This window comes from Carassius auratus, chromosome 38 (assembly GCF_003368295.1).
Source record: "Carassius auratus strain Wakin chromosome 38, ASM336829v1, whole genome shotgun sequence".
Taxonomy (NCBI): domain Eukaryota; kingdom Metazoa; phylum Chordata; class Actinopteri; order Cypriniformes; family Cyprinidae; genus Carassius; species Carassius auratus.
Genome location: NC_039280.1, coordinates 9,398,311 through 9,459,258, shown reverse-complemented (window position 1 = coordinate 9,459,258; position 60,948 = coordinate 9,398,311). Strand labels below are relative to the sequence as shown.

The following is a 60,948-nucleotide window of genomic DNA, read 5'->3' as shown; positions in this document are numbered from 1 at the left end:
TTAGTTTAAATAGGTAATACAATCCTCAAAATGAAAAGCTTTCTTATTAACTAACAGAGAGAAAGGGTTCAATTGAATTTCATGCAGAGTAAACAGGTTCAAATGTTTCAGACGGTTCGGTAGATCATAAATATCCTACATATCCAGAGATCTGGTGCACTAGATTGAAGATAATTCAAAACCTGTACATGTATTACTTGTTTTTATGCTTCCAAACAGAAATTAAACACTACTGCTATGATGATAACATAATTCAGTCTGTTTGTTCACAAGTCATTTGTAAGTGAGAGGTCAGCGCAGAGCATTTCTGAGAACTCTCTGAGATTAAATCTTTGCATCCTGATAGATTCTCATCTACTGACCACTTAGAGCCAGATTTGGTGATACTCTTGGACACTTATAACCTCTACTATCCTATTACTGGAGTCACACAGTGGCTAATTTCTAAACAAATTTATTAGATGATCAGTGGTTCTGAACAGGTGGATCATGACACAAAAAAGGGTTGTAGGTCTCTTAAGAATGCAAAATAAATAAGCTTATCACACTTTTTAAAAAAGAGCAGCAAACACTCACATATTGTGTTGTAGTCTTCAACTGAATCAAACTATGCAGAGTTTTGGTGCAAACTTATCTGTAATTGATACTTCTCAAAATGACACAGATAGCCCTCATAGAAGAAGAAGGTAAACAACACCTCACTATATTAAATATGTGGTCTCTTCCAAAATGAATAAACATGGTATGCAATTTATTGCAAATCACTGATGTAATAAAAATAAACAGAGTTCAAATAAAGTATAACATTTCACAAAATATGTTTGATTAAAAAACAAATGCATATATCGATAGATTATATAGAGTTTATAATTCAGTACACTGCTGAAGAGAATATAATAATAAAATATAATATTTCAATAGCATCTGCTTAGTAACAGAAGTGTATTCTTAGCAAAGATGGGGACTGAACAATAATAATAAGGATAACAAAACATAGCATCTAGAGGATGGGACGCCCTTTGTCTGGGACGTTTGTGTTTGGAAGGGCATGGGGGACACAGAATTTCAATTTTAGGGGGACCTACTGCTTTAAGACATCAGGTTCTTCTGGGAATTTTTCACTATTAACAAATCTTGGTTTTCCACTAAAATGAACATCTCAATTCAAAACCAGCCGTGAACCACTGGCACAGAGCTTCCAAAGGACTTTATTCGATCTCATGAATATGACTTGACAGAAAACATCAGGTTTTTGTGTTATGCAGTAATTTCCGTATGCAGGAGATCTGCTGGTGTAATTTCACTGATTTTGCATTAGTGTGAGCATGAAAAGTGCTGGCCCCAGAAACACTCCTCAGTGAGCCGTCCAGCTTGACCCCTATTAAAGGTCTGTCAGTTGAAGAGCAGATGGTACCCAGTCTCTGTCTCACAGCCCTGAGGGGGGTGGCCATGGCAACCCATATATAATGGCTACCCCTCAAGTGGTGGAATCACTTGTTCTAATTTGTTAAGTACCACTTCAGTGAATTTGATTTAATCACTATGTTCAGGTCTTAACACAAATGACATCAAATAAAACACTGCAGGTGTCCATGGAAGACAGTAAATCTGATCTTCTGGTGTCGGTTCTTATGCCTATTAACTAATTGAGGAATACACCAAATTCAGTTTTACAAACACGAAAAAGACATTTAGCACTCACAAAAACATCAATATCAATTATTTTGGATCCTAAACACAATGTTGCACTTATTTAATAATTACAACTTTATTTTAGCCTGTAATTTAAATTAAAGAGAAATACAAGGACTTTTATGAGACAAAAAAATACCATCACAGCAGCATCAGATTTTGAGAAAGAATCTTTTGCGGTAGAGCAGGTAGGCAATGAAGACCCAAAGTGAGGTTCCCCATATATTCTGAAAAAGCTGTTCCCAGTGACTGTCCTGAAAACGCTTCTCCCAGCTGAAAGGAAAGTAAAATCCCAGCAGAGAGTGTCCAACGTAGACAAATATAGAGTTCATTCCTGCACACAGATGCACAGTAAGCTTTTCTGGATTGGGTTGGCTGATAAAATGATGCTTTAAAGGAAAAGTTCACCAAAAATGAAAATGTGCTGAAAATGTTCACTCTCTAGCCATCTAAGATGTAGATAAACTTCTTCAACTTTCTCCATCTCTCTTCTTCATCAGAGCAGAATTGCATCATTTGCTCACCAATAGATCCTCGGCAGTGAATGGGTGCCATTAGAACATGAATCTTAACACCTAATAAACACATCACAATAATCCACAAGAAACTCCAGTGCATCTTGTGAAGTGAAATTCCATTTGATTGTAAGAAACAAAACATTTAGAAAATTTTATAATCCATAATAACGCCTCCCCCTGTTGTCCTCTCATATCAGAATCCACCGACATATTTGTATAGAACTGCTTTGGACTGTTTCCACTTGCATATTTCTCTCCTGATACAGACTAGATGACTTCTTCATTGGAGAAGTATGTTAACTGATGGACTGGAGTTGTGTGGGTTACTTGTGGATTATTGTGATGTTTTTATCAGTTGTTTGGACTTATTCTGACGGCACCCATTCACTGCACAGGATTCTTTTGTGAGCGAGTAATGCAATACTAAATTCTGAACAAAGAAACAAACTCATGCACGATTGGATGGTCCGTGGGTAAGTACATTTTTAGCAATTTTTTTTTTTTTGGCAAACTATTGCTTTAAATAAGTGTATTCTCATACCAGGATAGATGAAAGGTTGTCCGCCCCACCATTCCTTAATGTCTACAACAAAATACATCAGACCCAGCAACACAAAGGACATGCAGCCCATGCAAGTAACAAATGACAGGGACCTGAAAAAGACAGCAGATCTGAACCATTGATAAGACAGCAATGGAAAACATATAGTGCAGACACATTTAAGACATATCAGTTCACAAAAATATTAAAAATGACCCTTTGAGGTGCACTATGCTTTGCCAAACATTTCTTGTAACAAAGAGGACAACACAGTGCAGAACCAGGGACTAAATAATGGATGGACATATATAGTAGTTTCTGAACTTAGAGTAAGCCAATAAGAGACATAAGCATCCAAAGTGAAGGCTTGGCACCTGCTCAGTACAACTATGTCAATAAGTCATGTGCCTCTGTGTTCCTAAGTGCCAGGATGCTCAATGGAATTTTATCTAATGTAAAATGGCTGCGTCCCAGAGCATAGTTTATGTCAGCTGAAGTTGAGCCAAAAAAATAAATAAAAAAATAAAGATATTGGCTGGGAGTTAATTACTTTTTGGGATACAGACAGACATACTCAGGGGCTCGATAAGCTGGCGTGATGAACTGTCCATAGAAATTCAAGCAGGTGTGTCTGTGTCTGTACTCAAACAAGTACACAGAATGCTTACAGCAAAGGAAAGATGAGCTCAAATTTAATGTAAAAACCTTTACACAGGTCTCATAAAAAATCCCAGTTTAAATATTCTCAAAACAGTGTTGTTAGTGTAAACTACAACCATTGAATTTGTTAAAATTAAATTAAATTAAAACGATGAAATGAAATGATCTAAAATATTAAATAAAATCTTTAAATCAAACTTTCTAAAAATAAAAAAATTTGAAATAAAATTTTATAAAAATGATGTGAACTGAAATAAAATTCATTTGAAGTACTAAAACTGAAAAAATAAATAAATAGAAATATAAAAACAAGAGAAATACTAAAAATAACATAAAACTAAAATAATAACAAATAAATATAGTATAAAATAAAAGCACGTAAAATTACAGAAACTCAAACTAAAATTTAAACCAAAAAAATCTTATAATATTATTTAAATGCAATATATTATACAGTGTAGTATAAAATAGCATAAATAATATCAAAATGTATTTTATTAATTATTTTTAATTATATATGTTTTAATTGTTCCCCATAACCCACATTTTTTTATTTTATTTTTTATGCTTAAAGCGGAAACCTCACAAATCCTTTTTGTTGTTTTTTTCTTCTTTTTTTTTGCATGTAGAGATGAACAATCGTATGATTGTCTACTGATCATTTCCGTTCCATGCCATTATTTATTCTGAGGTGTTAGATGACAAATGATTTAATGTGCACCGTTCTGAAGATGTAGGGCTGACCTCATCCTGCTCAATTTCACAAAGCCGGATGAGATAAGCCAGAGTTCGGCAAGATATATGGTTGGGAAAATAAAACTGCTCACTCTCTCTTGGCTGTAAAGAAGAGTGATCTAGTTGAACAGTGGATGTATCACCCGCCGCGACTCACTCCTGTGCCAGTGGGGGTGATTATTTACAGGACGTTCTGTCGTTAGAGGTAAGTAAACGCGTGTTTTAGCAGCCTCTGATTTGTGCCTGCTGGAGTCTCATCCTTTTTTTGTGGATGGAGAAGTAGCTGGATTTAGAGGGTCAAGAAGCACTTACCAAAGGTTTTTATTGACAGGTATAAATCCTTCGTCTCTTGTGCACTTAGAAAGGATGGCAGCAGAGATTCCCTGAGGATCAGAATAAAACAGATTTCAAATCAATGCAGACCTGTAAAGCAAGCACTATCAGACAACCCAAATGCAGCCCCGCTATAAAGAATCAAGCAGATTAGCTGACGCTCCCGGGAGGTGAAACCCCTCCAACTAACACACGCAACACACATCCATCTCCTCATGCCTTACGCAAAATCTCTTCTCAAGCGTTACATTTCTACATTGCAATATTTATTATTATTTTTTTTATTAACACACTAGGTAACTGGGTACAAAATTAGCTCATCAAGATCTCCATACTTTCCCAGTTTATTGATTACATTAGGAATTGCAAACATTTTTTTGTATTTCAAGTTTTCTTAAATATGGGGCATTATCTAATTCAATATCCACAAATTTACATACATTTCCAAAACAGAAATCTCTAGATAAAGCCAGGTTCAAAACACTTGTTTTTATTTTGCTGACATATTAGAGTCTCTTTTTATCACTCAATAAATCTGAAAATTCTGTTTAAACGACCAAAATTATCATCTATTTATAAAACAATATAAAATCGGTCAAATGATATTTGAACAGACCCCTTTGTAAAAACCTACCAAATACAGATAGGAATAAAACCGCACATTTTAGAGTATATAAGTGCTACTCAAGTAGGGATTTCTGGCTCAATGCATGGGGAAAAACTCATTTTGAGAAAGCAGACAAATATATGTATTATTGTAAATGAAATCTACATACAATAGAAACTGTGCAGTAAACACTTAAAATGTATTTTGGATGTTTGTCCCACTAGACTAAAACAACACGTTATGAAAAGCCAAATAGCCCCAAATTTCAAAACTGACCATGAAAAACAGTGTTTGACTGCAGTGTCTTGCCTTAAAAACATAATATCCAAAAAAAGTTAGAGTATCACTGCTAAATCAGGCTCATTTAAAGGAATATCGTGCTTTTGTGAGGATAGTGAGTTCAGCATCCAAACCTGCTTGTTAGGAGGATATCCATCATTTGTATAGATGACAGAATCAATGGTGTGGAAATAGCCTGGCTGGCTCTAGATTGAGTCTCCAGGCTATGCAGGCAGGATGTGGGACAATCATTGCTATGTGGGGCAATCGCTCAATTTCAATCTCAAACTGCGGAGTTGTGATCGTTGAACTTTAATTAACTCAGGGTCCTTGTTTATTGGCACGGTGAAGCACAAATAGCTTCAAATCATCCCACAATCTGACAAAGGACCCATGCAAACAATGACAAGACAACCCCTCTCCCTCTAGACGTGCACCGTTTTATGACTGTTGATGTGGTGGGAGGTAATTTTTGTTTAACCAGGATAACGTGTGTGAAGAGCACATCAACAGCACAAGAGGCTGTTGGAGATGTGCTGCTTAAAACATTTTCAGACCTCAAAGCTCTCCAGAGATGTCAATGATAATTGATTGTTTGCTTGTGCTATGAGATGTGCAGTGTTTATTGCGAAGCATGAAGCCTGTAACGGTCTTGTTGGTTTGCCTTAATCTTTAGTTATATGCTTTGTGGTCCAATTCACAATCTATATTTTCTTTGACGTCAACGTAGGGATGAAGCATTGGGGGAAAGTTGAGAGGGAAGGAATAAAATGTATCAACAGACGCTTTACAGCATATACAAACAAAGAATCTTTCCCCTTGCTATCTTCGAAAAACATGATCACTTATCACTAAATCTGAATTAAAAATTGTTTTATTTAAATATGGTGCAAGTGCTATATTATATCTAAACTATCTTTGTGTTGCACAAGTGTGTGAACAGCAGTGGCATAATTTTTTGCTGTTGGCTAGTTTATTTTATCATGCTGTGCCTCTAGGTAAAGTGAAATAGATCTCTGTTCATTTATTTCAGCACCCCGAGCAGTGTGGCCCCATAATGCTGGCCAATATGATTCAACATACAGCTATAATGGCCCAATTTGTCATAGGGCTTGGGAATAATGAAATTTAAAATACTGGGATCAGGCATCTGCGTACTGTGGGTCTGGGTTCAAAAAAAGCACACTCAAAATGCTTTACTGTGAGAAGAAGAGGAGAATTGTTATTAGGGTAAATACAAAATAAATGTATGTAAAACAATATATAAATATCTATGTATATAAATATCCTTCAAGTATAATACGCATTACAAAATAATTTAACAACAAGTAAAAACCTAATTATAAAAAAGTAAAACTTTTTCACTTTTTTTTTAATTCTTTTTTTTTAAATTCTTTTAGTTTTAAACATAAACCTCACTAAATGTTGTTAGATTTATAGTAACTGATGTTTTCCCCATTTCGCTGCACTACTTTTCCATTGTTTTCCTATGTAAAATGCACCATTTCACTCACACCTCAAATTTTTTTTTTATAAAGCAGCAATCATTAAAATAAGTAAAAAAAGGTTACATAGTAAATGACTAGACTATAAAAAATGATATAAAATATTAAAATCACTGTTTTCAAGAAGGTTTCCCAAACATTCCATTTGTCTCTCATTGGTCGGATAAACAGATAGCCCCACCCCAACTTAACGCCATTGGATGAATGTTGCTGTTGTTGGGCAGGTCAAACAAACAAAGCTATGTTTTGAAAGTGCAAAAGTGTTTTCTGAAAAAGTCAACCTACCAATGGCTTACTGATAGTTTCTCTACATTTTAAGCTTAGATAAGTATTCAGACATCAAATAATTACACACCTTAAGAAAAAACAAAGGCGCTCTGAAAAAGGAAGCAATAAAGTATAAGGGAAATATATCTTGGCACAAGTGAGAGATCCTTTGAGTAAGAACGGGACATTGTGTCAGCTTTCTGGAGAAGCTGAGGGTAATTTGTCTGTCATAATTTAATGAATCGGTCTCATAAAACAGATGTCATATGAAAAGGACATTTAGAAAAATGTGCGCACTCATATAAATGGCCCAACTTCAAATCTTTAATCCTTAATATATAAAAACAAATGAGATACAAGCTTTGCTAAGCCGCAACATTCTTGCTCATATTAATAACAAGCTGTGTGAGAATGACCGTAAGAGAAAGCATTGCTGAGAAATGCAGGTCATTTGCCCCGTCATCCACAGCTTTATGTCCAGGGTTTGCCAGACAAAACCCCTCCATCAGCACCTGTTGTCTCTAGAGAGGGCATTCCAGCAGCTCTGCCTCCAGAAGTCCAAAACAAAACACAGAGGCAAGGTCTTTCATGGAAGAGAAGCTTACAAACTCCCTTTCTGTGTAGATCCTGTGATCAACATATGCTGCATTGTGCAGAAACATGATTCTCGCTTAATAACCTTGAATAAATGACTACACAGTTCACTTTAGATGAAACACACCATATAACTAGAGCTTGCTTAACTCGTCATGCTCATTAAAACTGACAAAGACCAAAAAATACAGAGTGGGAATGCAAAGAGGGTTGATTCACCCCACATGATGCAATAAAAAAGCCTTTCTGCAAGCGAAGGACAGCAGTAAGTGAACTGTGCTGTCCCTGGAAAACAATTCTAGTAGCACATGACCATTCCCTCTGAGACAGGGGTTTAAACATCCTCATGCACTTCCCACCCAGACCAGCTTCTGCTCCTTTTGTCTGTGGGACCACCCAAACGGAGCACTTAACCCGCAAATCTGCCAGCCGTCTACTATTGTCATCTCAATCTAAGATTGAATCACTTTTTTGTTTCATAAACTCAAATCTCATCGCCCACCTGTAGCTCAGAGGTCACGGATTGGTTAAACGCTCATGTTCTGTAATTACTGTTTGATTTTACATGCTTGGGGTCCCCGAGACATCAAATCTGTATGGGTAAAAATAATTAATAAAAAAAATAAAAAAAATGTTTTTTTTTTTTTTTTATAATTACTACTCTTGTTCAGTAAATTTGCATTAAATTGATCAAAAGTGACAGTAAAGACATTTATAATAATAAATTATAATGTTATATAAACATATTTCAATTTCAAACAAATAGTGTTCTTTTGAACTTTCTATTCATATTTCTATTCTAATTCTGATGGGAAAAATATTGAATAACACATAAATATTAAATAACTGTTTTCAGTTGTAATAAGAACAAACAACAAGTCTTTGTTAACATAAGATGCTTCTTTCAAAAAAAACAATTCGTAAGGTAATAATGCTTTAACATTACATTCAGGACATCTAAAGCATTTCAAGTATAAACATGATTCTTTAAAGTATGTTAAGTTATTAAACATGGTATAAAACATGCAAAATAATAGTTATATTAAACCTTTTTTCTGTCATGCATGACAGAAAGAACCAGTGGAAATTAATATGCAATAATAGTGGTAAAGCTCCAGATTCAAAAACCACCAGACATCCGTGAACTCAACAACCAATCCGGTTCAGTCCCAGGAGAGGTGTGATAGCAATCTCTGCCTTGGAATTCATTCAGTGCATATATACACATATCATATGACGCCTACCTATTTCATAAACTGTCTGCAACTACAAGCAATATAACATTTGTACAGGCAAGGCGTTGCTCTATTGTGCAGTTCTTGCTGTTGAAATCATTTTTTTTTTTACTTTTTTCTTATACAAGTGTGTTTGCACATACCAGGATGAGGGCCCAAATCAGGAATCGAGCCAGGATACTTTTATTCCTCTTACGAAAAAACAGAAGAATCTTTCCAGCCTGTGGACATAAAGATTATTTCCAGTGTTAGACTAAATACCTAAATGTTTGACCATTTTCATTGCAGAATGATGCGTATTAAGCCTGCACTTTCGGCCAAATAGATAATATGCCTCTAAGTAAACTAAATTAATTAACAGCAAATCGACTGCAGGATAATAAAGCTTATCATACGTCATACTGATATCATGTTCGGACTGAGAGAGAGGATGTGAGCAGTGGTTTTGGCCCTGAAAAAGAGCTCAAGTTTCAACGCTCCCTGCTCAGCCATGCGCGGCTGTGATGTTGGCCGTGCTCACTGTTTAATTCGGTGATGACGAATGAGCCTCAGCTGAGGACGCTGGAGCGGACGGACACAGACGGAGAGGCCGACACCTGCCGTCTTCTCAAAGACATGTTGATTGACGGGCTTGGCGCTAACTGTTTTTTGCCTCCGCCCACAGGGATTTCAGCAATGCAACTGAGTTTGCACATCTAGTTCTCACCGGTCACCCGGGCACTGTCACCATCAAAGGGTGAGAAACTTTTCTGACCTTTGCCAGAGACGCACACATCTGTCCACAGCAGCAAGGACTACTGAGACAGAACAGCTGCTTGTCTAAGAGAGCTGCCAGCAAATCCAATCCAATATTATAGATCTGTCATTGTTCGGTGAACTAAAAGTGAAATTAGTCAATGAGACAAGAAGAAAACATGTTGAAAAGTCAATGATCTATAGTCTGTGAAATACACGGTTTGGGCTTTGGATTTGTTTTAGGCTTTCTCTCTCATTTGTCACTGGATTGCTTTTGTGGAATTGTCTTTGGTGCATGTCCTTTAAAAAGCAAAAAATTATTTTGTTTATTTATTTGTTTGTCAGTTAATTAATTCATTTTTAGTTTGTCTTATTTATCCAGTTAGTTCTGATTCTTTAATATGACTGGATTCCAAGAGTGCAGATTTTTGGATTGCATTGCTTTAGAACTATTCTGCACAATTCATCAAAACAACAAAATAAGTGTGCATATTGTACATGAAATGTAGATAACTTGTATAGATGAATTTATTGTTTATAGAACTATTGATGTTAACAGCAATATTTGTGACCCTGGACCTTATTTAGTATGTATTAGCATGGGTATATTTGTAGCAATAGCCAAAAATACATTGTATGACTCAAAATGATCGATTTTTAGCAAAGATCATGTTCCATGGAGATATTTTGTATCTTCCTACAGTAAATATATTAAAACTTAGTTTATTATACAATATGCATTGATAAGGATTTCATTTGGACAGCCTTAAAGGCTTTTTTTTTCAGATTCCAGAAACCATCAATGGAAAGCTTATTTATTCAGCTTTCAGATTATATATAAATATAAATTTATCAAAATGGACCCTTGACTGGTTTTGTGGTCTGATGTCACGTTTTATAGATATTGCTTAAATAGTGTTATCTTCAATTACCTGCATGCCAAAGAATCCCATGACTATGGAATTAATTGTACCCAGAACACCCTCTGGGTCGAAAGGCTCGGTTGTACGATACAAGACCTACAGAAACAGAAAAGAAAAATGTTCTGTAATGCAATCCATACAATGCTAATATAAATGCCATTTTAATCATTATAACTATAGCTGTGATTTCACTTAGTGTGAATGTGCAATCAGAGAGGCCATTACTGCAAATAATCCTCTGCGTGAAGCTTATTACAAGACTTGTCATTAACTAAGTCAATAAATGGACATATTGATTTGCAAAACTATGGAGTGATACAAGCGATAAGGTTGCCAGGGGCATTGGTCAAATATGCATTTTTGCTCTCATTATTCAAAACAAAGCCAACTGATCAATCAGAATCAAATATTCAGTGTCAGATATTTACTGCACTGAACTGGTTAAAGATGACCGTAAATGATTCACACCTTGCATGTTGGATACCAGAAGATGTTGTCCCCAAATAACCACCTGTCAATATACGCGGCTGCTCCTCCTGTGCAGTTGGGGTGTAAACCATCATCTCCAATACCACCAGCTCCTAAATAACCACTAGCAGAGGAAACAATGTAATATTCACTACCTTTCAAATCAAAAGTTTGGGGTTGTTACGATGTATAAAATGTTTTTGAAAGAAATCTCTTATGCTCACCGAGGCTGCATTTGTTTGATCGAAAATACAGTAAAACAGTTATATTGTGAAATATTATTATAATATTTTAAAAAAACTGTTTTAATATACTTTAAAATGTAATTTATTCCCATGATGGCAAAGCAGAATTTTCTTTAGTGTCACATGATCCTTTGGAAACCATTTTAATATGCTGATATTAAGCATGGTATTTTTTTTTCAAGATTCTTTAATGAATAGAAAGCTAAAAAAAAGCATTAATTTTAAATACAATTGTCTTGCAACAATATAAAAGTCTTAAAGGGGGGGTGAAATGCTATTTCATTCATACAGAGTTTTTTACACTGTTAAAGAGTTGGATTCCCATGCTAAACATGGAAAAAGTTACAAAAATTAAGTTGTACGTTTGAAGGAGTATTTCTGTTCCAAAAATACTACTTCCGGTTTGTCACAAGTTTCGGAAAGTTTTTTTCGAGTATGGCTCTGTGTGACGTTAGATGGAGCGGAATTTCCTTATATGGGTCCTAAGGGCACTTCTCCCAGAAGAGCGCGCGCTCCCGTATAGCAGAGCAATGAGAGAGCACAGGCATTCACTGATCAGAGCGAGAGCATCGCGAAATGTCACAAAAGGAATGTGTTTTGGTTGCCAGGGCAAGACAACCCTGCAAAGATTACCAAAAGAGAAACAGCATTAAGGGACCAGTGGATGGAGTTTATTTTTACAGAGCATCAACGGAGTTGTGCAAGTGTTTGTGTTTGTTACCTGCATTTCTAAAATGCTTGTTTTACAAACAAGGTCCAGTTTGACGCCGGATTTGCACATCGTTTATTTCTTAAGGATAATGCAGTCCCAACGAAAAAGGGTCACGATCGTGTGTTGGAACCGCAGGCGGTGAGTAAAACTGCTTCAAATATCTCTATGTTATTAACTTAGCTATCGGCGTGTAAGCTCATCAAGTAAACAACATGCGATGTTGTCATCAAACTGCACTTTCCACATGTACAGTTAAAAATAGAAAAAAGACGACAAAGTGGAACTTAGTCATTTTCCAAAACTGCTAAGCAAATATATACAGTTTCAGTACATACCACATAGAGAATGATTGCTGATGCTGCTCTTGTTAAATTTCAGCCTCTGGATCTGATTCTGGATCATAAATATATGCTGAATCTGACTGTTAGCCATGGTTTGTTTTGGTTGGTTTTGTCCTCACGGTGTCACAGCTTCCAGACGCGCTCAACTCAAAAGCCTACTGGCGCTTGTGATTCTTTAGCTCCGCCCACACGTCACGCCTCCAGCCACTCGTGTTTTTCCGGGAAAAATCGGTACAGACTATCTTTCTATTATGAATATAATAAAACTAAAGACTTTTTGGAGTTATGAAGGATGCAGTACTACTCTATAGGTACTCAAGATTAACAGGATATTGAGTGAAAACGAGCATTTCACCGCCCCCCCCCCCCCCCCCCCTTTAATGTCACATCTGATCAATTTAATCCATCCTTGCTGAATAAAATTAACTTCTTTTAATTTATTTTTACTGACCCCTTTACTGGTTTGAAGGGTAATGTATGAGTTCCTTGTCATTCAAATGAATATATTATAGAAACAATGCATTATTCAGTTTATTTTTGATAGCCCTATTGAAAGCACACATTGTTCCAAAACAGCTTTGCAAAGAAACAGCCAAAGGCGACAGTGACAAGAAAAACATTTATAGAAAAGTCTTTGGTTTAATTATTTAGAAGGAAGTGTGTTTGTTGGTGGCAAAATGTGAAGTTGCTTTGTGTTGCAACACAAGGACAATGACTGCAAGGTCAAGATGTTTTTATTCAAGCAGAGTTATCAGCACTCTGCATGTGATCGTCAATGTCATTATGGGTCAGACACATTGAAAAGAAATCTTGAAGGAGAGGAGAAGGAGGACGTAAATGGAAGGTTGAGCGGATACGAGGAGAAAAAGGAGAGAGGCAGAGAAAGGAAGATGAATCCTTTCTCCCTGCCTCCTTTTAGTGCACATGACAGACTGAGATTGGCTAATTATCCCCTCTGAAGCGGCCGCCAAACACTCATAAATCACAGATCTCATAAGAGCCGCACAACACGGGCTTGTACGGCACGCACCCTCATGCATTCACCAACTCACAAACACAACGCCAAACAAATGATCATATTGCAATGAATATATATGTGCATTCGTGATGTAAATGCACAACATTACCGCCATCCCGCATATATTCTCGGCGACGCACTTGTGTAATAAAGCCAACATATATGTCACCCAAGGAATTAGCTTGATGTATGAATGACATTATTATTATGTTAATAAAGGGATGAACTCCAGTTAAATCAGGCTTGACAGACACATAACACATTAATTATTGAATGCACAGGATTTATATTAGATATTATTGTGTTTGTTTTGTTGAGTGTGATAGTTAATCTTCTTCACAAATGTGTACGCTCAAAGCCTGACGCTAATATGAACTCACGTGGGGCAGTTTGGAACAGGCAGTAAGAAAGTGAGACACAGCCACATGGTCTCCAGCAACACAATGAAGATCCACTCAGGCCAGTATAAAACCAAATCTTGAATGGGGTTCCACCAGTTATGCTGAGGAGAACATGCAGAAAGCAATCAGGGTAAGTAATCACTCAGTCTTGCGTGTATATATTATAAGACTCAATAGTAATACGTTATCCAAAAACAATGATTTGACATATTAACAAACATATTGACATCATCTTACTGTAACCTCTAGCGATTAATCATTATTTCAGAACAAGTGTTTTCCTGTACAGTTGTTTGATCGGAGAGAAATGTGAGCCATGGAGTTTAACCCACCTCCCTCAAGGGGATCTCTCTGTGGGGAGAGAAAGTCTGCATCAGTGCCAGGACAAAATAGGTGAAACCCAAACGCTGGAGCACTCCGGGTATCCGTAGCCAGGACAAGGATACTAACGCAGTTATGTACACACACAAATAAAAAACATACGATTACTATTAGAGACTACTGATCTTACAGTAAGACTTTTTCTATGAAACCAGTGCAGGCTAATCCATTTTCTTTCATAAAATAAATGATCTAAAAATACACTATATTGTAGGATAATAGCATGCATATAAAATTTCTAATATGTCACTTTTAAACTTACATACTTTAAAGTTAACATGAATAAGAAACTACTTAAACTGATATATAAACAGTTCAAGTGTATCCATATAACTATACAACCTAACAGATTTTTTTAAAAGAAGTTCTATTGATCAAAGAATCCTGAAAAATACCAGTTTCCACAAAAATATTAAGCAGAACAACATTTTTCAACATTGATGACTATATATATATATAAACCATAGAACCACTACTTTTAATATACAGCAACCAGTAGCAAGAAATATAAAATAAATTTTAAATAAGAATTTTACTGCACGTCTAAGGTGTGAACACTTGAACACGTGTTGTGTTGTTTTTCACTGAAGAGCAGATTAATGTCCATAACACAGTCTAATGATGATTATGCTGACACAAGTCCAGTCTGAGGTGAGAAGTCTTTCACTGCAGGACTCTAGAGGTGTGATCTACCCTGCCGGAGACTAATAATGCTTATCTGAGGAGATGCTGGCAGGCAGGGTGATGGGAGTGAGCGATACAGAGAAAGAGATTGATGGTAATCTGCACATTAGTTAATTGAAAACCTCTTTGTGGCACATACCAAGGGCCACAAGAAACAATATAATACTGATCATTGATCCAACAAATCAAATAAAAAGAGGAAACACTCCACCTCTGTGCATGGAGACAGGAAGTGGTTCGGTGACTAATGGTATCTGTCAATTAAATCCCATATGCACACACTTTCTAGAGCAAATCCACGGTGCAATTTATCAATCAAAGTATTGACAGTCAGTAATTTTACAAAAAGATTAGTTTACAATCAACACTGTAAAATTTAAAACTGTTTGCCTGTGTTCACTGTTTGAGTTAATTTATGAAAGGAGAAACAGTAGGGTAATTATTATGCATAAGTAGGACTGTTTTGGTAGATTTGAAATTATAAAGGCATTAAGGCATTATGTTTTTTTTTAAGATTAACATTCTTCAAGTTCCAAGGATGATAATGGCTTCAGTGGCCAAGCAGAGACAGACCGACTAAAATCCTCACTGGTGCCATGTTTAAATAGACCATTTAGTCAAATGATTTTCATTGAATTGTAATACATTTTGTTGCATTTGTATGTTGGGGGGAAATGGTTTCTAAACATCATTCTGAGTGATTCACAGGCTGAGGTATCAGATATGGAGAGAGTAAATTTGGCAGTTTAGGCCAAAAACTGTAATTACATTACATGAAGTTCCATAAAATCCACTGTGCAGCTGGCATTATGAAACCCTATCTGTGATAATTGACCATTAACGCCAGGCTTGTTTTTGCTCTGTGCACCTGTTCAATGGCTCCAGATATTATGATTGCCACTGGATCACTGGAAAGTATCACAATATTTTTATTAACTTAGTTACATATCCATCCTGCCAGACAGCTTAGCTGCTTTGGCTAATGTATGAGCAATGCAATGCACTGACCTGTCAGACGACTCTCCATGCCCTCCTCACTTTACCCTGACAGTCTTAATGTGCTGCGGTGAGACCCTGGATTATACATTTTTGCTTTCATTCTCTCATCATTCTCATCATTAACAGAGGCTAATGGACTTCATTTGCAAAAAATGAGTATAGTATTACTGTACATAACATACTGTGCATTACTACAAATGTATGCTTTTGGGATATATTGCATTGGCTAATGCTAGATTTTTAGTAATTCTGATTTACGTATGTCAAATGAGGGGTAGATTGTGTACGTATGGTTTTTTTCCATAACAAACAAATCCACAATATAAGGTGGTTTACTGCATTGCTGGGTCTCTATTCATAGAGGAATCTGCATTCAGTTCATCATGAATTAAAGTAGTCTCTGGGTATTACAAGCTTTATTTATACTCTCAGAGAAAGAAAGATTAACCCAAAACCTTTGAACAGTTGTGTACAAACAAATAAGCAAAAATCATTACAAATTATCATTACAATATCCTTCGGTACCTCATCTGTCACTTGTACCTTTAAGGTAAACTGTATCAGTATTATGGATCATAAGACCAGAAGGCGTGGCATTTGTTTTATATATCAGAGACGAAATGCTGTGTAAGGTAATGCAAGCTAAGCATTATGAATCACTCAGGAAATGAACGGTTGTCCTCTGAATCGCCTCACCCAGAAGTGCTGACTAAAGCCCTCTGCTGTAATTTATTGTAGACGCGTAACTTTTTGGCGCAAGGAAGCCAAGCTGCAACTTACTGTGCATGATGGAACACTACATTGAATTAGCAACAGCAGGAGATGCTTTTTATTGCACGTCAGAAAATGCATGTTTGCACTATACAACATAAATATACCCGTGGACATGAAATTGATTTTTGTGATCAGACCCTGAGACAACACCTCAGCTATTAAACTGACAACACTCAAATCGTGGCGTTGAAGTGTTCTCTTTGGTTTCTCTCTGTAAGAACATACCGAGAAAGCAAAGCACTGCATGGACCTTCAGATAAACTTCATTCTATCTAACCAATCTAAATTTTATATTCAATTAGGAGATCATAACGGAGACCATTACTGCTCCTTTTAGGCCTAACCTCCTGATACAAGATTTTAATCACATGCCAGCCTCTAAAGAGCTTGTCTTTGTCTTTCTTCTCTCTCTATCTCTTTTACACTCACACTCTTTCTCACACACACTTTGCGACGGCATCCATTAGTATCCATAGTAACGATGACAAAGGTTAAGTAATTTTCAAGATGAAACTATATGGCACAATGTTTGCAATATAGCATGTTAAAGCCCATCATTTTAATTAAAAACCCCTCAGTGTTTGGGAGGCTTCCACTCTCTTAAAAAAACCCTTCCAAATCAAATTAAGTTTTTTAAGTAAATAAAAATAAAACACAACAGACACTAACAATGCGGTGTTTTTGTGATGCCTCTTATTATTAACCACTGTTGTTAACAAGTACAAAATGTATTTTGGCAGTTACTCCCAGTGTATATTTATCATTGTCATTTTATCCCAGAGCTAAAGATCTTTGTAATTCCTGAGTGGGCACATTTGTAATTTATACACACTGCAGTTTTCACTAAAAGCCTGAGATCTCAAATAAAACTAGCACAGGTAACACTTGAAATAAGGAGTTAAATAAAATGACTTGCAATGGGAGTACATCATTACATACAATCGGAAAATGATTTAGGCCTACATTCAAATTAAATAACGTAGTTGACGCTAATCATTTTTGATTTGTATAAACAGCAGTTTCCACTGTAACAAGTTTGAGATTTCAAATAAAACGAGTGCAGGTAAAATTTTAATATGTTAAACTATTAAAATCAAGGAGTTGAATAGCATGGTTTGCGATAGGAGTATGATTAACATTCAAATTAAATTACATAGTTAAAGTTAAAGCTGTTCCAAGCCTGTATGAGTTTCTTTTTTTCTGTTAAACATAAAAGAAGACATTCTGAAGAATATAGAGAACCAAAAGATGAAGGTCCCCACTGACTTTCACAGAGTGGAAAAACCAATGAGGAATTCAATGAGGACCATCAACTATTTGGTTTCCCGCATTCTTCAAAAAAACTTTTGTTTTAAGCAGAAAAAAAGAAATGTATACAGGTTTGGAACAACTTAAAGGTGAGTAAATGATGACAGAACTTTCATTTCTGGTTGAACTAATCTTCCAGTCGCCAAGAACAAAACGAAAGAGTTACACTTTAGTAAACTGACTTGTTTCCTGCATAGAAAAGAACAGGGTATATTTAACTAAATGAGCACATTTTGAAGTACATTTGCTGGTAGCGTAACTTATCATCACAAAACCACCAGCATCAATTTATAATTACAAATATGAGGAAACTGGTTGCAGGCTTTTTGCTGGCGAGACTAAAAACCAAATCCTTTTTAAAAAATTAAAATGCAAACAAAGTCTACAGTTATACTATATATAATGTTGATGGAAACTGATGAATTGAGGGTGCTATTTTCTTAGCTCTGAGAAAAACCATAGCCGCAACAATTTCACCAGGATGGTGGGCAGATGACAGGTGCTTCTGAATTCAGTGAAAAGTTTTGACTCGTTGCTGGACAGGCCATATTTCATGTTATAAAGCAAGGGAGTTGTTGCAACACTACAGGTTTTCTCTATGATATGCTCACAAAGAGCTAAAGACATCCACTGACATTATTAAGCTCCATGTTTAGCCAAATCAGGGATCCCATGTGTATTTTGTAGTGTTGATTTTGTTTTGGACCCACAATAGCTGCAAAGCTCTTGTGAAATATCATGTATTTGTTGCAGAATCTAATATTACCTTGGCATCATAAATCAAGAGACCTGACAAGCCAGCTGTGAGTCTATATGTATGAGATGATGTCTATATCATATTCAGATTCAGCACTCTAGTGCCAGATTACAGAATACTTAGGCTGAAATGTAGAAAACGTTGAAACAAAGAACCAAAGTCTCCAGCCACACTGATAAAACCATTAGGCTTAACAGGGAAATGGACTGTTTCATTTCCAAGAGTAAAAGCAGGTATAGACTGAGTGGAACATCTGTTTTTATCAGCACTGCAGTTTACAAGGAAAATTATTATAAATTTGAATGAATCATTTATGAATTGCTTTCAAAAGTTTCACATAAAGAGGCTGGAACTAAACATATGGCGTTTCTAAGAACCATAAAAGCTTGGTTATTCTAACTGTCACTGACAGTACAAATTGCCATTGGTGATTGCTATCTGTAAAGCACTTTTGCAACACACATGGATTATCCATTACACAAATCTTGATCTGGGAAGTCATATCTTTTCCAGCTCCAGATCTACAGCCTGTTGAATATGTGCTGATATGCTCCTTGTATTATTACATCAATTATTGGGAATTGAGAGGTCAAAGCCATAGCAGCTTCCTGTTTCGGGTGAGGAGTGCTTCTGTGTTTGCCCCCGAGCCACTATCAAGCCCTGCTGGGCTTCCCAATTAAATCACATCACCCTTGCTCAACAGCAATCCACTGTTCCCCAGCACAGAGGCAAAATATATTAGAGATGATGCCTAGAGCAACCTCTGTAAACAATGGCTCGAGTGAGTGTATGTCCAGCCTGTGACCCCTTACAATCTCTTTAGTCCCACAATGCATTCTATGAGCAAATGCGGCCGTCAAGCCATTGACAATTGATAGGTATTAAGAGGTTCATAGAATTTAGAGAGTTCAACACATTCAAAATTAAGTTACCATTTTAGGCAAAATAACTGAAAAATCATTTTTTGGCACATACCCTCGAAATGTGTCCAGTGACTTCAGCCTTGATGACTTTGATTTGATTTTGTCCACAGAATGTTCATTATTCGCCTCATCCTTAAAAAACAAAAACAATCAATTCAGTATGTCATTAAATAAAGGTAAGTTCTAAGATTACAATTGTGTATTTGTAAATGAGTTGTCGTATCTATGAGTTCTTATATTCTTTGCTTTGAAACATAGCAGCAACATATTTGCATAATTCAACATAATTGAAGCTATACACACACACACACACACACACACACACACAGACACACACATACAAGATATATCATAAAGCATTTGCAGTTTTAGCATTTGACACTATTTTGTCAGGAAAAATATTGATTATGGCTTGTTTATTGGGCATACTATTAATAAATGAATGTTCAAAATCAATCATTGCTTTGGCCATGTTTGGGGAGCATGAGCAGCCTAGTACATGGTTGGGAAGCGTGAATAGTTTCTCTCATTTCCAAAGAAATGTTCCCATTCACCATATGGTCTGAGATGGCAGTGAGATCCATCACAAAGGAATTAGCATTACCCTCTTCCTGCTCTGCTCTCCAAACAACTGGATGAAATGCCGCAGACAAAGCTAATCAAACTTTCAGACCAGGACAATCAAACAAGATCTTACAAAATTAAACTATGTCCGCTAAAAGGCTCCTTGTTTGCTTTTTAGATGTGATCATCCAGGAAATAGCTGATTACAGTTGCTATGAACTAAGCATAAACAAATGTACAGTGTATGATGCATAAGATCTGTTCCTTGTATAATGTATGAACCGTTTTGCTCTCACCAGATCTATGGAGTTTAGAGATCCGCGATGGCAGATACGGTTCTTTAGCCTCTGTGTACAGCTGCATCTGTAGTTGTAAAAACAATATTTTATTTTGATATCAACTTTAAAAAAAAAACAGTTTACATACGGTTCAAAAGTTTGAAAGAAGTCTCTTATGCTAACCAAGGGTGCATTTATTCAAACTAAATATACAGTAAAAGCAGCAATTTTATGAAATAATAATACAATTTAAATTTAATGTGTTTTATGTATTTTAAAATGTAACCTATTCTTGTGATGTCAAAACTGAATTTTCAATAGCCATTACTTCAGATTTTAGCAGCACATTATCCTTTGGAAATCATTCTAATATACTGCTTAGATGCTCAAGAAACATTTCTTATTGTTATTAATGTCAAACAGTTGATATTTTTTTTTTCCCAGGATTTTTTGCCAAATAGAAAGTTCAATAAAATGTAAAACATAAATCTTTTTGCAACATTATAAACATCTTGTCACTTTTAAACAATTTAATCCATCCTTGCTGAATTAAAGTAAAAAAAAAAAAATCTTAACCAAAACTTTTGAACAGCAGTGTAATTGGAAAAATAATATTATTACCTGAGTATGTAAGGCAAAGAGGCCCAAAATGCAGTGATAGAAGCCAGAATCAAGAATGCCGCCAACAGCGCTGAGGAATCAATAGCAAATAAATAAGAGCAATGGTTATACAAACTTCTACTGCGTATTGTTTTTGGGGTATTTTTTTAAGAAGAACTTGTTTTGTTTATTTATTTATTTTGTTTATCGATAAGGATTATGTGAATGCCTGTTGAAGACAGCATTTAGTCCGTTAAAGTAATTGAAAAGATAAGGGTTTACAAACATGTTCAGTTTGTACGATTTTCTCAGCCTTCGCTCTGAACAACCTCTGTCACCCATGCTGTGCCACGAGGGAGCTCTCAAGAATCCAGCAGTGTCCTTTTATGTAATCTGAAACCAGTCTATAGGCGTACAATCAATCTATGAAACCCTAGCCTTGGGTCTCCAATAAGGCCATGTACTGAGGCAATATTTTCACAGTGCATGATGGAATGGATCATATCGGCTGTCCGAGGCCGTCCTCCATGATACTGACTGCTTAAGGGAAGGTGTAAAACAGCAATTTCGTATTTCAAATATTTGGAAGCTGTACAGACATCTTTATTGAGTTTGTGTGTACTGCAAGATAAAACTAAAAATCAGACTGAAGTGAGATCAGGAGCATTTGATATACTTTTTCCGTAAAACTAAATTGAGTTCAACATTGTTACATAATGCTTACATAAGCCCTAAATCTTTTATTATCAAAACATGGACAAAAACCCTCACTCAGAATATCATGGCTAATCAAATGAACATGCTGTACCCGGTGATCTCAAGCCATTACTTTTCAGTCAGACAGTGGCGATGTTTTGCGGAAAAACAAACACAGAAAGGACCATTTGATCAAAGTGTGAATACACTTGATGACACAAGGGGAAACAGTGCAGTTGTGATGATACTATAGTGATGACTGAGTGCAGGAGCCTGGACAAACTGGCCCTGAGACAGATAAACACTGCGTGCACATCCAACACTTTGCCCACTTAAGAGTAGCTTTAAGTATGTCATGTTTGTCATGTCTCAAATGTCCTTTAACTTAAGAGGCAAGAGAAACTAATTGGTTGCTAGTGTGAAAACGAGTAAAAAATTAACCAACACACACGCACACACACACATATACTGTATATATATATATATATATATATATATATATATATATATATATATATATATATATATATATATATATATATATATATATATATATCCTAAATAAATTAGTTAACCTAAATAAAATAATGAATATTTTTTTTATTCAGTTTAATATTATTAGATTGTTGTATTTATATGTAAAAACAGGTTGAAAATAATGAGATTAATATTTTTTTATCTACTGACAGTGTAAAACAGTGTAAAAAATCTGCACATAATTTTGTGAGGTACAAAATATTTTAAGGCTTAAAAATGTTATTTTAATAATTAAAAAACATTAATATAAACATATAAAATATGTCAGTACATTAAATCAAATGTTTTTATTTAAAAAAACTAATCTGCATATATGATATGGGGGGGGGGTAATTATAGGAACATAAAATATATAAATCCCTTTGAATTAAAAAAAATGGTAATAATTTTTGTAGGTCCATGGCATCAAAATATTAAAAAACTCTTACTCTAATCAAAAACTACCAAACTTCCTTTGAAAACAAGCTTTGAGGACAGTTGCTGTCTTGTGTTTATTTGTAGTGAAAGGTAATACAATTTATGCTGATCATCACTGTCTAATTATCCTCAATCCTCAGTAAATTATTCTAAGCTTATTTCACAATAAATTATATAACACTAATTGCTGAAGTTGAAAATCTGCAACACTTAAAGTTACTCTAATTTGCGCAGTTTAGTCCAAATGTTAATAAGAGTCTAAGGTTGAGCAGACCAATTACTGTATGTTTGTACAATTTACTGCTTGTAGTCATCACAGACCCAAGACTGAGGTCAGAGTTTCTATTTTTCAGTCCAAGACAGCCTTAAAATATCAGTCTGGGAAAACACAGACACACACACACACACACACACACACACACACATACACACACACACACACACACACACACTTAAGTGTAAGTTACATACAAGTTACACTAACATTATCACTGCAATTCAGTTGAAAACAGACCGTTTTTTTCTTCTCGCTGTCCCCTCATCAGTTCTTAACATCTGCTGATCACTACCACCATCACTTAAGTTGTGATGGCCCTTTGGAGCTGGAGTGTAATCAGCAGCCGGTCCGCCTAATGGAAGCTCATCATATAGCCGGGAGTTTAGTCACACTGGCCATATATCTGACAGATAATGGCTACTTGCCCTTAAAAGTCTGATCTACAACATAATCTGCACTATTGCAAAGTAGACGGTGCATTATGGAGCGTGGTGCTTTCAAAACCCCATTATGCTTTAATCCTTCACGCTCCTCTAATGTATTTCCCACAATGCTCCCCTCCCGGGGCTTCTTCCAAAACAAACATGGGAGAAAAGCTTTTCTTTGAGCTGTTTTCTTTTTTCAAGAAACGAGCAGTTTAGCAGATCAATACAGTCTCATCCGACTACTGGGATATGAGAGAGGCGCTTTCCTTCTGAACTTTGGAACTCAATATATGTCTTTTTGATGACTTATTTAATGTTCTTAATTACACAACATGCATACTTACGCAGGTATGCGTTGTTCGGGCTCCTATCCACAGTGAGAGAACAGGTTACATCATTTAGCAATCCAGACCTCATCCAGAGAGAATAATGGCCAGCTTCCTCAAATGTCTGACTCAGACTAGGGAGGAGAAATAATGTCATCAACATGTAATAAAACACTGATCCGTCTATCACATTGTAATAGTCGTGGTGATGGTTATTGAATTTTTTATGTTTTTTTTTTTTTTTTAAAGCATTCCTCTTTTAAACACTATTTACAATTTCTGTTACACATCATCACCAACATTTTCAGATTTATGAATTTGTTGTTTTCTTGTTAACCATAAATTGTTTTCTGACTGATGCAGGTAACCTGTTACTAACTGTTTAACAAAAGTACCCCAAAAATCAATTTTCACATTATGTTTACAAAAACCAAGTTGACTGATATAGTTCATCAAAAAACATTTTTGTATTTTATGATTGTATTGTATATATGAATGCCTCTTTGAAGCAGCATGGAGTTGAAAATAACAAAACAAAGAAATAGAAAAGGCTGAAGGGTGTCATCTAGAGGACAACAGGGAGAATTACATTTTTTGAACCCATTTCACCTTTTTCATCCCCCAAAATGTGCACTATAAGCATTTATCGATCCGCCTGGGAATGACATAGTGTCCCGCACATTCTTTGGGGAGAAAGTAAATCAATAATGGCTCAGTCTGGAAAGGGACCTTGGTATCGATCTTAAAGAAGCCCAGGACTAGACCCCAGCCGTACGGTGGGAGAGATACTGTGACTTATCTTATGAAATCAGACACTCACGACAAACTATTTGAAAACAGCCCAAACCTTGATGATTGTTTGAGGCCCAGGCAGTTTGTACATATTGCTATGGGTTCCTCCTTCAAACATCCAACCTGGGGTTTGTGAGAGGCCCACAAGCTTGGATATTTTAATGGTCTTTTTCATCATTATCCCAGTGTCAGTTTGTTAACCCCAAAATGCAGTGCGATCAATGCACAGTGAGGTATTCTCCAAAGGGCAGCACTAAAGCCAGGTCACATTCAAACACATGATCATAAATAGTCTCAGTGACTGCAAATGCAATTGGATGCTATTAGGGCTATATATCTAGCCTATGTAAGGTCCTTCTGTACCTGATTTATAAACAGAGTTATTGAAAAGGCTTCATTTAAAAAGGATCATTATTTAGGGTGATGTAAGTTAATATATTGTAGCAAGTTCAGGTGTAGTTCAAGGTAAATCTTACCTGCATAGAGTGTCGTTTCCATCAACAGGCATTATTTTTAGAGTCAGTGTGAATTGTGTGCTCACCACCACAGAAATATTGCTCTGCCCATTCTCAACTGTGGCAAGGGGCTGATAAAGACACTGCCGAAGAGGTATATTGCTGTCATTTAATAGTGTTTATTTAATATTCATTTAACATAAGCCATTTTTGACCATTCAAGCATGCATACAGGATTGTTACAAATTTTACATACATATTATTAGACATTTTTATATTATTATTTAATATTATTATATTATTAGATATTAGGTTTATACTGCTCACAAGCCACTGTCAAGTCACATTTTTTTTTAAATACCTTATAACAGTAATCTGAGGTGTAGTAAACACTAACGATGTACGGAAGTTCATTATGGAATATTAGCAATGCCTCATCCATTTTCAGCTTGTAAACTAAAAAAGGACAGAGATTACAGTATGCTATGAATACAGTGAATATGCTCATTTATAGCAACATATTTTAAAAACCTGAATATCATACCCATGACTTACCTTTATGGGGTCTCTCACACAGCCCTGCTGAGAGAAGAGTGAAAAAAGAGAAAACTAGCACAAGATTGGTTGTCTTCATTGTTAATCACAATTCTGCTGTATTTCTTTTTCTTCTTTTTGAGCATGGGAAAATAGAGAGCGCTCAAAGATCACTGTACTGTACATGTGATTACATGTGATCTTTGAAATGTGTTGGAGCATTTTATTACCAGAGTACACCAAAAGAAGATTGACCGATGAAGATAGGAAGGATTGTTATTGACTATAGGGAGTAGCACGTGCTGCTAGGTAAAGAGAATAAAGAACACAGCTAAAAACAGAAGCCTATATAAGTATGATGAGGATGAAATTCATATTCATAAAAGGCACAAATCACAATTATCTGTATCCAAAATAAGTTGTTTAGTGTATAAATGTAGAAAAGAGAATAAAATAAATTATCTTGATCAAATTAATCTTATCTTATCTTATCTTATCTTAAGTAAAGAGATAAAAAGGGAAACAAGGACTTCTCATGTTTGTACTCTGTCATGTTAGGTAAGTTAAGTGTCCTGTTTTTGTGTGTGACCCTGGATGAATCTTTTCATTCAAGTGAGATCATTTTAATTTCCCGTTTTGCCACATTCAGTCAGGTATTAAATGGCATGCTTTTTTCCTGAACAGACGCTTACTATCTTTTTTTACTGTTTTTGCATTCATCTGTGTCCAGTTTGCTCATATTCTCTATCTCAATCTCAATGGTTATTATCATAGGTTATTATTGACTTCGTTCAGGCTTTTGGCAGGGCAGCCGCAAAAGGGCCCAGATATTAATATTCAGTAGTGCGTACTGACGTTACCTGGTGCCTTTTCAAGAGCGTCCAATCACACAACTTAGTTAATATTCATAAGACGTCCCTTCACCGTAGTAGGATTGGGAATTTGCGTTGTGGAAACAGGTTGAAATTCAGGCTTTCAATTGCGCTTTGCACGAGACCGTATCATATCAGCGCTACACGCACAGCACTCACAACATGGTAAGAAAAATGTTTTAAAACCTTTTCAATTTTGTTTTTGTTATCGCACGTGGACTAACAACTACATTTTGCATATCTCTCAAGAGTTGCAAATAAATACATTACACTGGCACAAACAAAATGCTTTAAATATATTGGAAATGGCTGGGCAGGTATGGTGTTATGTTTATTTTTACATTCATTTTTTATTTATTTGTTGATTTCCATGAACTGTTTTTTAGACATAATCGAGTAAAGGCTTTTTTTTTTGCCGATTCAAGGTTATGCCATGTAACACTGTTCTGGTAACGTTAGATTTTAAAAGCACATTTTATAGTGCGCAGGTTGTCATCACTGTTAATCATTTAATAGAACAATCAACAATCTTTCGTGGCTTTCTTCTCGATCCGTGTCTGTTCGTGCAACAGCATTAGTTCAGCAGATTAGACTGTTGCTAAGAGACCTGTTGATGTCAGCCAGTTTTATCAGTGTTGGAGCTTCATTATGACTGACATGTGTTTGCACAGGCGCTCTGACGCAATATATTGATGGTTCAGGGACAATAGTGTGTGTGGATAGTACAAAATAAAATGCTGACACAAATCAACTTAATTTTCCTTTCATACAATTAAAAGTGCTCAACAATTCTAACAAAGTTTAGCAATAACTAATATAGAAAATTCAATATTTTCAGGTCAGTTGCCTATTCATAAATGTATATTTTAACGTCTTCTTGTAAAAGACATGTGTTAGCCCATGTGATCTTTACTGAAAGGGCAAGAGGGAAGAGTTAAGTAGCTGAGGAATTTCGGTACTCCAACCACCACAGGCATATGTTGGAAACTCGTAAAATCGAAAATGCAAGTCATCATTGTTTCCATATGGGGTTCACAACAACCAATCACAGCGCTTTTTTCCGAAACATCCCCCTTGGAAGGGTTGCTTAAGATTATGAGTGTTTAGAAAACTGTTTAAGTGTTCTGTTAACAATTAAGTATGTTCAGTATAATTATTATAATACTTCTTATTTAACTCATTTATGTTCATGCACACACAAATGATTTAAAGGTAAGTGAAATTATTATAATTATAAGTTATTTTAAGTAATGTATAAAATAATATAATTGAACACAAATTGCAAACAAAATTTTTTCAAATTATTAGTTTTTGCTGTATTATTATTTTTTTTACTCTATTAACACGTATTACATTTTACTCACAGAGATGTTTTGTAATTTTTTTTTTTTTTTTTTACAAAGCACACAAAACCCACATAGATGGAATTAAAGGATATTTTCTGATGAGAACTGTTTTGAACACTCAGGCTGGAAAGATCCAGACTCTTACTATGGAGGAGAGGGAGCACATCCTGCCCATGATGAGGAACGCTCAGTGGGTGGAGGTGGTGGGGAGAGATGCCATTTACAAAGAGTTTCTCTTCAAAGACTTCAACCAGGTAATAACCTCTTCCAAGCCATCTACTTCATCTAGTTATATACTTTACAATTCAAATACATGCAGCTTGCATCATACTTTTATGTACTGTAGGCACATGCTCTTTCCCCTTTAGGCTTTTGGGTTCATGTCCAGAGTTGCATTACAGGCTGAGAAAATGGATCATCACCCTGAATGGTTTAACGTGTATAATAAGGTAAATGCATAATACATTCATCATTGTACCATTTTTTTTTGTATGGCTGTGATTGCAGTAGTGTGTTTATGTAAAAAAATGGTCTGTAAATGTAAATTATTAATTGATATTTAGTATTCGTATAAAAATATAATTCAGAAAAGAGTAATTTTTTTAATGTATTTTTTTACAAATACAAAAAAAAGACAAATTGCAGAGAATAATTAAAAAAAAAAAAAAACATGAACTGGTTAAAGCTGCAGTAGGGAACTTTTGAGGCTCTAGCGGTTAATAAACAGAACTGCTTGTGTCTTGCGGAAGAACATCGTAGCCGGAGCTACTTCTCTCTGTTTATGTCTATGAAGAATCACAAAGGTACTGGGTTACTCCGCCGCGGTATCCCCGAAGCAATCTAAAATAGTCTGAATATAAACACTTATTATAGGTGTACCCTAGTGATTCAGGACAAGCTAAAAACACGGTTTGGAAAATTGATTCATTGTGTACTCGCTTATTATGTTCATTTTTCTACATTTTGAACACAAACAAAGTTACGGACCGCAGCTCTGATTGGTTGTTTTTTACCGGGAGCGCATGACTTTCTGCAAATGGCAATAGGACCACTGGGAGGAGCCAGAGGAGCTTGATTTTTTTTCACAGGTTATCTGTCTCATATTCTACTGTCAGGACATAATGACAGGTTTAATAAATATGTAAAAAATATTTTTTTACAAAAGTTTCCTACAGCACCTTTAATTGTCAATGAGACTAGGAATGTGAATTCGTTTAATTCTATTGACCATCTGCTTGTTTTCTCTCTGCTAGGTTCAGATCACCCTCAGTACTCATGAATGTGGAGGACTCTCACAACGTGACATCACACTTGCAACCTTCATAGATCAGGCCTCTGTCCTCTGAATGGACCCTGTCACTTGAGAGCCTGTTAGTCGACCTCTGTAGTCTGTAAAACTGGACCAAAAATATAGTGAAACTTCATTTAGCACAGTTATTACCCTATCAGTTTTGACTGTGTGTAGTCTGCCTGTTACGCCGAATCATTTCCAAATAAGTATTAATGGAACAGTCAGGAGAAATTTCATCTTTTAAATCATTTTACATTCACACAATACAGAAACATACAACAGATCAGAGATGAGAACTGCTAGCACACTAAAGAGACTGGCTAAGCACTATTACCTCACTGTTTTCTATGGCTTAAAGTCTTTAATCTTAGTAAATAATGGTGCCTTTATTTCCATTTGATGTAATCCAGCGATATCATGGTTAGTGCCTCAGTGAATTGTATTAAACTGAATATTTGCCAACTTTAGCACTGTGAAATCAATGTATCATCTGTCAAAGCACTTGCCTGTTGTTTAATCAATGATGGCACAAAAGTGTCTTTTTGGATTTAAAGGAACACTCCACTTTTTATTGAAAATAGGTTCATTTTCCAACTCCCTTAGAGTTAAACAGTTGAGTTTTACCATCTGGCAGTAGCACTTTTAGCTTAGCTTAGCCAAAGACTATACCCAAGACATGTCACTCATATAGTTTTGAATGGGGAAAAATGCAACGCTCAATATGGTCGCTCAGTCGGTCAATATTAAAGATACTATGGCTAGGAAAGAAAGAAGTGGGAGCAGGAAATGTCCACGAGATGGGATTCAAACTCAGGACGCCCACAGTGCGATGGCAATGTTTGTCAGCGTGGTGCCCTCAAGGCTATCGTCGCCCAGAAATACATATTTTATTTGAATTTTCAAATTTTTTGGAATGCTGTGTTTTTAGAAGTGAGATGCAAGGCAGTGAAATTATTATTATTATTTTAAAGTAAAACTGTTTAATTGAACATGTTTTTAGAAAGCTGCAAAATACACAAGTTCAACACATCTGTCAAGCAAATTTACATAGCAAAAAACAAAAAGTTAGTGCAGTGTATCCAAAACAAGTTCTGAGTGAACGGCCCTTATTCAGTAAAACAGTGAAAAGTAAATCTATTGCTGACCAGCATATTTATTTCAAGACAAAGTTTATTGATTTATACAGGAACAACAAAAGCACAGGACAAAACTGAAATGGATTGCATGATGTGGTAAAGGCCCAGTCCCTGAGGCTGATGTAGCTACTGTGTTAACCTAATAGCACACACCCTGACGTCAGTGGAAGGCATTTAGGTGAATGCTGTTAGTTTTGTGCTTTATACAACCAGAACCGTAGAGGTCATGTAATGCTTCAAAAATTCAGATCAAGGTGCCACAGTTACAGTAGTTACAGAGTATTGCATAAAGACATTGAAATGCTTATTTTAGGCAAGAAGGGTAACCGTTTAAAGACAAACTTCCACATCTATGTCCTAGCCTAAGGCATGTTACAGTTCTTGAGATTATACTGTACTACACTGGTATCATACAGAAGAAAACGGTCCTACATCCTACTTGAAGCACCCCAAAAAGAGGTTAAAAAAAGTACATGGAAATTACTGAAAAAAAAAAAAAAAAAAAAAAAAACCACACACATTGAAATATGAGACATTATATTAGGGATTTAAAATATAAAAACACACACAGTGGTCACACATTATTTTTTTTATAGTGCTTAAGGGATTACGCTGCTGAGAAGAGCTGGTGTGATGTTTCCATGGTACCATGTCATCACTTCCTCATATCACAGACTGCGTGCACAAAAAATTAATTTCCCTTCTTGCTGTTCCAGGCCTTAGCTTTCATTCAGTTGAGTTAAGATGGAACAAAGATCCCAAACAAATACAACACAAAAAAAGAAAGACTCATGAATCTTGATCGGTCTTTGAAAACCATTGTCAGTGAGTACCATAACCTGGAGCATGACATTGACAGATGATCAAAACGCCCACTTACGTGACATTTTCTGAATTTGGATTTGGAAACCACTAATGATTACTTTTAAATTTTTAGATCTGAGGTAGATAGGGTGAAACGTGATAATTGAAAACCCAAACGGATGGGAATTTGAACCTGGAAATATGGTTAATCTTCACAACCTGGTCTGTAGAATTGTTACATTTTGCCCGGATTTCATTTTCCATAGGTAACTTAAAATCAGAAACATTTTCTCTTAAATTAGAATGAATGTTTTGAAATTGGATTAATCAAATGTATCCAAGTTATGGGGAATTTCAAATAAATAGTTACAATTACCGTATACATTTGCTAGACCGGTTCGCCGGAGCAGTACTACCATCATAAAATGGTCTGCGATGTTTTCTAGTTTCTATTGTGAGAGAAGAGGAGAGAATGGGAATATTTAAAATAATAACACCCATGGCTTATCCATGTCGATAGTATTATGGGTTTTGGTCTAATCTGCATTATTTCAATAACATGTCAAATGTAAAATCAATGCGTCAACATTATGCCCTGGTATCCTGAGTGGCAGAAGACACTTCCAAAGATAACAGCTGAAATGCAATGAAACACATATGGGGTGAACTGGTCATAAAAATGACACAAGTAAAACTGCACTCACTGGTCACCAAAATTAAATGAATAAGTCCCAGACCCTTCACAGACTCACAAATATTTGTGCAGCTGTCTCTATAGCCTTACAGACTGTCGCTCTTTAGTCACAAATCCCAAAATGTCAGGTGACGATGGCTTATACATAAAATAGTTAGTTGTAAATAGATGACTTAATAAAGCAAATGAATGATTAGATTGTGGTAAACATCCCTTCAGCCAGCTAAGGGTGGAGATCCCCAACAGTCAATCTCAGTGCGCTTTGGAGTTGCCATTCAAGTGGTTCTTATGGTTTTTGTGCTGCTTGCTCTGTATCTTGGGAACCTCAGTGCTATAGAGGCAGTCCAGAAAGCCCTGTGAGACCTCAGTCACCATCGATCGGTCAGGAATGGACTGGGCCATGCCATAGATGGCTCCCTACAACATAAAGGGGAAAGTTAATTCAGAGTAATTTCATTATGGTTTATTAGATGGGTTTACATGTACAAATAGACTGAAGTGGACTGGAGCGCCCATTGTGGATTTTACTCATCTGTGTTCTTGTGTACAATTGCCTGACAAAAATAGCTATATACAAACTTCAATTCTAAACTGAATTTGGTTGGACAAAATCAGTTTAAATACATACATTTGTTAGAAGTGAATCTTGTCACTGTGTAGGAAAAATTTATTGTATTAATACATTTATTCAAGTATGCATGCATTAAACTGATCAAAAGTGAAAGTAAAAGACCTTTACGTTGAACTTTCCATTCATGAAATAATCCTTATTGTTACTGCATTTTAGTATATATGCAAATAAATGCAGGCTTGGTGAGCATAAGAAACTTTTGAACAAACCCTTTTTTTCTTGTTATCTTAATAGTGAACAGTATATTTAATAAAAAAAAAAAAAAAAAAAGGAAACTCACCATTCCCGTAGTCTTCTCTTTAGGATTCTTCATGATAATGGCTACTTCTCTCTTCACATCGCTGATGAACTGCTCCGCTACACCAGGCTGTGTGTGTAGCATTGTGACACAAATATGGATGCTGAAAGAGAACAACAAATGAGCCACAAACAATGATCTAAGGAACAGCTTTTCTGACCATTGCTTATAATTAATGCTTTGATACCTATACATAATAAAAAGACTAATGATCTATTTGAATATGTCCTAACCTAACTGCCTTTCATTACATTAGTTTGCATAACCTGCACATTCCACACGGAGCACATTTTGTTTAACCATACCTAGATGGAAACTGCAGAGTGTTGAGATTCCAGCTCTTTGAAGTCAGTGCATTAGATAAGCGAAAGATGTCAAAAACATTGGAGCCTAGTGCCACCACAGACACTTCTGGGTCCCCGAATACAAACACCCCATCGATTTGACGGATTCTGTTGGGAAGGAAGAGTTTTAGGATGTTGTTTCTGTGTACAATGCCTGTCCTGGCATGTAAATGTTACCTGCCATGCAAATTTACATTTACCACAGTTGATATTCAAAGCAACACCTTGTGTCTTTCATGCGTTATATTATATTAGAAGTATTAATACCTACCCTGCTTTGATTTTACGGGCTGTCTCAACAACTTTCTTGGTGGCTTCAACATATCCCTTCTCACCCATGTGCATCATAGTAGCCCAACAGGCAGCAATTATGCCTCCAGGCCGAGAGCCAGCCATGGACGGAGACGCATAAATTCCTCCCTGCCAATCAGGTGCTACGAAATACTGGTAGTGGCGATACTTCTTCTCACTGTATAGCACCACTGAGGAACCTTTGGGAGCATAACCATACTGTAGGGGAAAAAGACACTTAATTTAAAATAAAATCAACTTTGCATTTAATTTCACAAAGTCATCTGTGCAGATAACATTAAAAATGTTAGTATATTTAATTAAAAATACATGTGAAAAAAATGGGAAAAAAGCATAATTGTTTAAAGCAATTACTCAAGTCTTTAGTGTCACATGACCCTTCAGAAATCATTCTAATATGCTGTTTTTTACAGCTGCAAGCAGTTGGGTTTTATTAAAGTTATAAATAAATAAAATATTAATATATATATATATATATACACATACACACACACACACACACACACACACAAAACAAAATATTTATTACTTAAATACTTAAATCTTTATCTTATTCTCAGTATTCAGTTCTCACCTTATGTGTATCTGCTGAGATACTGGTCACACCTTTGACCCGGAAATCAAAAGGATCAAGTTTGAAACCCGCCTTTTCCATAAAAACTATTAGGAACCCTCCCAAACATGCATCCACATGGAATGGGATGTTGTATTTCACTGCAAGCTAAAAGAATATATGAGAATTTAAAATACTGACAATGCAGAATAATTAATACCACAACATGGGCATGAGATTACATGCCCATCTGAATAAGCAAACATTACCTTCGCCACTTCTACTATAGGGTCAATAATTCCATGGGGGAACTGAGGTGCTGAACACACCAGCATTGCTGTGTTTCTAGAGATGGCCCTCCTCATTGCCTATGACCAAAAAAACAAAAGGTTTCATTTAGATTAGGTGACCATCAGGCTAGTCAATATTCACAAAAATGTGCCAAACCAGACAGTACTACCTTCACATCGACTTTCATGGTCTTCTTGTCTAGAGGTATGTGAATGAGCTTCATCCCAAAATAATGTGCTGCTTTGTCAAACGCTGCATGGACGCTCAGTGGTGCAATACTAGTGTACAGACAAAACAAAAATGACAAAAAAACATTACACCAAGGGATTGAATAAAACAACAAACACGAATTCTGTCAAGAAAAATAAATCTGTAAAACCGGAGTGCACTTTTAAATATAAAGTTGCACGGTTTATACTGTACATCTCATGTAAATGAGTAGCCATCCATAGTAGAACACTTATATGTTTATATTGTTTACAGTGTGGGTTGACAACTACAGTAAATTGACCCAAACAGTATTTTAACTGCAGAGGCTGAATGTTTTGACTAGACTGAGAGGATACTTACATCTCTGGGTGTTTAATGCCACGTTCATGAGCCATGTCTCTGTAGGCCTTGCATGCCATCAAGATGCTTTCTGTTCCACCTGAAGTAACCTTTTCATGAAAGGAATACACAAAACAAATGGTTTGAGGCAACAAAAGTAATGTGATGTTATACGATACAGTCTTCAAATTTTTTAACAATTGACTGAAAAATGAGCAAATGGAAATTAATTTGGGATTGACCAAAGGGTCTCTCAAATTGTCCCAAACATACTGTTCAAGTTTACGGGAGTGGATCAAAAACTGTCTAGATGAATGAAATACTCAAGTCAAGCCGCTTTTCTCTTTGTCCTGTTAAAGTTGTAAAAATACTTAAAGGTGCTGTAGGGAACTTTTGTAAAAAAATATTTTGTACATATTTATTAAACCTGTCATTATGTCCTAACAGTAGAATATGAGACAGATAATCTGTGGAAAAAAAAAATCAAGCTCCTCTGGCTCCTCCCAGTGGTCCTATTGCCATTTGCAGAAAGTCCATCCGCTCCCGGTAAAAAACAACCAATCAGAGCTGCGGCCTGTAACTTTGTTTGTGTTCAAAATGTAGAAAAATGTATATAATAAGCGAGTACACCATGAATCCATTTTCCAAACCGTGTTTTTGGCTTGTCCTGAATCACTAGGGTGCACCTATAATAAGTGTTTATATTCGGACTATTTTAGATTGCTTCGGGGATACCGCGGCGGAGTAACCCAGTACCTTTGTGATTCTTCATAGACATAAACAGAGAGAAGTAGTTCCGGCTACGATGTTCTTCCACAAGACGCAAGCAGTTCTGTTTATTAACCGCTAGAGCGTCAAAAGTTCCTTACCGCAGCTTTAATTCTGCTGCTGTGTGAATGTAGTAAATGTATGTGACTCTCATAGCGTTCTACAGATTCTTTAAAGGAGATATTTTTCAACATTCAGATATTATCTCAAGTGCAAAGTGTATTAATAATTTGAAAAAAATGAGTTTACTGACTTAGCAGTGGGAAACAAGGAGTATTTTACAAAATTGTTTGAATGAAACAACATTTTTGGAACTTCACACAAATGCATTGTTCCCTCAGGGAAGACAATGAGAAGGACTGACTGTGCCACAGGAGTCTGGGCCTCCATTAAAGAGGGCACACGTCATCCGCACCACTTCTGCCTCCATCTTCCTAACCCCAGGGAACAGGTCTGGGTGGAGGGGGTTGGACCAGGCAAACTCCCCATACACCTACAAAACAAAATCCAAGAATTGTTTCTTATATTATAGAGCCTCTGCTTGATACAAAGGTAAAGTAAAAATCAAAGCAAGTGTTCCCCAACCTTGTTTGTCATATCAACCCACAACCCCATCAAATAACACTTCATCAACAAAAGTAATTGGAGGGCCCATAGTCAGATTATTATTTTAAGAAATAAAGAAATTAACTATTAAGCAAGAATGCATTCAATTAATCAAAAGGTGACAGCAAATACATTTATAATGTTACAAAAGATTTCGATTTCAAATAAATGCTGTTCTTTTTGAACCTTTATTCATCAAAGAAACAATCCTAAAAATGTATCACATTTTCCACAAAACATTAACATTAAACTACAGTTATTGTACTGTAATATTTCCCTTTTTTTCTTCTATACAAACCAACAAAATGCAGCCTTAGTGAGCCTAATATAAAAAAATAAATTAAACTTTACTGACCCAAACCTTTTGAACCTTACTAAAATTAAATTAGATGTTATCCTGGACAAAATATATCTAATTGAATAATTACCAGTATCATTTCTAATTATTAATATCATCATAATTATTAAAGTCACCTTTTTCTGAAAATCAATACTGTTGGTGAATCAAAGACAGTTACAAAACAAAGTTATATTATATTATATTATATTATATATATTATATATATATATATATATATATATATATATATATATATATATATATATATATATATATATATATATATATATATGATTAAAAACTGCACACAATGTTTGCTTTTCTTTACTTATTTACTGAATTATGAGATTAACCTTGATTATTTCAATTTATTTTTTCTCCAGTTTTATAAATAAACTCAAATTTAAAAGTACCCTCTGGAAAACATATAGAACTAATGATTTGCAAGGCCATTATACCTTCACCAGGAGATCTGTGAGCTTCTCATCCCCCCAGTAGACTGCACCGGACACTTTGCCTTTTGCCCAGTCTACCTCACCTGAAATCATGAGTTTGAAAAAATATTGAGGACAATAGTGGGACACTGACTTCAAATACCATATAAACCAGTGACATTATACCCTATTAAACTAACTTGCTTGCAAAGAAACTGCACCCACACTGAAGGGCAAATTCAGTCTGAGAACATCTGGCGGAAAATTAAAAGTTCTGACTTATCCTCAATGCCTTTGGGCTATTTCCCCATTCTAAAAGATGGGAGTTAGGACAGGCTTCAGGTGACTCACTCAGTGTCTCATACTCCCTGATCTTGTCAAGGAGCTGTTTGTGGGTGAGGCCCTGCGCAGGCAGGAGTTTGGTGTAGCTCATGCCTTCCTTCAGCGTGCACAGACTCACTGACATGTCATCCAATGCCTTGTTGAGCTGATCTTGAATCTGATAAGAGAAGATTCAAGAGAAAACAAAGCGTCATAATCTCGGGATTATTTTATGAACATGAACCAGACATGTTGCGCTCCGTTCAGGTTAATGACACAACGTAAACCCTGGAATGATCACAGGGCCATAATGTGAAAGTGTGTTAAAGGCTTAATTTCCTCTTCAGCATGAGAGTTGTGACTTAATCGTCGATCAATGAGTCAGAAAGAGAAGTCTGAACGAAGGAAGGGAAGTAGACAACCACTAGATGCTTACCGCTGCTCCAATAAAGGGGATTTTTCTGATGATTTTAAAGAACTGCTTCTTTACCCTTGACGTCAGACCTAGAAAACATGACACAATGAGCAAACTGCGGTGAAGACGTGACATGAAATGTCTCTACGGCAAGGCATTTTTCTAAACTTTAGTTGCAGTCAAAAACATTCAAGCCCCAAGACTGCTTGAGCATTTTAAAACAATCTTATTTTCAACAGAGAAATTTACAAAATCTGAAGTTTGCCATGTAAAATTAAACAAATGAGAGACCTCAGTCTAAATGTTTGGGTTTTCTCCCTCAGGTCATGTGAAATCATTGTTTCTGGATGATGACTCAACCATAACATGCAACGATAAATTCAAAAACAAAGCAAAAATGGGGTCTAGGTCACCAGTAGCGTATGAAGCTCACAAGTGCCACAGTCATTGTTCATGTGGCCTTGACATTTTGCAACTTTGTTTTAAGACTTCCTGACTTATGAATAGCAAGAAAAGGACAAAATCACTATTCACTTGCAATTAGTTTGCAACATTATGCTAGGTTTCATATTGTTGCATGATGGAAAAGAAAACATTAGGTTATGACTGTGAAAAGACGTTATATTTTTCTCTCTTGACTCATGTAAAGATTTCTTCAAGATAATGTAGACTACCATTTAAAAACAACTTACTGGTAATTAAAAGGCTTTTAATGCATTTTAATGTGACAGGACAGTAAAGAGGTTAGAGGAAAGCATTGGGCAGAGAGAATGGGACCATGAGACGGGAACTGAACTTGGGTTGCTGCAAGTGCTTTTTAAAAATAGTTATACTGAATAGTATTGATCCTTCACAATATCACTGTTCTGCTTTGTAGAAGAACCATTATTACTAAGAACTATTAATACTTAGAAAAAGTATTACTTTCTACTTTAAAAGAAACTTCTCTCAAAAAAATTGTACCGAACTACAACTTATGAATGATTGTGCAAACCTGACAACATGTTTAAAAACATTTTGATAAAAAAATTGGGTGATCAATGACACTTACTCTCTGGTTGGAAAAGGAAGCCCTTTAGCCACACCACACCAAGTGTGAACAGCAAAGTGGTTGCAATGATCTGCCATGGCTCCAGACCAGCACACTGAGAATTCACGAAGCGCCGAGCCTCCTCTATGTACAGTAGAGCCATCTCTTTATACTCCTCCAAGGCACTCTGCATGAGGAAAGGAGAAATGTTACAGAAATAAACCCAATTTAAGCAGAAACCAACATACAGAAACCAAGAAAATGGCTGCTTACCGCCATTACAAGCAACAGCCACATAAATCAATCAACAAGCACTGATAGAAGATTCAACAGACATCCTAATACTTAAATTCTTTAGGGTCAGGCTCTATTTGAACAATAAGTAGAAAAATTTTGGCCCAGATTAGCATAATTAGAGTTTACCATCGCAGATGGAGTCATACTTATTGTCTCAGGAGCTTTGATTTATTAATGACACTGTAAATTGTATAAGCACTGCAGTATATCTAACTTCAGCCACAAGAAACAAGGAGAGCTTAGTAGATAACCATTTCACTCAATGAGATATTGTTCCTGCTGGCCACACCTTATTCATTATGAGAAGAAAAAAAGGCTTCTAAGGATATGGGTGCAAAAAAAGAAAAAAATACAAATTTAAGTCTACACTGAAGTCCATATTTATAAATAGTTTGTCTCGTTTAAAAAGGCAGTAAAATGCATATCTGGTAGATGCATTTCACAATCACCATTTTTTACAGCACAGTGTGGTTTTGCTTGATAACAGCGCAGCTTGTTTCCCAATAGCATCCCCCTAACAGCACACAGGAAATCTGGAGGTCAGCTGAACAAAGTCTCAGCGAACCATATTCATGAGCATATTAACTCCTCGTCATCTACGATGAATGAGCTTCTCATTTTGACTAAAAGTGATCAGTTGAATTTTGTTTAATTTGAACATGTAAAAAGAACTATTTATGCTAAGAATCATACATTATCTTGAATGTAGCACAATAAATGAGGTGTAATTAGATTACTAGATTAATAAAACTATCATTTAGTTAAGGAGGTAATGACTGAATCAGGCAGGAGCAACATCGCCTAAATGGAGTTCTAAGTCCATGGGAAGCTCTCCGACAGGTTTAGCAGGGTTTGCCAAATACAGTAGATTCAGAAGAGCAGGTAAACAGGTCATGCGAGCGAGCATTTGAAACTTTGACCAGGGGCATATTTCTTTGTACGTTGCTTACTCAGTTAGCTGAATTTGATCGTTGATTCTTCGAAAACTAATCCCGGAGTTGCTGTCATAGCAACAGGTCCTTAAACTTAAACCTGTTCGGAAGCAGGCTTATTTCAAGAAAACAGGGTTAGATTGCATCGTTTTAAGCAGAAATGATGCTTAAAATCTGTCCCAGCCACAGTTACTTTATTAGAAGAGTACCCTTCTGATCCAGGTACAGTGACTTACAATAAGATTATTTATAATGTAAAAAAAATAATGCAAAAAAAATCTATAATAGACACAGCCAGGTTTACACATTGAAAAATGTATTTGTGAAAAAAAGAATTACTTTAGAATTGTATTGGAGTCTTACAGCTAATCTGAGCATGCAGCTATTATGGGAGTGGCTTGATGGAGTGCAGGAGATGCAGATAACATGATCTTGACCCTTAAGAAACTTTCACACTGCAATTTAACAAATCTGCTTCAAAGATAAAATTAACTGAACTGATAATTACACCACTGAAAAAAATTACAAAGCCTGTGCAAATACTAGAAATCATGAATAGTTAAATTGGGAATCATGTTTAAAAAAAAAAAAAAAGTGCATATTTTTATTTATCTATTATTACATTCATAGTTTTGTTCACTTGGCTGCTTTCAGAAATTTCTTTGTCAAATTTTTTCGTCAGGTGACTTTTTTTAAATATATGATGTCATTGCATTGCTGTTTTGCCGCCAGCCAATCGCTGCATTGCTGATCGTGGTCTCAAGAAATGTGGAACACGACTGCGCTGAAATGAGATCTTTAAAGACAGAATCCCTAGCAGTCTTATGTAACAGATCTCAAGACAGCTTCTCAGTGCATAACGTGCCATAAAATGCTGAGATTATGTTATCTCGTGAAAGGGGCAAAAGGCAAGAAAAGAGACACATTGCAAAAGAGATTAACAGAAGTGCACGTCTGCTATGTTGTAAACCTGACATATAACATTACTGTTTCTAGAAAATAGGATGTCACCTCAAACTGCTTGCTTTCAGCTATTAGTGTACTGTACTGGATACAATCACACCCTCTTTAGTCGAGCTTTGATTGTTTGTCCATTGTTGAGTCAAAGAGCTCAAGTTTCTAATGGAAATATTCAGATGTCTCTAAACCAAGATCAAACAGAAAGTCTTATAGCAGCTGTCCATCTTTTAAAACTCTCAAGATTTACAGTAATGCATCCTGTAACATGTAACTATGATAAAGGTTTTAATAAATACATTGTTAGGTCTTTGATCTAAACAGCTAATAGTATATACAAGAAATTTTGTCAGTGTATTTGTCCACTAATATTCAATGTTTGGTGTCATTTTTAATTAAAAAAAATTCTTTAAACTGATCGGTTTATACATATTTTCTTTTCATCTAATAATAATAATAATAATAAAAATAATAAAATAAATAATAATAAAAAATAAATATAAAATAAAAAAAGTTAAAAATGTATCACAATTTTTTATACATTGTTTAATTCTACCGAACTGATTTTAATAAATGTTTCCTAAGCAGCACCAAATCAGTATATTAAGATCAGATGACACTGAAGACTGGAGCGATGGCTGCTGAAAATTTAGCTTTGCAATTTGAAAATATAGTAAAATAGAAAACAAGCATTTTAAATTGTAGTAATAATTCATTTTTTTGACTTTTTTTTAACAAATGCATTCATTCTGAGATTTAAATCGTCAATAATAGTGTATATTGAACACATTTGTACTGAATATAATTAAGAAGTCATCCCAGTCTCAGTAAAAGTGAATCGTGACTGAGGCTTTCATTCCTAGTAATATATCCTTTGAGTTTCACAGAAGAAATTACGTCTTGCAAGTTTGTAATGACATAAGGGTGAGTATACAATGACTTTTTATATTATTTTTTGGGTGAACCATCTCTTTAATAGTTCATTAACACACCTTAAATCTCTCAGCACATCACATGAGCATCAGACTAGCCAAAATACAACTCAACAGATGCTGCTGGACACCAGTCAAAACAGATCTGGCCCCATTGTACACCCCCTTGTTAAGAATAGCACTTCCTCTGTGTCTGAGTCTGTTCACAGGAAGTCTTCTGATCAACACATACACAATGAAACATAACATTTCCCTCTCTGCACCTGGTTGGTGCACAAAGATGAACGATTATTACAGAGAATTTACATGAAGATAAAGTAGTTTTATAACAGCTCTCACCTATAACACTTTAACGTCTCCTTTACACATCACAGAAGACATATGCTACATAAAATTTGACATGATAATAAACAGATAGTTTATTTCCCTGTAACCAGTATGACATTCGTCTCTAATAAAATGACACTTCAAATGGATTACCATCTTTCTACACGATAAAACCACCTGAATTACCAGCACTGCACGAGAAACATCAAATATCAGAACAAAGTGCTGCTTATAGGTCTGATCCACTGAAACACAGTGCAAATTAAGTATGTTGAAAAAAGGAACAAAATACGAGATGCTTTCTTTATACAGTCGAAGCTTTCATTGTGACATAATGTTTAGAAAACTGGAACATACTAGATTTAAAGCACAGCTGATTTCTAATTGACATTATGCCCACTCACCCTGTAGTCCATTTTGTTTGCCAAGGTTACAGCCTGTCTGAAAACGTCGTTTCTTCAACAGCTCTGGGGGAAACGGGGAAGACGGCCAGAAAGATCTTTGTTCGGCTTGTTGTGAGAGCGAGCGTATGCCCCGTTGCATGACACAATCAGAGGAGCAAGCTTATATCAGGAAGTGCCGACGCGATTTGCGTTCAGGCGTGTCTGCGCGTTCGCTGATCTTCAAACACCGCAAGCGAATTAATCACAGAGATTAGTCCAGCACACATGCTGTTAGTACATGTGAACCTCACACCGTTCGCAGATTCGCCACAGTTACATGATCTTTTTCAGGGGGGTCAGTGGTGTAGAGTTTCTTTTTTTGATAAATCTTGTAGTGACTTTGCGATAGTTCAAAGTTTATTGTAGCCTATTGTTGTTGTTGTTGTTGTTATTATTATTATTATTATTATTATTATTATTATTATGGATTATTACTGTTGTTGTTGATGATGATGCGTAATTATTTATGTAACGTTAGCCTATATTTTCTTTTTAGAATTATTTAAAAGTTTAAATAAAATTTTAACAACCAGAAAGCCTCACAATTTAGGTTTTTCTTTTCACTGGTAAAGAAGGGGCAACATAGGAATCTTGATTCATATTCAATGCATTAAAATATTTTATCATAGGTTATTTACAGTAAATGATTAACTGAGCTGTTGGGCTGTACTGGTGTTTTCTTTTTGTGTTGGTTTTATAATCCATTGGTGAGTTGAAAAGGCAATGCTTTGTACGGTCACTAGATGGCGCTATTAGTTTTGAAGGAAAGACGTGTATTGTAAAATGTTCATATTCTTGTATTGTTTTCAATAGTGTTATTTAATATGTTCGTGAGTAGGCCAACGCGAACAGTAACATTAGGATTCTTTGTTTAAAACACTTTTATTATTAACCAAATAAATAATCTCATTACATTTGTTTTGTTATCATATGTTCTTCAAAATAATAACATGGGATTCTGGCTAATTTAAAACTACTTTGTAAAATATAGGTGTTGATTCTGTGGGCAGAAAATTAGCTCGTTTAAAAATATTTTCCACACTTTTAACTAATTTATTATTAGTATCGAAAATAAATGATGAATGCATGGTAATTTCAATGTCACCTTCATACAGCAAAAAAAGTTGAACATTTATTATTTTTTTTATTAAAAAATAAATAAATGAATAAACCCTTGGGGAAAAAAATGGAAAAAGGGCTACATTTATATATTTATATATTTTATTATTTTATATATTTATGATTGCATATATACATATATAAAATCCTGCAAATTTATTTAAGTGTTAATAGCTTCATCAAAATTATTTATAACTCTTACTCTTTTGTCCCCTCTATTTTCCTCATTCCCAAGGGAAAAAAAAACTGCAAACCCCAAAACTGCATGGCAAGTTAGAAAGATGAATTCTATTCAAGTTTGTGTGAAAAGCTGTAGTTGAACCCAGTTATTCAGAGCATCACTAAAGCTTGATTATTGAGGATGACCCCCAGATTGCTAAAAAAAAAACAAATAGAGTTTTAGCAAGAAGCTCTTGGCTATTCAATTATAATTGGTGTATTCGGTCATAACCAGCATATGCGTTTTGGCACAATGGGTGGATTCTAAAAGAAACCTCAACAGCACATTAAAACTACATTACTGCTTACAAGAAAGTGTACTCAAGATCTTTCTGGTCTCGATGCGCACACCGTTCCAAAACGCGCACACGTCTCCAAAGGTGCACGTTTTACCACAAATGAGTTGACATTGTTTGAGTTTTAACAAGAGGTTGTAATTCAATGTTTTTAAGTTGTTGTTTTTGTCTTCGCAGTGAAGTTTCCTATTCTTCTTTATGTGGCGCTTTTCCCGCGTCGGAACAAGAGAGAAGAATTAAATCGCTTTTCTGACAGTTTGGGACAAATGGATGGCAAAAAGCTGGTCAGCGAGTTTCAGTCCTTGATTGCCTTCTTCAGATGCCCTTCAAACAAAGCCTGGCGATGAAAATAAAGCCCCACCTGGTACTTCTGTTTGCTAAAATAATAAGAAACAGATTTCGTTTCATAAATAATTGCAATATATTGTTAAGTGCAGCAGATGAAGAAGTATTAGTCAAGATAGCGAGGCTAGGTATCACCTGCTTTTCAGTAAGACAACTTTTTTCTTATACCAGGTTCTTTGCGATATCTATGATTTCCACAGCAAAAAAGTCACCCATACTTTGCATAAGAAGCAAGATATTACTAGTCACTGATTTAACAAAATAAATCGGGGGACAAATCTGACAGTCCTAAACCCACACCTGTCCCGCGATATCCCAATATGGATCTGGCATCAAAAGTTATTTGTAAAGCGGTAATATTTGGTTTACTTTGGATTATTTCGAGGCCTTGATAACGGCACGAAAACATTCCATATCTCCTTGCTTTGTTTGTCAATTTTGTTGAAAACGTATGGTTATCAAATGTCCTACAAAATACATATTTAGTTACACTGGCGACGAGTGCCTTTCTGAACACTTGGGCGTCATGGTAAATATTTTGCGACCTCAATAGTGCTCTTGGTCTCTAAAATAAATGAAGATGTATCAAGACATGGGGCCAAATGTAAACTCGTACTATCCAACCATTGTGAAAGTCTTTAGTTTGCAACCGCGACCACATTTACGACGCGCGCACTGGGATGTTCTTAATAACGGTTTCCGTTTGGAGACACCAGTGCGCACGCATTTTATTTTCTATGCAAATGTTTTTGTGCATAACATCCTGTGTTTTTATGTACTATGAAACTGCTGCTGCACACAAATTCAAGTTATTCACTATTTTTCCTTCGATTAAATATTATCTTCCCAGTGTTTTGTGCACTAGAGCACAATTTACGCACACGAATGTCACCACAAGGCACACAATGGCAATGACACTAAAATAAAATTGTTTATCTCAGTAATTATTTTCAGTTTCTAAAACTGAACATTTCTTGTTGAAATTGTCATGTTAACTGCCAATAAAATGTATACTACATTGTTCAATTCCTGCGTGATTATATGTCAAAACAAATAACATTAACTGGAAAATAATCCTGCTCCGTGAACTTTTTTTTTAAAACTCAGAAGTTGATGTGTGGGAAAAGGTCATGAATATACAGTACAATTTTTACAATTCGATAATGATTAATTATAGAATACAAAATAAAGGCTCATAAGCAATTATATTTTCAATAAGCTGTTTATCTTGATGAAATGGTTTTAATTAGATTAAATTAATGCATAATTGCTAGGCATTTATAAAAACAACAACAGACAACTATAGAAAACGTCACATGACATATTCTACCCTGTTTTTCAAATCTTCACTTGTTTATTTCTTAAAGCTGAAGGTACATTTCTGAAAGGGCCGTCTCTGATTGGCCACTTGACTCAATTTCTTTGCCCTAGAGCGCAGATATCATAAGGGGACATAAATGACGATTGGGCGCATCACCCTCTATTGTCCATTTGATTTATATATTAAGGGAATGAATAAGAGACCGCTTGTTTCTCACTGGTGGACAGGACGCGCAGTGTCCCTTACAGAACCTCGGTTTCACTGAGCCAGTCTGAAAGCCAAGAGGTAAGCATCTGAATTATGATAGATTCCTTATAGGTTGTTATTAAGACAATGGGCTGAAGATGTCCTGTTATGTTTTTAATGTACAGAATGACTCCAAGATCCACGTGCAGGAAGGAAGGAGTGGGACCTTTAAATCTAACTGGAGTTTATCATTAGATTTCAAGTCTGGACCCATAGACATTACCAAGTGCCAAAAAATCTAATGCAACAGAGAATTAGAGCTTGGCAGCATAGACTCAGCAACTAAAGAATGCGCATCTTCCTTCAACGAAGAGAACACCAGAAATAAAAGAATAAAGAAAAAGATGCCAGTTAAATTTGCAAGCAGACAACGTGGGGATCGCAGAGTGAAGGCAAACGACAGAGAAAGGCACTGCATGCGTAAGCTGAACTCCGCCCTGGATGCTCGGAGAAGCGTGCTTCCAACTTTTCCCGATGACGCCAAACTGACTAAAATCGAGACTTTGAGATTCGCGCACAATTACATTTGGGCGTTGTCAGAAACACTGAGAATGTCAAATCATGTTCGACAAATTTCAAATCACGTTTTGGATCAGGAGAACCTCGCTGTGCCAAGCGCTTGCTTGGATGTGCGTCCAAGTGGCACTCCAGAAACTCATCATCAAATTGGCAAGAAACGCAAGGTTACTACACTGATTTTTTATTAGAGGAATTTAACTGCAAATTTCTTGGAAATCTAACGTTAAATATAACCTGCGAGTAGCAACGCTTGACTTTTCTTGTAAAGAACACGAATATGACAGACGGACATGTCAAAAGTGTAAAAGTATATGCCTATGAGCAATGGAAGTTTAAACGCAAAATATCTTTATAAAATGACTGTTCTTAACACAAAAATATATGACGATAATATATTTGTTGTAAATGTGTTTTAGTTCCTTGTTTTTAATACAAGCAAATAAATAAAAAACACGTATTTTTTAAATCCATTTACATTCGAGCGCATAGATAATGTAGATGTAGATAATGTATAAATCGCAATAAATTAATATTTAACCTGCATGTGTGTGTATACAGTTGGATCTCAATAAATTAGAATATCATGGAAAAGTTAGTTTTTTTCAGTAATTCAACTCAAAATGTGAAACTTGTGTATTAAATAAATTCAGTGCACACAGACTGAAGTGGTTTAAGTCTTCGGTTCTTTTATTTGATTTTAGCTCACATTTAACAAAAACACAACCCAATCTCGACAAATTAGAATATGGTGACATGCCATTTAGTCAAGGAACTCAAAACACCTGCAAAGGTTTCCTGAGCCTTCAAAATGGTCTCTCAGTTTGGTTCACTAGGTTACACAATCATGGGGAAGACTGCTGATCTGACAGTTGTCCAGAAGACAATCATTGACACCCTGCGAGTGAACAGTTTTAATGAGCTGAGAGTAACACAAAGACACAAATAAACAAAGAGGCTGAGAAGACGAACCTCCGTGGTGGTGGTGGTGGTGAGGTGAGGAATCCGGATGATGGCGGAGAGAAGGTGAGTAGTCCGGATGACGGTGAGTAGGCAGCAGGAGAGGATGGCACAGGAACTGCGGGGAATAGAGCTGAAGGTAAGTGTCCGTGGCTGAGATGAGGTTCTGGGGAAAACACAGACATCCAACGCAGACAACACTTAAGCCAACGAACAGGGTAACCACATCAAACATGAAACAATGATCTCACAAACACAAGACGTGAGACAAGCCAATATATAGTGGATGAGTAATGAGTGGCAGCTGTTGCTGATGACAATTAACAGAGACGCCCACAAGCTAATCAGTGCAGACGCGAAACACACAGATATTTACCAACCGTGACAGTACACCCCCCCCCCCCCTAAGAACTCCTCCTGGAGTTCCCAGAAGGGCCTACCTGCTGATTGTAGTCATAAATAAGGGAGTGATCCAATAAGTCCCTAGCAGGTACCCAACTCCTCTCCTCCGGACCGTAACCTTCCCAGTCCACCAGATACTGGAATCCTCGTCCCCTCCGTCTCGAGTCCAGAATACGATTAACCGAATGTCGGTTCCCCATCTACAAGATTAATACGTGCATTAAACAAGGGTTTAATTTTGGACACATGTAAGGCGGGGTGGACAAACGCGTGAGCGGAGGGGACCGCGACTTCAGATTCCAGACTGGGAAAGGCTGGTGGCTGGTACCCTACACTACACTGAAACCGAGAGCGGTCCGTAGCTGACACTGGCAACGAATTGTGGGCGCACTCCACCATAGGGAGTTGTTGACTCCAGGAAGAAGGATTCTTGGAGACCAAACATTGCAATGTCCGCTCTAAAATTTGGTTGGCTCACTCAGATGGTCCGTTGCTTTGGGGATGATAACCCAAAGACAAGCTAACTGACGCTCCTAACAATTTGCAAAACTCTTTCCAAAATTTGGATATAAACTGAGATCCCCTGTCCGAAACCACGTCTACCGGGAGGCCATGAAGCCGAAAGACGTGATCTAGGACAGTGACCGCTGTCTCCTTGGCTGTCGGTAATTTGGGCAAGGGAATGAAATGTGCCGCCTTCGAGAACCGGTCCACTACAGTCAAAACAACCATCATGCCATTAGAGGGCGGTAACAAAATCTAGAGCGATGTGGGACAAGGGGCTCGAAGGGACAGACAGCGGTTGAAGAAGCCCATCAGGAAGTTGGTTAGATGACTTACCACTGGCACAAACTGAGCAAGCCAAAACAAAATCGCGGACATTGCGAGCCATACGTGGCCACCAGAATCATTGTCTAACTAACCCATTAGTTCTACCTATCCCTGGGTGACAAGCCATATTAGAACAATGACCCCACTGGACCACTTCGGACATTAACTCCTCCGGCACAAATAAACGGTTCGGTGGACAACCGGACGGAGGCGTTACCCCTTGTAAGGCTGTCTTGACCTTCGACTCGACCTCCCATACGAGTGCTGAAACCACTAATCTCTCAGGTAAAATACACTCGGTAGTCACCGGACGGGCGGAGGGATCAAAGAGTCTTTTGGCAGTTCTAATGTACTCTAAATTCTTATGATCGGTCCAAACAATAAAGGGAACCCCTGAACCCTCCAACCAGTGACGCCATTCCTCAAATGCTAATTTTTGACAGCCAACAACTCTATTTCCAATGTCATAATTACGTTGAGAAAAACGTGCAAGGATGGACCTTATCGTCCGAAGCAGCATGTTGGGACAACACTGCTCCTACCCCCACCTCTGACGCATCGACCTCCACCACGAACTGCCGTGTGGGATCAGGGGCCACAAGGATGATAGCCGAAACGAAGTGGTTCTTGAGGTTAGTGAACGCAGCCTCAGCTGCGTCCAACCACCTGAACGGAGTACTGGGAGAGGTCAAGGCTGTCAGAGGTGAGGCTAGTTGGCTGAAATTGCATATGAAACGCCGATAGAAATTGGCGAACCCCAGAAACTGCTGTAGGGCCTTACGGGAATCTGGAGATGGCCAATCTATCACAGCCTTAACCTTGTCAGGGTCCATACGTATTCCCTCGGACGAGACGATATACCCTAGGAAGGGAACAGACTGTGCATGGAATACGCATTTCTCCGCCTTGACAAAAAGCCCATTCTCAAGTAACCTCTGGAGCACTCGTCTGACGTATTGAACGTGTTCCTGGAGAGATGAAGAAAAAATCAGTATGTCATCCAGGTAAACATATATAAACATCTACCAAATCTCTCAACACGTCATTCACGAGTGCTTGGAAAATCCCGGGTGAGTTGGAAAGCCCGAACGGCATCACCAATTATTCAAAGTGCCCTCTAGGGGTATTAAAGGCGGTTTTCCATTCATCCCCCTTCCTGATGCGGACCAAATGATAAGCATTACGTAAATCCAATTTTGTGAATATGGATGCTCCCTGCAACCTCTTGAAAGCTGAAGACATGAGTGGTAAAGAATAGGTATTCTTTATAGTGATGTTGTTCAGCTCTCGGTAATCAATGCAAGGTCGCAGAGAACCATCCTTCTTACCCACAAAAAAAGAACCCCGCTCCGGCTGGAGAAGAGGAAGGACGGATGAACCCAGAGGCTAAGGAATCAGAAATTTATTTCTCCATGGCCTCCCTCTCAGGAATAAAAAGAGTATAACTTGCCCTTAGGCGGAGACTTACCTGACACTAAGTCTATGGCACAGTCGTAGGGACGTTGCGGAGGGAAAGAAGCAGCACGGGACTTACTGAACACTTCCTTCAGGTCCAGATACTCAACGGGCACGTTTGGCAAAACCATGTTCTCCTTCTGAAAGACAGAAACAGGGACAACTGGACAAGCAGAAACCAGACAAGACTCATGACATCTTTGTGATAGTGTTAGAACCCTATTCCACTCGTGGATTATGCTTGGATAACCAGGGGTGACCTAAAACAATGGGAGCAACGGGGCAGTCCATAAGAAAAAAGGATATGGTTTCTTGATGGTTTCAAGACGTGAGCAGTGTGATGGGTTCAGTATGGTGTGTGACGTGAGGGGGTTCCTGGCCGTTGAGTGCGGTGACATGGATGGGGAGAGACACAGGAAGGACAGGAATGTTCAAGTGATGTGCAAGTGAAGAATCAATGAAATTACCTTCGGCTCCGGAGTCCAGAAGGGGCGTGACATTCGTGATGTTGATTCTGCCACCGCAGTTTCACCGGAAGGAGGGTCGATGAGGACTTCTCAGCAGTGATCCCACACGATAGTAGCCTCAAGTTTACTATCGGGCTGGCTCTTTTACCGGGCATGAGTAGGTGTTATGAGCAGAGTCTCCACAGTACAAACACAGTCCTTGGGACCTCCGCCGTTCCCTCTCCCTCCGGGACAGCCGAGCTCTACCCACCTGCATGGGCTCGTGGTCGTTGACAGAACCGACCGTGTTCTTTCAACTCAAGCGCCCCCTAGCAGGAGAGATGGTAGACCTTGAAGGACTGGGTTGGCGGCCATGCGATTAATCCGTGCGTCAATCTGTAGAGCCAACTCAATGAGTCCATTAAGAGTAGGGGGCAGCTCGAGGAGGTAGATCTCTTGCTGAACACTGTCGGATAACCCATGCAGGAATCTATCCCACTGCGCCGCCTCGTTCCACTGGCACACGGCCACAAGGGTGCGGAACTCGATGGAGTAGTCGGTTTACTGAGGAAGAGCCTTGACGGAGTTCCGAGAGTCGATGAGCGGCTTCCCTGCCGGTTGCGGCCCGGTCGAAGACTCTCATTTCCTCAGAGAGGGCGTGGAACAAGGCACAACACGGGTGTTGGTTTTCCCACACCGTCATCCCCCATAAGGCAGCCTTGTCAGATAATAATGTGAGTGTGAACGCTACTTTAGAATCCTCAGTAGCGAAGGTGCGGGGCTGTAGGTTGAAATGCATTGAAAACTTAGTTAAGAAAGTTTTGCAAAACGCTGGCTCACCTGCATAGAGACCAAAATGCAGATGAACAAAAGGCCACTGTCAAAGAAACCTGGGCTTCCATACCACCTTAGGCAGTGCCACAAACTGATCACCTCCATGCCACGCCGAATTGAGCCAGTAATTAAAGCTAAAAGAGCCCATACCAAGTATTGAGTACCTGTACAGTAATTTAACATACTTTCCAGAAGACCAACAATTCACTATTTTTTATTTATTTATTGGTCTTATGAAGTATTCCAATTTGTTGAGATAGTGAATGTGAGCCAAAATCATCACAATTAAAAGAACCAAAGGCTCAAACTAATTCAGTCTGTGTGTATACGTGAGTTTCACAATTTGAGTTGGAATTTTTATTTTGGAAGATAACTTTTGATGGCACTTAGAGGCTTTTGCATCTGAACTCGTCATATATAATGCATATACATATACACTGCAAAACAACTATATTGTACTCTGACTGAAGTAGGAGCGGGTTGAGATTTACAATACAACACTATAGCATTTTGTAATTTATTCTGTTCTAATTATGATGTTATGCTTTTGCAGAAAGGCCGACAGGATTCAAATGAATAAACATTCCTAAAAAAAAAAAATTACAAGAATTTGCAAAGAAATAAACCATACAGACGATTAATAATGGATATGCAACATTTTATTTTTCTAGCAAGGCTGAACATGTTATTTCATACAAAAATATGGAAAATTCAAAAGACAATATACAAACATGGAATAGTTTTTACATACTGGTGTGCATGGGGAATACAGCCATGATGATATACATTTCAATTATCAGTATAAAACATATGAAAATCTGAAAATGCAATAAGTGGTCTTAAGCTACCCTAGCACCAATAAAACGAACCTTGAGATAAATGCATGGAATGAAGACGACATAGGTATGTATGATAACAATAGCACTTAATTGGGGTAGACTCTATATTCACATATTTAGGTGATGTCTAATCACGATTTCCTGATTACTGTTGCCAAAGCCCATTTATATCTATGCACTTCTGAGTATTTAAGAGTTTCCACAAACATTCATATTGGCAACAAAGCAGCCCCACTGGAAGTCTATGCAAATAAAATGTTACAGATTTCCAAAGGAATTTTCCCACATAAGGGAATGTGCAGCTTTTATAGTAGAACGTGGGAAACATTCTACTTTGGAAAAACGGTGACGACATCATAACCCTCTGGAGGAGTGACGCGCTCACGTGCGTGTTTCTCGCAGTAAATCTTGTCCTCAACAAAAAAGTGTCCTTTCTGCTTAAGATTGATCCCGCAGTCGGTGCAGACGTAGCATTCTGGGTGGCGAAACTTATCTCGAAGTTTGACCATCATTCCTCTTTATAACCAAATAAAGAGAAAAAAAGTTATTTAGGAACACGTTTGCAAAAAAAAAAAAAAAAAATCCTACAATTACAGTGAAATTATTAACAGAGAGCAAAATCCACAGGTATTATAACAAGATTGAGTTCCAAAATGTTCCACTAGATGGCATAACATCACAATTGCACTTTACAGTATATGCAACTGTTCCAAGATGCATTTCTTTAAAAACTTTTCAAGAAAGATAAACCAAAAAAGTGAAACTTACACAATCCCTGAACCACATTTGTCACAAAGAGAGAGCTTTTCAGGATTCCCAACCGAGGCTCCAGTTTTGGTGTTTGGAGCCTTGACACTTCTGAAGCCTGATGGTTTATCTGCATCACCTGACACAAAGGCAAAGAAATCCATTTAATGCTAAGGGTTTCTTTTATAGACCCAAAAACCTGACGCAAAATGTGTTTTACTGCTGTAGCCACAGGCATGGCTTTAAAAGCTGATGATTATGATTGACCAGAATTACAGACACCCATTTTGTCAACAGAAGCTGAGGCCTGGTGACCTATGGGTAATTCAGACACAATGTAGTACAGTACAGGTGTGTATGAAATTATACCGGTTTCCAGGATCTCCTGCAGAACTTTAAAGGAGGCAGACTGGCGAGGAGGCTCGTCGAATTCTTGATTCTCCTGCAGCATTTTGTACACCTCAGAGTCTGTGGCTAACGCAGGCTTTGGCTGGCCAGGTCTACATGGATCTGGGCTATAAAACATGCAAAAAGTCACACTGATGACAACCACAAGACAAGCAGTGTTATCTCAAAATCATTATATTAAACTCAATGCCTACTTCCTAGTTTCATCCCTGAGGGACAAACTCAAATAGCTATACGAATACAACACAGAACTGGAATAAGTGTAGCACATAATGATGCATAATAAGTAGAAAAACAAAACATCTTTTAGAAAATTTTTGAAAAACTATACATTTTCAAGAAAAGTCTAAAGGTCATGTGGTGTAACCAAGATTTTTACAATGCAGGTACTTGTATAAAAAATGCTGTCGTTTTGAACTTCTCAAAGAATATTGAAAATAAAATCAGAACAACTTTTTTTCTTTTTTTAAGAAATGTTTCTTGAGCAATTGAAAATGATTTCCAAAGGATGATGTGACAACGAAAGCTGGAGTTATAGCTGCTGAAAACCAGGCTTTATCTTCCCAGAAGTAAATTGCATTAAAAAGCAAAACAAAACAGAAAACACTTTTTATTAAATTTTAATAATCTTTACATCTATTGTATTTTTGCAGCTTTGGTAAACATAAGAAACTTCTTTCAAAAAATGTTTCTCAACTTCAGGTTTTTGAATGGCAAAAAGCATTTTTTAAATAACAATATATAGAATTATTATTAATTAATACTTTTTTGGGGAGTTAAGATGTGAACTAGCCTTGCCTTGTTGTGTCACATCATCATTATCAGTCATCAAGGTCTACAGGTTACTGAGAGGACTCTGTAATATCATTTTTTGTAAGATAGTTGTACCACATATTTTTGGGTCAAGTATGTTAGTGAGGTGTGTATCATGCTTACATCTTACTGGCTTCATTGGAGGCAGCAGAAGTCTGGACATCACCCACTGCACTGTTAAAACTCTTAATGTTCTCAGAGGAATACAGGCCAGAGGGGTTATTGTACATGTTGGTAACCACTTTTGGACTGCTAGAATTGAAAGGCATGGCGCTCCTGTTATGAGCAGAGCCTATATGTTTCACATCCTGCAGAAAAGTAAAAAAAGAGCAGGAACTATAAGATTACTAATCTCATAAAACAGAAGGGAGAACTGTAACTTGAAAAGGTTATTTCACTCAAAGATTCTTAAAAACTCTATTTACTCTCCTTTATGTCATTCCAAACTTGTGTACTTACTTTCTTCTCCTTTTTTTCTATATAATGAAAAAAATCAGTATTGTTTTGGACTCTACTGACTTTCAGTGTATAAAGAAAATCATTCATCAAAATATCTGCTTTTGTTTTCCACAAAAGAAATACAGTCATAAAGACTTGGAATGACACAAAAGCAAAGCCAAAGACATAAGATCATTTCCTAAGAATTGCAGTAATACCTAACTATTCAGACCAGAAAAATGGTTTGAGAATAAATCATTACTTTAAGTTTATAATGGTAATTATCATAACCAAGTTACAACAGGAAAAAACAGACACGGAAGAGTTTTTCAACACTAATGACTAAGGTTTTTATGACATTGTGAAACTTTCCTCTGTTTACAACATATTTAACAGTTGTTTCTTATTAAGTTTCTCTCTCTGCTTAATTTGGGAAACATTTATAACACCCAAACTATGTAGTCAAGCTCCACACACTTCCTATGATCATCCACATTCTGACCCTAAATTTCCAACATAGCCTGCAGGATGTGGGTCTTGCGTCATGGTTTTGGCTGATAAACCTACTGGTCTCCATGGATAAGGCTTGTTAGGACATAAACAATGACTTCACTTTGGCAGCCTATGGTGCCGTGCCTTTATTTGTTTAGCCGCTATGGTTCTGTTATGTATGACAGTCTCATGCACTATTAAGGTCTTTAAAGCTCACTGAAAATGATCAAGGATTCATTTAAAAACCCCTAAGCTCCCAGATAATCAGAGCTAAAACGCACCTGTGTTTCTTTATTGGCCAGATTCATCTTGTATGGATTGGTCTTTCCTTCTTCAGTGACCAGTGGGGACCACATTTTCGACTCTGATCTACAAAAAGCAAAAAACTTTCATACAGTGAATCAGCAAATGATTAAAGTAAAAATATAAAATCACCATGGCTCAGCAACAATAATAATAATTAAGCCTGGGCCCAGTGTGAAAGATTCAGGCAAGTTGATGCAATTTTACTGATCGTATTTCACAAGTTTGCATGGCATAAAAACACATTGGGTTGCCTGTCATCTGCTGAACACTGTTGTGGCAAATCTGCAGATTTAGACTTGTCTCCAACATGACTTTATCAAGCCGACTGACACATATGAGGATATGTTGAAATTGTGAGAACGACTTGTGACAGACTTGAGCAAAAAAAGAGCTGAAAGTTAGACCCAGCAACAATTTACATTGTATGCAATTATCTTCCACAGCATCAGAGTCATAGCTTATAACTAAAAACTTGTTTTTAAATGTTTGTTTGTCACTTTAAAATTAATAATAAAATTGAATTGCCAACCTCCAATTCAGGATTCAGGGGTTTTTTTTGTTGTTGTTTTAAAATATGCACTAAACGTAAAACAGGACCTCTGAGTAATGGCATCATAATGGTTCATAAAATTAAGTCTACAATGTCTGGAAGAATTTAATAAAAGCCAACATTTCTGTTTGTTTTTGGAAGAGGTTTCATTAGATCACATATATCTGGGTGCTCTACATACTCTCAGCTAACAATACATTCAGACAAACCACTGCATGTTCCTCTTTGCAAAGTAACATGTCACCTGTCAATGGAAAGCACCATTTCCTCTATGCAAGCTTTGATTTTATTCTGTGCTTCCAGGTGAGTCATGCCATCTGTTGACTCTCCATCTATGGCCAGGATCATGTCCCCCATACATAGGTCGGCTTGAGCTGCTTTACTTCCTGGGGTTACCTGAAAAAATCAAAACTGGTCATCATAATTATCATCAAAACCAAAAGGGTTTTAGAATAAAATTGTGTCGTTTTTCATGCCCAAATATAAACTTAAAAGAATATGGCAGAATTTTGACAAAAACTTCTCTTTGGTGTAGCTTTTACATGTTACATGATGACTTCCTCTATAAAGTGTCAGGGTGTGTAGCTTGTTTGTGAGAAAAACGTTATGGTTAAATGTAAACTCAGCGAGTTTTTATTAACTTTTAGCTGGATCTTATTCATCCCAATGGCACAATTGGTTTATATAAACTAGAACGCACAATGTTTGTTTATGAACTGCGTCCACTTCACACAACTGTTTATTTATTCTCTGGACACTCCTGGGTCCAACCCTAACTACAGGGCCGGTCACATCAAGGATGTTTACTATACTGGTAACATTATAACTGTAGCTATAAAGTTTAATTAGTTGTTCTAAATCTATAAGAATAGGAAACAGAGACACAGAGCAACGATATCAGTAGAATCACAGATGACATAACTGCAATACACAAGTTACAATAAACAGAACATTTTTGTGCATAGTTGTGGACACTAATATATTTGTTATAGTTATCGTTCTTGGTGTGATCAGGCCTTAATTTTTTACATTGAGTGTTGGCAGGATGTGCTATATGAGAAAAACTACCATTGGTCATGTGATCTCAACATGTTGGCACCCATGAAAAGGAGACCCACTAGATGTAAAATAAAATAGCTTATTCTACAAATATGATGACGTGAGTGTTATACTAATACAAGTGAACAACATTTTAATAATAATAATAATATTTCAATATTTTTAAAAAGTAGCAATTACAACGTTGTTAAAAATACTGAGTGCCCCTTTAAGAGATGACAGGCATCTTGCTGCGGTTGAAAGTAGTTTGAAAGTTTTAATCGCACGCTTGAGTTTCACATTACCAAAAGTACCACATAACATGCATTCATGCCACGGATAGTCTAAAGTTACAAGGAATTTATCGAAATGCATAAGCTTAGGTGTCTGAACACTTATCTGCGATACCATATGGAATCACCTACAGAACTAGTTTGCGAAAGAACCTGATTTTGCGTCAAAATGAACTATTTATTCGCTAATTGTTCTTCGAGACTGACGCCTGAGCATTTAAATCCAAGAGCTCGATACATTGCGACACTGAAGTTCAGATCGATATGGTCGTGTTCACGTGCGTTTCTGTTGGATGCTGCTGCTGCTGTATTCACGCTGTAACCAGTCTGTGGAGTAAAATGTGTTGGCCCAGTAATATCCATAAAAGCCATTTTACCTCTGTGCTAAATGATTAACAACGCCAAAGTTAATTCCTTACCCTCGAAATAGTCAGAGGTTGTTCGAAATCTTTCCCCCCGACCAGACGGAAGCCCCACGGTCCGGGACCTTGTAAAACAACTCGTAAAGGCATACTTCCAACAAGTTTACTAAATGGATGGATATAACGCTACTGAACCAGTGCAGCGTAAACTGCTTTACTGCTTTATGAAGTCTGCAGTTTGGAGTAACTGTAGCAGGACAAGGCGTTCACGTTGAAGAGACCATACCTGGGCGGAGCTTCCTCAGGAGAGAGCGAATAATGTCAGGTCTGTGGGCTGATAAGAGCTTATTTCCTTTGTTTGTTTAGGGGTGGACCGTTACGTCATCTTAAAGCCGATTGAAGTTTACCATGTATGGAAGAGCCAAATCCTAAAATTTGGTTTGTGCCACTCCCAAATCCAAATTCCTGACAAGGGGGGCTCGCGCATGCTATGCTTTCCAGGAGTAGCTACGAATCACATTCTCAGCATTCCCAAAACTTGGAACAAGTGCGGACAAAACGAGCAACGTGGAAGCACATTGTAAATATTGGCTTTACATTAAAAGCTAGAGTTGTTAATAAAGAACAGTAGCACCTTCGCAGAATGGCTTACAGTACAAGTAAAGAAAAATAACCATGGTTTTATTATAGTAAAACTGTAGTAACCCGTGTTTTTTTGGCGTATTGACTACCATTTGTATAACCACAGATTTACTACAAATACCATGGTTATACTATGGTTAATTTAGCAAAACCATGGTTAATTTGTGGTTACCATGGTTAAACTATAGTAACCATGGTTTTTTGGTTTTATTTGTAGTAAAACCATGGTTAATTTTCGTAAGGGGAGTGGCTGCTATATGATTTATGAGTATTTTAAATAATGAGATGGGCATTTAATGTGCTCCTCGACTCAGTTTTTAACATGTTGCTATGCTTGTTAGGCCGGTTTCCATAGTTTTTTTTTACTTTTTTAGATAAACTGCCTTTTCCAGGGGCTGTATTACAAACAACTTCCTCCTAGCCTAATTTCTTTCAAATTAAAAATTGTCCGTTTCCCAAGCAAAATGATAATGGTTAGATAATGATTCTGAGTAAACATGTTATATATAGAGCCAGGGGCTTATCTGTGTTGGCTAGTAACCCTGCCGGATGCAGTTAGAATGTCATTGGGGATACTGAACTGAACAATCTTAACTTTTGAACATACTTCTTACACTGTCACACCTTTCCTGTAAAGTTGGTGTCCAAAGTCTGCCAGTAACAGTTTCAGGTATATGCTTAACAAAACTTTGATGAATGGAAGATCTCCAAAATAGTTTATGGACCTTTTTCTCATTTTCGGGTTCGTCACAGGGTACATTTTTATAGATGTAAACAGTAGACCATTGCATAGCTTATATAATTTTCGGAATTACATGGGCTCAGCATTTGCATTCCCATGACTTTTCAAGAGAGAATGATAGAGAAAACTATGGCAGGGAGGAGAGAAATATGTCAAATAAACAGTTACACTCTCAGAAAATAGCCTATATTAGACTTCATGACAGCAGTGTTGACCTTCTTTTGTAATTTAGTGCTAGCATAACATACAGATAAAGCTAAGAAATACATTATCACAGTCTATGATAAAAACTACTTAATAAACCCATTTGAAATAAAGTATATATATATTGTGGCGAGTGGGGCGGGGCCGAGAGGCGTGGGAACGAGGAGTGAGGCCAGGTGTAGTGATTGGAGATGAGCTGCACCAGCTGGGTGATCTCCTCCGCGGTGCCTGGCGGTGGCACTGGACGGCCCTCGGCGGACGGCACGACACTCCTCCGCCGCCCGGTGGACGGCGACGGCTCCTCCGGTTTTGGGCAGCCGGCAGGAGTCCCCCGTTCCCTGCCCCTCCGGATTCCTTCGCGGAGGCAGCAGGCTCCGGCCCCCTGGCGAACGCCGCCGACTCCTCCGCTCCCTCACCGACGGCAGCCGCCCCTCCATATCGTGGGTGGCCGGCAGCGAGCTCGCCCGTCCACGGCAACTCCATAATCACCGGGAAGAAGGAGGCGGGAACCGGGGCACAATCAAGGACATTTTAATGATTCAAAAATAAACACAAAACAGCGCACCAGCCCCTCACTGACGACTGGTGCGCTGTTTTGTGTTTATTTTATTTATTTACCGCTGTGCTGAATCCGCGGTGCACTCGAGCTGGCGAGGTATGTGCCGCCATGGACGCTCGAGGCGGTTGGCTGGAGCGAGTTGCCGTGGGCGGGCGAGCTCGCTGCCGGCCACCCACGATATGGAGGGGCGGCTGCCGTCCGTGAGGGAGCGGAGGAGTCGGCGCCGTTCGCCAGGGGGCCGGAGCCTGCTGCCTCCGCCAAGGAATCCGGAGGGGCAGGGAACGGGGGACTCCTGCCAGCTGCCCAAAACCGGAGGAGCCGTCACCATCCACCGGGCGGCGGAGGAGTGTCGTGCCGTCCGCCGAGGGCCGTCCAGTGCCACCGCCAGGCACCGCAGGGAAGATCACCCATCTGGTGGAGGCCGAGCAGCAGTGTGTCTGGGAACCGGAATTTTTTTTTTTTCCTCTCTCCCATCTCTCGTCTCTGTTGCTCCTCCTTCCATCTCCTTTTCTCTCGCCTCGTCTGTCCTACCCCCAGGTTCCCGCAGGTCCCCGTGAGCGGTCCCCCCTGGAGGGAAGGGGTGGGGGGTTGGGGAGTAGAGCGCAGTCTCGGGAGTACCCCCCGGCCTGCGAGGGGCAATGGGGGTATGTGGCGAGTGGGGCGGGGCCGAGAGGCGTGGGAACGAGGAGTGAGGCCAGGTGTAGTGATTGGAGATGAGCTGCACCTGCGCCCCACCGCTGGTATCGAGTCCCACGTAGGAGATGGAAGGATATAAAACTGGAGCGACTATAGTGAAGGACGAGAGATGACCAGGCCTGGGCCATTATTTTATGTTTTGCTTTTTATTTATGCGCACCAGTCGTCCGTGAGGGGTTTTGTGTTTATTTTTGAATCATTAAAATGTCCTTGATTGTGCCCCGGTTCCCGCCCCCTTCTTCCCGGTGATTATGGAGTTAATATTATTACATATACAGTGGGGATCGAAAGTTTGGGCACCCCTTGCAGAATCTGTGAAAATATGAGTAATTTTCAAAAAATAAGAGAGATCATACTAAATGCATGTTAT

At 37.3% G+C, this 60,948-nt stretch overlaps 4 protein-coding genes and 1 pseudogene across 4 annotated transcripts; 2 read left to right on the top strand and 3 right to left on the bottom strand.

Annotated features, from left to right (window-relative positions):
* Positions 1 to 1,188: 1,188 nt before the first annotated feature.
* Positions 1,189 to 25,746, bottom strand: LOC113057486 (heparan-alpha-glucosaminide N-acetyltransferase). The gene is made up of 15 exons (XM_026224911.1): positions 25,558 to 25,746; positions 25,364 to 25,458; positions 25,024 to 25,145; positions 23,774 to 23,889; positions 21,099 to 21,168; positions 20,496 to 20,562; positions 19,688 to 19,767; positions 14,142 to 14,289; positions 13,789 to 13,910; positions 11,093 to 11,216; positions 10,634 to 10,720; positions 9,110 to 9,187; positions 4,459 to 4,529; positions 2,752 to 2,864; positions 1,189 to 2,026 (listed from the first exon to the last, which is right to left on the bottom strand). The coding sequence occupies exons 1-15, from the start codon at positions 25,634 to 25,636 to the stop codon at positions 1,845 to 1,847; spliced, it is 1,554 nt and encodes a 517-aa protein (XP_026080696.1). The 5' UTR covers positions 25,637 to 25,746; the 3' UTR covers positions 1,189 to 1,844.
* Positions 25,747 to 26,429: 683 nt separating this feature from the next.
* On the top strand, positions 26,430 to 29,512 carry LOC113056957 (pterin-4-alpha-carbinolamine dehydratase). Its single transcript, XM_026223922.1, has 4 exons — positions 26,430 to 26,573; positions 27,877 to 28,008; positions 28,123 to 28,203; positions 29,008 to 29,512. The coding sequence occupies exons 1-4, from the start codon at positions 26,571 to 26,573 to the stop codon at positions 29,098 to 29,100; spliced, it is 309 nt and encodes a 102-aa protein (XP_026079707.1). The 5' UTR covers positions 26,430 to 26,570; the 3' UTR covers positions 29,101 to 29,512.
* Positions 29,513 to 30,197: 685 nt separating this feature from the next.
* Positions 30,198 to 42,660, bottom strand: sgpl1 (sphingosine-1-phosphate lyase 1). Its single transcript, XM_026223921.1, has 14 exons — positions 42,421 to 42,660; positions 38,593 to 38,758; positions 37,563 to 37,630; positions 37,157 to 37,304; positions 36,830 to 36,909; positions 35,790 to 35,918; positions 34,679 to 34,767; positions 34,278 to 34,386; positions 34,087 to 34,185; positions 33,839 to 33,985; positions 33,224 to 33,462; positions 32,914 to 33,060; positions 32,591 to 32,711; positions 30,198 to 32,096 (listed from the first exon to the last, which is right to left on the bottom strand). The coding sequence occupies exons 1-14, from the start codon at positions 42,430 to 42,432 to the stop codon at positions 31,932 to 31,934; spliced, it is 1,719 nt and encodes a 572-aa protein (XP_026079706.1). The 5' UTR covers positions 42,433 to 42,660; the 3' UTR covers positions 30,198 to 31,931.
* Positions 42,661 to 46,131: 3,471 nt separating this feature from the next.
* On the top strand, positions 46,132 to 46,768 carry LOC113057484 (neurogenin-2-like; annotated as a pseudogene).
* Positions 46,769 to 52,090: 5,322 nt separating this feature from the next.
* LOC113056955 (PDZ and LIM domain protein 1) lies at positions 52,091 to 58,027 on the bottom strand. The gene is made up of 7 exons (XM_026223920.1): positions 57,793 to 58,027; positions 56,287 to 56,438; positions 55,468 to 55,555; positions 54,380 to 54,564; positions 53,405 to 53,550; positions 53,057 to 53,174; positions 52,091 to 52,804 (listed from the first exon to the last, which is right to left on the bottom strand). The coding sequence occupies exons 1-7, from the start codon at positions 57,883 to 57,885 to the stop codon at positions 52,618 to 52,620; spliced, it is 969 nt and encodes a 322-aa protein (XP_026079705.1). The 5' UTR covers positions 57,886 to 58,027; the 3' UTR covers positions 52,091 to 52,617.
* Between the last annotated feature and the right edge of the window lie 2,921 nt (positions 58,028 to 60,948).

Bases quoted from the DNA above. Each gene is read 5' to 3' on its own strand.
- LOC113057486 (XM_026224911.1), bottom strand. From the start codon at position 25,636: ATGAAGACAACCAATCTTGTGCTAGTTTTCTCTTTTTTCACTCTTCTC. The intron at 11,217-13,788 runs GTGAGTTCATAT...TTCCTCTGCTAG, and splicing joins CCTGTTCCAAACTGCCCCAC to TGGTTATTTAGGAGCTGGTG. The intron at 10,721-11,092 runs GTGTGAATCATT...CTGTTTCTGTAG, and splicing joins TCTGGTATCCAACATGCAAG to GTCTTGTATCGTACAACCGA.
- sgpl1 (XM_026223921.1), bottom strand. The intron at 37,631-38,592 runs GTAAGTGTCATT...CATGTTTTCTAG, and splicing joins CTTCCTTTTCCAACCAGAGA to GTCTGACGTCAAGGGTAAAG. The intron at 33,463-33,838 runs GTGAGAACTGAA...TTTCCCCTACAG, and splicing joins TCTCAGCAGATACACATAAG to TATGGTTATGCTCCCAAAGG.
- LOC113056957 (XM_026223922.1), top strand. The intron at 28,009-28,122 runs GTAATAACCTCT...TTTCCCCTTTAG, and splicing joins TCTTCAAAGACTTCAACCAG to GCTTTTGGGTTCATGTCCAG. The intron at 28,204-29,007 runs GTAAATGCATAA...TCTCTCTGCTAG, and splicing joins GGTTTAACGTGTATAATAAG to GTTCAGATCACCCTCAGTAC.
- LOC113056955 (XM_026223920.1), bottom strand. From the start codon at position 57,885: ATGCCTTTACGAGTTGTTTTACAAGGTCCCGGACCGTGGGGCTTCCGT. The intron at 53,551-54,379 runs GTAAGCATGATA...CATGTTTTATAG, and splicing joins TCCAATGAAGCCAGTAAGAT to CCCAGATCCATGTAGACCTG. The intron at 53,175-53,404 runs GTATAATTTCAT...CCTTTGTGTCAG, and splicing joins GCAGGAGATCCTGGAAACCG to GTGATGCAGATAAACCATCA.